Source organism: Lepus europaeus, chromosome 7 (genome assembly GCF_033115175.1).
Source record: "Lepus europaeus isolate LE1 chromosome 7, mLepTim1.pri, whole genome shotgun sequence".
Taxonomy (NCBI): Eukaryota; Metazoa; Chordata; class Mammalia; order Lagomorpha; family Leporidae; genus Lepus; species Lepus europaeus.
Genome location: NC_084833.1, coordinates 28328531 through 28400619, shown reverse-complemented (window position 1 = coordinate 28400619; position 72089 = coordinate 28328531).

Sequence of the window (72089 nt, the reverse complement as noted above, 5' to 3'; positions counted from 1 at the left end):
GTTTTTTTCTCCTCCCTGTTTTTATTGATGGTGGTGGTTGTTGTTGTGTGTGTGTGTGTGTGTGTCTGTGTATGATTTTAGATGAGTCACTGAGTGACCAACAGAGAAAAAAGATGCTAGATATTTGAGTTGAGCACCACCATTACTACTTTTAATACAGATAATAGCATCACATAATTTGTTTTTGAGGAATTTTAAATTTTGTTGATGAATGAGATTAGCACAGACACATTACATAACTTTAACTAGTAGGGTGAGGTGGTAAGAGGACAGGTTTGTTAGGAAACAGTTATGTTTCCAAACACATTAAGCAGACATTAAGTGCTAGGGGTCACTAGAAGGAAATGTCCCTGTAGGGAGAGTGTGGATTTTAACAGGAGTGTGCCCTGCTTCAGGAATCCATGCTCCAGTGAAACAGTGTTGATGAAACAAAGCTAAGCCTCTGGCCAGCATCCAAGTCAGAAACTGAATTCCCAGTCTATCGACAACTTGAAACCCGTTAAGAGAAGGTTGCCTCTGGATTCACAGCACCATTGGTGAATAACAAGATGAGAGAAAGGTTCCTCCTGATCAGAGAAGTATTTTTTGGCAGATGTAGAAGAAGATAAACCATGCTGGCCAGAGCAATCAGGTTCAGGGCTGTTCCCCTTTCAGCTTTTTGGCTTAGTTTGGGTCTCATCAGGTCTTTTCACACAGTTCTGGCCAAAGGGAAGAGCCTGCATTCACGTCCGTTCTGTGATGAAGCAGAACAGAGAATTCCCTGAGTGGAATCGGGGAAGGGAGGAAGCCAGTATCTTTGAGGACATTTTGAGCTCTCTCATGAATTCTTCTTCAGCCACTTTAGCTGAATTGAAGGAACAGTGCCAAGAGTTGCACATGAAAACACAGTAATTAATCTATGGAGACACCTCTGCGACAGATAAAATTCAAGATAAGGTGTTTCATGGCATCCCCAGTACTGTGTAAAATTGGAATAAACTTGGCATCAGAAAATAGCCTCTTGGATGGCGAGGAAGGGCCCCCACGCTAGTGTGGGCTGCTCTTCCCTCGTCATTCTGCCTCAGGCTGTTTTCTCTTTTTGTAAATTTAGCTTAATTTTTTTCATTACTGGGCCTGGACTGAGGCACAGGGATGTTATGAACGATGATAGGTGGTGACCTCAGAAACCTAGCTAATGTTGTTCTTCTAGGTTTTCCGAGTCATACAAAAGCCATGAAAATACAGTGTCCAGGAGAGAGTTAGATGTGGGCTCGTTTGTGCTTGTACAAATCTCTTCCCTTCTCCACATCTCATATAACAATTGGCTCCAGGAGAACAATGGCAGTTAGCATTTACTGAACATTCATAAAATGCTTAACACAGCATTTTAACAACTTCACACGTATTATCTTGGTTCATCCTAGGTCTAGTCATTATCTCAATTTTAGAGACAAGAGTCTAAGATTCAAGCAAGATAAGTAACTTTCTTATGGTGGTGAGTGGCTGAGGCAAGTTCAGAACATAGGTGGCCTTATAATAAATGTCAATGATGAGTAATCCCTTTCAATAATAAATATCAATGATTCTATAATACTTAGTCTATTAAGTATTGATATCAAATGCCTTCAGGACTATGAATTTCTGGGGAAAGTCTGATTTGGTTTTCATATCTTATGCTCATTGCATTTGTTCTAATTTGGTGTAGTGTAGGATGACATATAGTCTAGCAGCTAATATTTGTGCTTTGTTTCCAAATTGAAAACAAACCTCTTACCCAGTGGAATTTCCCATTTAATCCTTAGAGCAAGCTGTTGAGATAGGAAACAGGCTGGGTAAATGTTACCATCATTTTACAGGAACTGACAGTTAAAACATCTAGCTAAGGCTCTTCACCTGGTAAACACTGGAGTCAGGGCTGGAACCTTGTTTTGCCTAGTGTGTTGTGTTAAGCTGCTTTGTGTGTTACTAGGGAAATCCATTTTGCCTCCATTGATCATGGCCTGGAGCACAAGGTCGGAGCATGGAGAAAACCCCTGCCAGGATTTCTTAGTGAATACTAGAAAAATCTCGTTTAGGTTTCTTAAACACATTTTGAAGCTTCTGTGTACACTTCTAGGAAAGAATTCTATTAAGCTTAATTTGTACTTGCCAGGTGGCTGGGCCCCGCTTCAGTGCTATCCTGGTATACTGCACTGAGAAAACGTGATGGAGAAAAATAGGCTTATCACCAATGAGTCCTGCTGCCCAGTTTTCCCTGGACAGATGTCCATTATTCTGGAGTGTCCCTTATCGGGGAAACAAGGGCCATCTAGCTGGGCAACTTAGGCATGGTGGGTCTGAACACAGCCTCCTCACCTTCCTCCAATCACAAGGAGAAACAAGGCCACCAAATACCAGAACAGTTGATCTCTGGACAGCAGTTCTGGCTGATGGATTTGGTGACCCGAAGCTGCCTCGTTGTCGTTTGTGACACGCTCTGTGCTTTCTACCCCATGTGGTGGCTGCAGGCTAACCGTGCTTTTCCACCAGATCCCAGCTCTGCAGTTTTGGAGATGGGCACTTGTTTTCCCTGCACTGTCTCCAACACTCCAGGGCTGGCCGGTGTTCATTCTGGATGCCTCATCCCCTGGCAAGTAGTCATTTCATCCATCAAACAAGGCAGGCACCCGGAGGATTTGCTCTAATGGTGTATGCGTTAGGTATCTGCCAGGGTTCACACTGTAGTTTGGCAGAGCAGATCAGTGAGGATGTTCCAAACTCAAACCTGATACAATCCAAGAGGGTTGTGATGAATCTCATCCTTAGCTTGAGGTCATTTCCAGCCCTGTGCCCACCCCATATGTCCTGGAGGCTTTGGAGTCAGAGGTGCTGATTTGATCCTGGCAGCAAAAGGGAGGGTCCTTGTATAGATGCAGCTGGTAAATCTAATTTGGCCTTGAGCTCTGACAGCTTGTATCTCCCCCATTATTCTTCTCTAGCTGGGACCCGGGAGGTAGCTAGTTGTTGACTAAAGTCAGGCCAGAGGCAGGGATCAGGTGATACTTCCCATTCATAGTAGGAAAACTTTGTCTTGTTTTTGACAAAGTACTTGTGTTTGCCAAAGCCTTAGACATTAAAATTAACACTAATTCACTCTCACCAGTCTCAAAGAACAGCTTCTCTCTTCCACAACGTTTTCATGATGCTGGCATTTCTGCCCACATCTTTCCTTAAATACAACCATTAGCAGCATCTTATAAAATAGTGAGGACTACTTATAAGAGTCCCTTGTTTTGACATAATGCTTTATATTTTCCAAAGCACTATCACACGTATTATCATATTTGATTCTCAATTTTTTTAAAGTATATAGAGTTGCTAAATATTCTGCTCTCACAACCAGAAGCCAAAAACATTTCCACACATAGAGCATATCAACATCTCAAAATTTATATTTTTCATCACTTTCTTTTTGTCTTTGTCAGTTTCCTCTCCAGGGTACTTGACTGTATTGTTGGCTGTGTCCTTATGAATTATGCATTATCTAGTACCCCAAATGATTTAAGTATATTAACAATTTAAATGCATGTAATACAAGGAAAAAAACGCAGAGAAGTCCCAACCCCCTTGAACCAGTTGCAGAGAACTTAGGTAGTTCTATGGTACTTCAGACTTGGAAAGTGTTTCTCTTTGGGCAAGGTGGTTGTCCTGCACTTCATTGAGAAGGAAAGAGAGAAACCTAAGAAATTAGATAAGCTATTAAGTAAAGACAGGTAAGGTAACCTGTTAAAAACACAGCTGAATTTTCTTGAAAGAATAGGGAATAAAAGAGGAGCATAGAACACCAGGTGCATATCCCACTGCTGCAAGAAGACATGGGCTATAAACGGATCTGTGCTGCCATTGAAATGGTCATTCAGGGTGTGGGAATTAAAAAGCTAAGGAAAAACTAGGTTTTTGAAAAGTAGAATGGCGGAGTCCTGGTTCTTATTGGGTTCTTGGGGTGCAGGCTCCTAGAACTGTCACAGTCTTAGTTCAAGAGTCTGTTCGGTGTGATCCTCCTGTAGAAAAGTATTGAGGGGAAGAGGAGATGGGCTTCATTGGCTCACACAAGCCTGAAGCCTCTGGCAGAGGACTAAAGGTACCGGTTCTTCAGGCTGACTCACATGCTCTCAGCTCTGCACTGAGGTGCCAGGACACAGGCTTGAGGAGGAAATGGAATCCAGGAGCACTCAAATATGCCGAGCAGGCCTGAAAAGCAGGTCTAATAACACAGTTTGGGGAGTATGGTTGACACCATTGGCAAAATCTTAAAACTTTTCAAGAAGACATGAACGTCTCCAATGTTATTCTCTAAAGAGAATGTGTGGTGACCATAGGGTTATGACTGACATTCTGTGATTAACAACTTAATGAGAGGTTTCTCACACTTGAGTACAGGGTTCAGCGTAATGAAACCTGACAGACTGGGTTAGATGACCTGGCATCCTAATTAGGTTGAATCCAAGAGGATCCTCTCTGTCTCTCCTCCTTCCTAGGACACCTCTGAGACCTGCTTTGCTCTTTGTCAGCAGTAGGGTGAAGCTAAATTTCTCCAAGTATTGATTTTGGGAATATCTTTTTGAAGTGATGTCAGAGCTTGCATTGATTTGTTTGCTATGCAATATGGAAATGTAATTTGGGCTTATGAAAAGTTGAGATTGAGTAAACATAACTTCAGAAGTTCCTATATAAGTATGAAGTTACTTCAAAAAGGTAAGGAAAAAATAGAGTTAGGAGATGTTTATTTTGATGCAAAATATTTTTAAATCCATCCATAGTCTTTTCATAATATGCATTTCCATGAGCTTTTTGAATACCCCATCATTTACCATTCTGGTGGAAGTTGGTTCAGACTACTTTTGCTGAAGGAATTTCAACTAGGAGGGTTTCTTTAAAAAACTCATGAAAATGCCTGTTCTGAACAAAACTTTGCATACATTTCAAAACTTTTGCATCGAAATCACTTATCTTTTTAAAAAATTAATTTATTTATCACAATGTCTGAAACTGGGCTGAGCCAAGGATGTGAGCCAGGAACTTAATCCAAGTTTCCTACAGGAGTGGCAGGAACTCAGTTACTTGGGCCATCAGCACTGTCTCCCCAGGTCTGCATTAGCAGCAAGTTGGAGTCAGGAGCTGGAGCCAAGTACTGAATCCAGAAACTCCAAAGCAGGGTGTCAGTATACTGACAGGCATCTTAGCTGCTAGGTGAAGCTCCTTCCTCTAACTCATCTTTACAATTATATTTTCTGGTGAATTTTGTGAGGTATCCTTATAGATTGAGATGCTTCTAAGAAGATTATTTGGAGAGAAAAGACATTTAAAGTCTTTGACTTTTGGAATTTCTATGACTTCAGTGATAAGAAGTGAAAATTTTGATTTTGAATTTAAATTTCTTCCTGTAGATTTGATGACAGACAGAAGTCAGATTTATGCTGATATTGCTGGAGGGTTTCTATGTTAGCTTTTTATTTCTGTAGGACATTAGGGAGCTTTATTGATTAAAGTAGGTATACATAGTTTAAGGTGAGAATTAGAATCAATAGAGAATTTTAATTTCGGATACAACATGGACTTGGATTTAATTTTATATTGGTCAGCTATTGCTGCAATGATGTGGCCTAACTATTCCAAAACTCAGTGCATTATACCAGTAAGCATTTATTTTTTCATATTCAAGATCCTACAGGTTTACTAGGACATTTATATTTGAAGCTTCTATTGGCTAGGCTTGGCTTCAAGTTGGGTTTAGGTCTGTTGCATGTGTCTCCATATATTTGTGAATGAAGCAGATGGCATATTCTTCTCATGATCAATGGCAGGCACTCAAGAGAGAGCACAATCACATATTACCTCTTAAGGCCTTGGCTCAGAGCTAGACATTGTCATTCCTCCCATATCGCATTGGCCAAACTCAACAGGGGAAATATACTCTGCCCACTCCTGTGCATTGCAAGATCTTATTATAAGAGGATGTGAAAAATTGAAATCAATGTCTAATCAACCACAAGTACTATGCTTTTTGTTTGTTGCATGCATCCTTTTTCCTTTCTTCTTTCAGGAGTGTTGTCAATAATCAAAATCTTTTGTGGTTCCCACAGCTCTGAAGCACATTGACTGTTTTCATTAAGACCTATCCCAAAATTATTGAATTAGAATTTTTTGGCATGGCTATTGTGCATCCTGGGAGATATCAGGTGATGGCTAAAGTACTTGGATTCCTGCCACCCATGAGGGAGATCTGGATTCAGGCCTAGGTTTCAGCTTTTAGGCTTCTTAGCCCTGGCTGCTGTAAGAATTTGGGGAGCAAACCAGAGGATGTTCTCTCTCTCTCTCCCTTTCAAATAAAATGAAAATAAATAAACATAACATTTTAAAAAAAGAATCTTCCTGGATAGATGTCAGGAATTTATATTTTAATAATCTCTGCAGATGATATCAGTGAACTGTTAAATTTCATTAGTTAGTCCATTTAACTCGGAAACTCAGCTCTCAGGCAATAGTAGGATTGATCTACTTTATTATCTACTTGTTAATTGCTAACTTGTTAAAACTGTGTGTGTGTATGTGTGTGTGTGCTTAGAAATAGCTCAAACTACAGTAGTCAATTCTCTTGACCCATCTTGCAATTTTTTGCTTTGTCGACATTGCTGTATCCCCCCTTGAACACTTTTCCCCCAAGTGCTTCTTTCTAAATTCTGCTCCACCCCAAATCACTGCCAAATCAGATACTTTAAGGTCCTATATGCAAAGGCTATTATTTCAATTCACCTTTTCTTATTTTGTGTATCTGTATTAGTTATCAAGTGAATTAAAATTCGTTAAATTTATTTTCCTTTCATTTGAAAGGCAGGGAAACAGCAACACAGAACCAAAGACACTGGTTCAGTTCCCAGACGCCCGCAACTACTGTGGGAGTGGCCAAAGCCTGGAGCCTAGGACTCAGTCTGGGTCTCCTATGTGGGCCGCAGGACCTCAATGACTTGAGCCCTCATCTTTTGCCTCCCAGAGTGTGTATAAGCAGGAAGCTAGCATCTGAAGTTGATCTGGGACTCAAACACAGGCACTTCTATATGGGATGTGGACATCTGAGCGGCATCTTAACCCCTGTGCCAAACACCTGCCCATATCAGGTAAGTATAATACAATTATTAAAGGTAATTGCTTTTATGTCTCCTCCCCTCAATTAAAAGTATCTTAATGGCAGTAGGATGCCCAGGTCACCTGTGCATCCTCCCCAACTCCCCCTAAGTATACCTTTTCTTCATTTTCAAAGCTTCGCTGTGGTTCTCCTTGGATGTCCTCTCCTCCTGTGCCTTTTTTCCAGTTTCCCGTTCATCCCCCTTCCTTGCGATCTTGCTGATTTTAAGACACCATAGGCAGTGTCCTTGGGTTTTTGAGCCTTCCCTTTCTATCACTCTGTCTATACACACCTCTTGCTTGCTCTTTGATTTTCCCTATTCCGGCTCCAATTTTCCCATTTTTGTCTCTCCTAGTTCTTCACTTCACTAAGTATATTACAGCAGGGGATATAGATTTTTTTCTTTTAAGTCTCTGGCTTTACTCTTCCCTTGAGAACTTTCTCTATATTATTTTGAAAAAATGACCTGCTGGTTCCTACCCCTTGAAAGAGGGGGAGGCCTTCCTGTTACAGTTTTGGTCATAGGTTTTAATCATATTTGAAAAAATTTTCTCAATCTTCCCAGAGTATTTTCTCATTGTGTACATATTTATGCCAAATCTTCCAGCTCTTAGCAATTAATTATTTCTATATTCTTAGTGATGTGACAGAGAGTTCTTTTTCACTTTGCATTTTACTACTACTTTCTTACACATACATATTAATTATTTAAAAGGGGCACATTCTTTTGGTAAGTGCATTCAGGACTGTTAGGGATGTGTGTCTGATTTTGTAGTGCTACCAATGGAGTCTACATATTTGCTTTTCACAGTCACTTTGGGATCACTTCTAGCCTTGTCACTGTGTGCAGTAATAATCTCTTCTCAATACCACAGTTCTTGCTGCCAGGAGGGAAAGCCTCTTTCCCTTAAGTACAGCTCATTCCACATCTCGTTTTGCAGGAAAAAATTGTGAGGAAGGGCACAAGCATTCCCAATTTTTTATGTAACTGACCTTCAGAACAAGACAAATGGTAATGCAACAACAAAAGGATGATTTTGAAATGACTTTTTGTTTTGTTTTGGTCTCCCAAAGGCTTCTTGAAAGCTATTTGGTTGGGGGAATCTTCTACTATCCTCCCTCCAGTCCTATGTCTTTGACTTTTCTGATAATTCTTAGATAATAGGAAGTTTTCAGGTTGTTTAAGTTGAAGACAATGTTTGGACACCAGAGCTGCATTGTCAAGTCTAAGATGTTAAATAATAAAGTTTAAAACTAATTTTTGGAAGGCAGAGTGACAGAGAGAGAGAGAGAGAGAGAGAGAGAGAAAGCGAGAGAGAGAGAGAGAGAGAGAGAGAGAAAGAGAAAGAGAAAGAGAAAGAGAGGACAGAAATATTTTCTACCTGATGGTTCACTGCCTAAAGGCCCATAACAGCTGGGCCTGGGCCTGGGCCTGGCTGAAGCCCGGCACCAGGAACTCCAGTTGGTCTCCCACATGGGACCCAAATACTTGATCCATCATCTGCTGCTTCCCAGTATTCACATTATCTGGAAACTGGGTTAGAAGTAGTGGCAGGACTCAATCCCAAGGATTCTGAAATGGGATGCTGGCCTCCCAAGTAGTGGCTTAACCCATTGCACCACAACACCCATCTGCAGCCATGAAGATTCAGTATCAGCTATTTTTTAAAAAATTATTTAAGTTATACAATTTTCATGCATTTCATACATACAGATTTAGGAACATAGTGACACTCCCACTCCAACCCCTCCACTGCCCATACTCCAACCTTTCTTCCTCCTCCCTCTCCTATTCCCACTCTTAGTTTTCAGTGTCAGCTATCTTCCCATTCTTCCACTGGGGCTTGTCTCAGGCTTATAGCTGGCAGGACGATGGAGCTGTTCTTGGTTTCTTGTCTGTGTTTCTGCCTTTCTTGCTAGCAGGGTGGGGAGAGAAAAGAGAGTGAAGGCCATAGAGAAGGTCAATCTTAAACTAGTACTATCTCAATTTTTAAAAAAGATTTATTTCTTTATTTGAAAGATTTACAGAGAAGGAGAGGCAGAGGCAGAGAAAGAGACAGAGAGAGACAGAGAGATAGAGCGAGCTAGCTTCCATCTGCTGGTTTGCTCTCCCAATGGCTGTGTCTGCTGGAAATGGGCCAATCGGAAGCCAGGAGCCAGTAGCCAAGAGCTTCTCCTGGGTCTCCCACATGGGTACAGGGGCCTAAGGAATTGGGTCATCTGCTGCTGCTTTCCTAGGTTTATTAGCAGGGAGCTGGATCAGAAGTGGAGCAGCCAGGACTCTGTCACTAATATGGGATGCCAGTGCTACACCACAGCGTTGGCCCCACTATCTCCTTGACTCTTTGACTTGTGTCTCTTTACAGCTGATTCTTTCTCTCCAGAGCAACATTGAAGTCTATTTTGGAGATTCTCATTTGGGGGATCTTGGTCCATGGTTCTTTGAGGAAAATGCATTTCCTTCTCTACTTCTGCTGTAGTCTCTAGAAATCTAGCCTATACTTCCAACTTTCTCCAAGGATCCTTCCATTCTTCCATCCCATTGACCTGATGTCCTCTCATGTGTGGGCCCCATCTGGTAACCTTAGCCAATCCAGCCAGCTTCTGCTACCTCTGCTTAGCTTTCTCAGGTGGGCCTCATGTACCATCCCTCTGCTTCCAGCTAGAGTCCATTTCAAGATATTACATACATATTCATTGGTCAGGTCAAGTATGTAATACAATTACTCTTTATTTGTGGGTTATCTGACTATATTGTAGATTAAAAATGTGTTATCTCAAAAGTAAAAAAGAAAGAAAAAAACATGAGGAAGCAGGAGCAGGTGTAAATATACAAAGCCAAGGTTCAGGAAGTTCAAGCCACTACCACTCTACTTATCTGCTGTTACTTATGAGGCTTTCCTGTTCCTCTAGGTGGTGTGGAGGCCTATCCTCACTTCCTTATTGGTGGTCTATATGCACCTGGTGCAGCATCTCCTGCAGTGGACCACTTCCCTTTGCCTCCCCCTAGTGGCTAAGACAGGTTAATCCCAGTGGGCTTCTCATTCATTCACAAGGCTCATTTGCTTTCCTTAAAACTGCCCTGTGAAATGGTAGATACCGGGAAAGTGACACAAACCTGTTCCATGATGCATTTCCTATATGAGAACATGTCTCGACACATGGTTCTGGGTTTTTATTCCAAGCAGACATCTGATACTGACCAGCTCACTTTGCATCTCTGGCTCTCATGTGTGAACAGATTTATGGAAACCTGGGATCCATCCAAACCGTATAGCATTTGGCATTTGATTCCTGGCCTAGAAACATAAGCCAACACCTTTCTGGCTAAGAGATGACTCAGTTTCAAATTTCATTCCATTCCATTCAAAGAATTCATCCTTGTTGCTTTTGGTTCTTTCCTCCAGTTCTTTCAGATTTCGCTATTCTCAACTAAACCCTTGGTTGTGTGGGGCCCTTTTCTTTGTGTGCTCATTGTACTAAAAACACATCCAGTGTACAATGACATGCAGCTGTGCTCATCTTCTGTTTGTGTATAACCCAAGGGTTTCATCTTTATGGAGATACCCCTTCCCTTACCATCTAAATAAATGCTCCCTGTACCATATGACTGTAAGGAGTCCTGATCCTGTCACAGCTTTTTTTGAGGCTCTCTGGGTGGTGCTTGCATATCCTTTTTATTTCCAATCTCCCATCTTTGGGTCCTTTCCTTGAGCTCTTTTCTCATCAGGCTGTTCATATGCCTTCTAAGTTTCTGTCTTCTTCCCAGACTGCTGGTCTGATTGAGCAGTTTGCGTACTGCATAGCTCAAAGAATGCTTTTCATGTAAACTCTTATGTGAACAGCATCTTCCAGAGCTGAACAGAATGGCACTGCCCTGTTCCCTGCTCCCTGCTATCCACCATAATGGAAAGAGCCTGCCTCTTTGGTCCCCAAAGAGCCCTAACACAAAGCTGGTTTGTGCATAGCAAAGAACATGGAAACTTAAAATTGGCCATTAGATGTCATTTCATGCATTGATCCTTTGATTTTTTGTTGTGGTAGTATGTCTCCACCTGGTCGTGTTTTTCCTTAGCCCCATTTCTGCCCTCATGTGGCTAAAGCCAGTTTTTCCATTAGGTTAGCATCCTCCCTTTCAGCAATTTCCTGAAGAAGCAATACATTAGCTAACAACTTAGTATCCTCCCAGAGATGCAAACTATACAAAATGAAGACAAACTCTTCCTTCCCTCCTTCCCTCCCTTCCTTCTTTCCTTCCTTCCTTTCTTCCCAAATATATATCTCTTGACTCCTATGTGTCAGGCACAATTCTAGGTTCAAATGTCTCATTATTGGACAATCAGACAACGTCCTTGCTCCCATAGGGTCTATATTTTGCTAATATAAGAAAAACACATAACTATTTCAGATAGTGGAAATGATTATGAAGAAAAAGCCTGGAAAGGGGGATATAATGGTGATTCCCAACCTTGGCTTCACATTAACATTGGTTAGGAACTTTGGAAAAACCTTGATCCAGTGCTACCTACAAAGTTGCTAATCTATCTAGGGTAAACCATTATTAAATTTCAAAGCTAGCTCTCTCTTGCTCTCGCTTTCTCTCTCTCTCTCTTTCTCTCTTTCTCTTTCTCTCTCTCTCCTTCCCTCCCTCCCTCCCTTCCTTCCTCTTTTTAAAAATGTTTATTTATTTGAAAGAGAGAAGGAATTCCCATCTGCTGGTTCACTCCCCTAATGTCCACAATAGTCACAGCTGAAGCAAGGAGCTGGAAACTCAGTCATGATCTCCCTCAGAGGAGGCAGAAATTCATTCATTTGAGACACGGTTACTGCCTCAGTTCTTCACTAGCAGGAAGCTGGAGTCAGGAATGAGACCTGGAACTCAAAGGCAGGTGCTCTGATGTGGAACATGGGTGCCCTGCATTGACTACTCCCTCCACTGGTTTTGCTAATGTGTCCTGAGACATTAGAAACCCCAAAGGTGGAGAATGGTGTATGTGCTACATTAGGTAGGGTAGTTGGAGAAGGTTTTCTGAGATGACATCTAGAGAAAGCAGGGACAGGACAAAAGGACATTTCTGGGATAACAATGGTATTCTGTCTAATGTTTAATCACTGACTCTTCAAGAACTAGTGCACTGGTTGGTAGGGGTTGCATATTTCCATAATGTAAATACTCTCAAACTACCAATGTGATGATGACTGAACATGGAGTTGGAAATAGTTGCCAACCATTGGTGTTGTGAGACTGAGAGCTGATTCTATTGCTTTACTGGCTAAGTAGTCTTGGTCGAGAGGACAGACTGTGCAAAGGCCCTATCACTTCTGTTCTTTGGTAGAATAGCTCAGCACCTGCTCAACTTAACCTCTCCTTTGGGCGCAGGCTTTGAGTATTTCCTTTATATAATCAAGGCATTGCTTGAAATAGTCCCCGTTCTCCTACAAAAGCCCACAAACAGGTAAGAAAAAAAAATTCCAACTTCAATTGGTTTCTGTGTCCCCTCCAGAGTTTTAGAAATGGTTTTAGATTCCAAAGTGGCATTTCTTGTTTTTCCTTTCTTTTGTTCTGTCACACGTAGCATCCTGCATGTCTTATCTTCCACTTACCCAAACCAGATTTATCCTTGTTCCTGCAATTCGTAAAAACTATTGACACTGTGAGTAATGACTTTGCATTAGTTCTCTCTGAGTTAACTCTGTGATAGCAAAACCCCAAAAACTAACAACAAAAAAACAAGAAGTCCAATAGAAACAAGAGACTTGTAGCTCTCCTCAAAAAGTATCCTCAGGTAAGAAGTAAACAAAGTCCCTTTATTTCCTCTGCTGAACAAAATTCTCTTCTTTTGGGATGTCTTCTTGATACAATATTAATCAAGGAAGCAGACTTGATAATAAATGGAAAGTCATGCACATATAAGACATAATTAGAAGCATAGGGAATTATAGCAAGTGGTTCTTCAATTGTATAATACCGACAATTTTTACTGTCAGGAAAGTATGCTTTTTTCCCTCGGAAAGCAGACAGAATGTCAAATAGAGGTTGTAATTGGATGATGTGATTTACATACAGATTAATCCATTATTAGTCTAAGTGAGATTCAGCAAGATGATGTTTATCATCCAATTGCTTTGCTCACATAATCCAAGTGACTTTGTAATTTTAATTGTATTGCATGTTCTAGAAATATTGCCCATGATTACACCCTGTTTGAAATAATTAGGTGGTAATTAGCATTACAAGTTTCTTTTAAAAATACTATCATTAGAGAGATTGCTAAATGAATTACCTGGCACTGGAGACTTGATTTTCTTGGCATACATACCTTTCTCCACAGAAGGGGCAGGAATGTTCAAAGACATTCTTAGAGAGGGCCTGTAGTAGTTTGAAATCATTGCTGCAACAAATTACCACAAATGTAGTGGCTTCAAACAAGATGAATTTATCATCTCCCAGTTTCCACAGGACAGCAGTCTGGCATACTTTGGCCAAAACTGAACTGTAAGCAGAGCTGTATTCCTCTCTGGAGGAACTAGGAGGGAGTCCATTCCTTTGCTCATTCAGATGGTTGGCAGAATTCAATTCCTTCCTATTGTAGGATTAAACTCTCTGTTTCCTTGCTGGCTATCTGCTCTGGGCCAGTCCTGGCAAAAGTTTATTTATTTGAGAGACAGAGAGAAAGAGAGAGGGAGACAGAGCTTCCATCTGCTAGCTCACTCCTCAAATGCCTATAACAAACAGGAATGGACTAGGTTGTAACCAGGAGCTGGGAACTCAGTTCAGGTCCCTGATATGGGTGGCAGGGACCTAATTACTTAAGCCAGCATCTGCTGCCTCCCAGAGTGTGCATTAACAGGAAGATGACATGAGGGGCAGAGCTGGGACTCAAACCCAGACACTCTGAATGGGATGTGGGCATCTTAATTGGTGCCTCAACCACCAGGCCAAGCACAGCCCTTTCACTCCCAGCAGAGTCTTAGGGGCTGTCTGCATGCTGTGGCTTGTGAGTCTCCCTCCAGATCCAAAGCCGGCACTGGCAGATTCTGTCCCTAATGTGCTTGAAGTCCTTCAGCCAGTTCTTCAGTAGCATTTCTCTGACTTCAGTGGGGAAAAGCTCTTCTAGTTTGCGAGTCATGTGATTATATTTGGCCCACCTAGATCACTCAGGCAACTCTTGCCATTTCATGAACCATAATTATATCTATTGAGTTTTTTTTTTTTTCCAGGTAAAGCAAATTATGCACAAACTCCAGGGATTAGGGTATAGGCATGGATGTGGAGTAAGGGGATTATCAACTATCACAGAGCTGGAGCCACATAGGTGTTTCACTTGGCATGCCATTTCTTCTCAGAAATAGTAGCAGGACAGTAGTAACTTCTCTACTTTTAGAATATTGACCAATTCCTTTATAGAAAGTCAGCAGGACAACTGAATGCTTTGATCTTTAGAGGCCTTTCAAAATATAGGCTTCATTAGGCTGAGAAAGGAGAATTTCTAAGTTAGTGATTGATGGCTTTGGAAAAGTGTGTCTCATAATAAGCTGCTGATTTTGAAATATCAGCTAGTACGTACGATGATTGCACATTTATTTATTGAAAAATTATAATCTCCTTAAGTGGTGTTTATCTCTTGCTAGTCCAATACAAGTCTTTGAAAAGAGAGACCATGCCTGTCTCTTCACTGTGTCCAAGGAGCTAGGAAGCAGTCCTAGAATAGACCTGCACAATAAATATTTTCAATGATATGTAATGATTGAATGAATTGTTTATCGGGCAGCAATTGGACAGACAGCAGTGGCAGAGTCTAGAATTGAAAATGAGATACATGATCCCTGGCTACTTGATCTCCAATAATTAAGGAAGTAGTTAATTATAATGTGGATGACACCTAAACTCTTAAAAGAAGTACATATGTACCTTACCACTTTATTTTAACTTAAAATATACAATTGTAAATCAATATTTTGATGTAGCATCAAGATATTTTCCTTGAATAGGCTTTGTTTGAATGGAATTCTACATCTTTTTCCTTCATATATAAAATCCATCTTCTATAATGGCTTGTTTTTGCTTCTTTTAATTGGAGGGGAGACTCTAGTTCAGGGTTTGGCAAACTATGGTCAATCCAAATCCAGCTAGCTCCCCAAATGCCCACGGTGTCTGAGGTTGGGTTGGGCCAAGCCACACAGGAACTAAATTCCAGTCTCTCACATTGGTGGAAGTAAGCCAATTCCTTGAGCCATCCCCACTACCTCTTAGGGTATGCATGGGCAGGAAGCTGGAGGCAGGAGCAGGAGACTGGGATTGAACCCAAGTATTCCAATGTGAGATGTAGGTGCCTTAATTGCCCAGCTGTACACCTACTAAAAGTGATGTTTGTATTTTTAAATGGTGAAAAAATTAAAGTAAGAATAATATTTTGGTAAGTATAACAATTACGTCAAATTCAAATTTCAGTGCCCATAAACTTTTTTTAAAGATTTATTTATTTATTTGAAAGGCAGATTTACAGAGAGGCAGAGGCAGAGGCAGAGGCAGAGGCAGAGGCAGAGGCAGAGGCAGAGAGAGAGAGAGAGATACCTTCCATCCGCTGGTTCACTCCCCAGATGGCCGCAACCACTGGAGCTGCGCCAATCTGAACCCAGGAGCCAGGAGCTTCCTCCAGGTCTCTCAAGCAGATGCAGGGGCCCAAGGACTTGGGCCAGCTTGTACTGCTTTCCCAGGCCATAGCAGAGAGCTGGTTCAGAAGTGGAGCAGCAGGAACTTGAACTGGTGCCCATATGGAATGCCGGCACTGCAGGCGGCAGCCTTACCCGCTACGCCACAGCGCTGGCGCTAGTGCCCATAAATTTTATTGGAACATAGCCACACTCAACATTTACCTGTTGTCTATGACAATGATCGTGGTACAGCAGCAGAGTTGGGTGGCTGGGCCCATACAGCCTACGAAGACCTAAGGGCTGCAGAGGCCAAAATATTTACAGTCTGACCCTGTAGAGAAAGTTTGCTGACCCCTGCTAAAGATAATTGAAAGGTAAACTGAGTGCAGAAATCCTGTAGTCCTTCTCTCTTTCTATTATTTTCTTGGCTGTGGGTGTATATAGGGACTGGTGTTGAGTAGAGGGCAATAGGCTAATTTCTAGTACCATATGTCTTGCTAATCAATGATTTAGTGGCCCTGCTTTATCAAGTATTCCCAAAACATTCAACTCACTTTTTTTTTTTTTTTTTGACAGGCAGAGTGGACAGTGAGAAAGAGAGAGAGAGAAAGGTCTTCCTTTACCTTTGGTTTACCCTCCAATGGCCGCTGTGGCCGGCGTGCTGATCCAAAGCCTGGAGCCAGGTGCTTATCCTGGTCTCCCATGTGGGTGCAGGGCCCAAGGGCTTGGGCCATCCTCCATTGCACTCCCGGGACACAGCAGAGAGCTGGCCTGAAAGAGGGGCAACTGGTACAGAATCCGGTGCCCCGACCGGGACTAGAACCCGGTGTGCCGGCGCCGCAGGCAGAGGATCAACTCACTTTTCATGGGAATAGTTATCTTACTTCATTCACATTTCATCAACTTACATTGTCCTTAATTGCATTATACAGCCATCCTAACAGGTACTAACTGCCACCCATCAGTTCCGAGGTGAACCCAGCTGATTCCTGGTAAGCAGACATCTCTGTTGGACACAAGTGTGCCTTGTCCTTCAAGGAGCCTGCCAGCCCACAACAAGTGAAGTTATGGGTGAGCAATGGAGAGGTCTGGATGCTGCCAGCAGGTCAAAGGTCTGTTATAAGAGCTTCTGAAACATATAAGACAATTTGGTTCAAATTATTCACACATTTGCATATAATTAGAGCCATGCTTTTGTAAATATCATATAAGCATCCTTCATGCAAGGTAATTTGCATCTAGAAATTTGAATTTTTGTCATTAGTAATGTTGGGAACTTTTATTTATTTATTTTATGGTATAGACCCTTAAATTTCTATTTTAAGAGAATTTCTGCCACAGTCCTTTGAACTCTTGATTTTAATTTCCAACCAAATATCAAAGTGAAATGTTGTATCTTACTCCACTGTATTTAGAATTCAGTCAATAATTGCAGTTATTCCGAGGGCTTTCCATGGAGAGAATATTCCCCTGTAATCTCTCAATTCATAAGAGAGGAGCTACAAAATCTCCTTTAAGTCTGCTTTTTAATACCCTCAAATGTTTCCATGCCTCGTACATCAGCGTTCTTCCTCCTGAATAGTAATTTCAATTTAATAAAACAAGAGCAATCACTGCAAAGTGTAACCCAGAATTAAGAAAAATAGCATCTTAGTTAGACAGAAATGTTCAGAATCGGGTTCATGCAGAGTTGGTATCACTTTCAGTTTAGAAACTATGGCTTTTCATCCTTCAGTGGCTCCTTTAGCTCTGGAATGTCCCCTGCTCAATGAGCAATGGGCCTATTTATGTCATCAGACCCTGGGACTCCAGTGTCAAAAACAACCTCTATCCATCTTTTCTAATTTGCCTCAGTAGATGCAATATGAAAAAAGTGTAGCATTAAGAAAGGATCTTTTCTTTCTTTTGAGTTTCTCTCTCTGGAGCCAAGTTAAAATGGAATACAGTCATTAAAAGGTTATCTAGTGTAACAAGCTCCCTGCCAAAGGCAGAGCACAAGTCTGTATTCCTCTGTGAGTTGTTTTATGAAGTAGCTCATGGCTGACAATCAGTGAACTAAATCCTTCGACAAGGAGAGATTTACAAGGACTTGTCTACAGAGACGGAATGTTTCTACAGACTTGAACAGAGCTGGGACTAGGGATTAGCAGCTCTGCACATAAATACAGTTTGTGGCTCTGGGATTCAACAGCTGGGAGCTTTCAATAGGTGTTCTGTGTAAACAAGACAGTGGAATTGAGTTCTAAGTATCAACCATGCTCTATATGGGAGTCATATGGTTTCTAAGGGCCTACGGATAGGTTAAAAAGGTGTTCTCCAGACACACATCCTGACCATACTGCTTTTTTCCCGATCTCTTGGGAAGATACAGTGCTTAAATTCCCACCCTACCCCTACTCTGTCGCTAAACCTGGGGCTATCCAATTTGAGTTTTTATTTCACTCTCCTCTGTTTTGGCTCACAACTATGTCTTGTCCTTTGTGACTGATGTCTCTTGGCAATTTTTTTTTTTTTTTTTGTATTAGGTGTTGCAATAATGTTGCAGTATGCCCAGGGACATTTAATTCTACAACTTGGTTTTGCTGTGGTATCTAATTAAATTCAAGAGTTAATTTTGTTGGGGCCTAATAAAAGCATTGGTAATTAGAGATAAATTGTACAGGAGCTTAAATACATAGAATAAGAAAGCTTGAGGATACATTCTAAGTTATCCAGGCCGTCGCTCTCTATCATTTTTCGAATAAGAGACTTATCTGTGGCCACAAAGATGGTTGAGTCCAGTGTGGGGACAAGAGGTTTACAGGACTGTAATAGACCCCACTGCTCACTCAGTGGTAGAGTGCAGTAGTTATGAGCATGTCCTTTGGAACTGACTTTTTTTTTTTACTGTATGAAGTTATAAATTTTATTAATATTTAAAAAATATTTTCCAGTTGCATGAGTAACTTATGTTCATTGTAGAAAATTTGGAAAACATTGATATGAAAAATAAAAATGGCTCCTAAAACTGGCATCTGGAAATAATCTCTATTACTGTTTCAAAGTATAAAGTATACACGTTAAGGATTATTTCCCTACATTTGGAATCATAATCCTAGATGCCCACTGACTTAGTTGGAGAAATAAGAATAGTAGGGAAATAATTTAATCTTTACTAACCTATTTCTACAGGCCAATTGAAATAAGAAACAGACTTTATTTTTTTTTTTAAAGATTTATTTATTTATTTGAAAGTCAGAGTTACACAGAGAGAGGAGAGACAGGTCTTCCTGTAAGAGAGGTCTTCAATCCAATTGGCCGTAACGGCTGGAGCTGCGCCGATCCAAAGCCAGGAGCCAGGAGCTTCTTCCAGGTCTCCTATGTGGGTGCAGGGGCCCAAGGACTTGGGCCATCTTGTACTGCTTCCCCAGGCCATAGCAGAGAGCTGGGTTGGAAGTGGAGCAGCCAGGTCTCAAATCGGCGCCCATATGGGATGCTGGTGCTTCAGGCCAGGGCATTAACCCACTGCACCACAACACCGGCCCTGCAACAGACTTTTTAGAAAGTGCTCTATTTATTAGGGCTTAATGACCAAAGAATCAAAAAAAGTATCATTAACCTGATCAAATCCCTACATTTTGTCCTAATCTTTTTTTTTTGTCGTACCCTGATTTGATCAGTATACATTGCATAAATTTATTTATTTAATTTTATTTAAGGTATTCAAGTTTCATGTATTTCATATATACAGATTTAGGAACATAGTGATACTTCACACCCTACCCTCCCTTCTGCTCATGCCCCAAACCTTCTTCCTTTCCGCCCTCCTACTCCCACTCTTAATATTTACAAAGATCTATTTTCAGTATATTTTATACTCATAAGGTTAACCCTACACTAAGAATTCAACAAATAGTATGAAGATAAATCACTATTTCTCAACAGTAGAGACAAAGGCTGTAAACAATAATTGAATCCAAAATGTCCTTTACATCCAGTGCATTACAGTTTAGGTACTCTATTAGTTACCCCAGATCAGGGAAAACATATGATGTCTGTTTTTTTTGGATGAAGCCAGACTTCTTAATTTGAATGTCACCTCTGTAATTTGCTAGCTCTACAGTGAATGTGAATATGTTTAACCTTCTTTGTGCCTCCATCTCATGATTGGAAAATGGAAGTCATACAGGTTCTACTTTATGTGCTGATTTGATAATTAGTAAATACATATGAGCCACTTAGAATAATACCTGAGTATGAAATATGTGAAACGTGTACACCTTAAACAAAATTAAAAGGAAATGATCCTTAAATATCTGAAAACCTACTTAAAATCCCATTCACATTGAAAGTGAATTAAAGCATTTAAAAACATTATTGCTTAGCTATTTCTTTGGCAAAACTTAGAAAGTTTGTTAAGGGGCTGGAGTGCTGGTGTAGTGTTTTAAGCCACTCCGTGATGCTGGCATTCGAATGTGGTGCCGGTTTGATTCCCAGCTATTCCACTTCTAATCCAGCTCCCTGCTAATGTGCCTGGAAAAGCAGTGGAAGATGGCCCAAGTGTTTGGTACCCTACATGCAGGTGGGAGACTTGGAAGAAGCTCCTGGCTTCTGCTTTGGCCTGTCCAAGTGCTAGCTATATGGGGAGTGCACCAGTGGATGGAAGCTCTTTCTCTTTCTGTTACTTCCTTTCCCTCTGTAACTCTGACTTTCAAGTAAATAAATAAATCTTGAAAAAAAAAAAAGAATAATACCTGGGAAGTAGTAAATACTGATGAAAAGTTAGCTGGTGCTATCACTGTTAGCATACAACCGTTATTTTATGATTTTTTAAAAGATTTATTTATTTATTTGGAAGGCAGAGTTAGAGAGGCCAAGGCAGAGAGAGACAGAGAGAGAGAGAGAGAGATGTCTTCCATCTGCTGGTTCACTCCCCAGATGGCTGCAATGGCTGGAGCTGCGCTGATCCAAAGCTAAGAGCCAGGAGCTTCTTCCATGTCTCCCACACAGGTACAGGGGCCCAAGGACTTGGGCCATCTTTCACTGCTTTCCCAGGTCACAGGAGAGTGCTGGATTGAAAGTGGATCAGTAGGAACTCGAACTGGCACCCATATGGGATGCTGGCACTGCAGGTGGAGGCTTTACTCGCTACGCCACAGCACTGGCCCCCTTACAACTGTTATTACTATTATTTGACTGACTTCCCCCAACCCAAGCTTACCTGGAAAGAAATCAAAAATAAAGAGAGTAAATATATTCAGTAAGGATTTTCATTTGACCAATATATGTGAGTGTGTTTGTATATACTATAAGGGTGCACCAAAAAAGTTTGTGGAAAAATGAAGTTAAAAGATAAGTTGAATTTCATGCAAAAATTTTGAAATCCATGCATAATTTTAAAACAATATACATTTTCTGTGAAGTTTTTTGAAGATTTCTCATATACATCATTTGTGTAACCCTTTTTAATAAGATCATGCAGTCTGTCCCTGATCTAAATAGGAATTAAGTCAACATTTCATCACTCTGAAATTGCTGATTTGTGTCTATAATCCATTTTGAAGTTACATGTGATCTTGTGCAGTGTACACCAGAATTTACATTATAGGAACATACCTAGGGATTAGTTGCTACTTTTTCATGTTGTTCTAATTAGTTGATTCATGAAGAAAACAGAATTTTTATTTTGTCTGTGTGCTGAAAATGTAACCCTTGTGTAGTAGGCAGCAAACATGAACTTACATAATCTAGTTACTCATGAATGCTTGGTTGAGCAGGCTATGAAACTGGTTGAATAAGTCTCCTACCAAAATAAAGAGAAATTTGATATCTTATCCCAGATTCAATTTATTCTAACTCACAGTGCTGCCAAAAATACCTGTTAGAGAAATGTTTATAGTAGCTCTGCTAATAATCACAAACACTGCAAACAACCAAATGACCATTGAGAAGAAAATAGAGAAACAAATTGCAGTTTATTTGTACCAGAAGATATTACCTAGCAGTAAAAATGATTTGATATAACAATATGCAAAGACTTAAAGGAAGGTTGGGTACATGATGAGTAAAACTACAAGTTCTAGAAGATAATGTATAATATGACTCACTTCTTAAAATGTTGTAAGCAAAATGAATAAAGAATGTTATTTAAGAATATATGTAAGTGATAGAAGTTTCTCATATGCATTTATATATTAATTTTTAGGTAATACATGAATAAAAGATCATGCATTGTCCAATAACAATATTGTATTATTATTAATCCAAGTACCAGAGGTCGAAAGGAAGAACAAATAATTTCAAGATGAAATTTTGGAGGAAAATGGAGTATTTTGGAGGAAATAAGAATTCAACATTCAGCACGTACAGAGCCAAAACCACAGTCTCAGGCTCAGGAATGGGAAACTGTTATTTTAAAGTTCTTAAATATTTTTTTTTTGAGGGCGGGAGGTCTTATTTGATAGCATCTGTCCTCTGTAGCCTTTTCATTCCGTGATTGCTGGCCAAGATGTTGATATTTGTATTTGAATCCATGGAGTAAGGTTATGAGATAGCCTTTATAGGACTTTGTTTAAAAGAAATGAAATCTGGGCGAATTTCCATTCCCTCCAGTTCTGCTAAAACCCAGGGTAGAAAAAAGGCAAGAGATTCTGAGGGCAGATCCTTCAAATACATGGAAAAAAGCCAAGCTAATCCTTTCTTCTACCACTGGCTTCTCTTTCATCTCTGCTGTTTGTTTCCTTACTCTGGTGTGTAAAGAGGGGGGTGAGTCCCAAAGCAAGGAAGGGACAGGCCAAGAGATGCTGCACAGCTCTGCCCTGAGCCACCTGAGATCCACATGGCATGTTTGAAGCAGGTGTCTAAGTTTCTTTTCTCCCTAAATGCCTGACCTTTGTGGACTTTCAAGTAGAAAGCCTGCTGCTGAATAATAACAAAGAGCAAACTTGCATATCAAGTGCCCAAGTGGGCTTACTGGAAAGGGCTAGAATTCACAGGCTGCTTTCACTCTTTCCCTTTATCTCCTGTGATGACAATAAAGATGCACTTGTGAGCTAAGCTCAGAGTTTTGAGCCTTTTCTGATGCATGGACTTGGAATTTTCCAGCTTACAACAACGTTCTTCTTCAGGAGTGATGTGGATGAATTTGAATGAAGTTCCTCTGTTTCCTGGCAATGCTGAAAGAAAACTGCTCTCCAAAGTTCACAGGGAACAATTAAACAGGGCAGGCCACACAGTGAACTTGTACCCCTAAGGGGTCTGACAGCATAGCCCATAGTGGCCTGTACAAGTCCTATAGTTTTTAGAAGCATTGCATTTTAACTCATGCAAAAAAATTATTTTCCATTTAGTAAGGTGCCTTTGGTTATTTCAATAGAAAATAAACTTTACTGCCAAATCATCAAAGAAAAATAAAACTTCTAAAACATGGTTATCCTATGACTTCTGGAGCATATCACTAAAAATATTTCCGGGGCATTCATACCCCACATAGAGAAATACAGTGTTAGGCATTATCCAAAAGTAGCAGTGTTACCGGAGAAATTGCAGGGTTCTTGTCTTCGCGCAAGAAAGAATTCAGGCGTGAGACAGAGAGTAGTGGGAGGTAAAATAGCAAGGTTTATTAAGAAGGAACATCTGTAAGGACGGATGGGCACCTCTCCAGACAGGACCTGAGAGAGAATGCCCAGTCCCTCAGACTGGGGAGGGGGGGGGCTGCATGGGTGAGTGGAGAGTACACCTGGCCAGGCCAGGCCAGGCCAGGCGGGCAACTCAGCAAAGATGCAGAGAGCTGAGCGCGCAGTCCAGTTGAGGCTGGGGGTTTTAAGGAGATGGGTCTTGCTTCCCCACCTCTGCTCCTCTTGGAACAAAGGGCTTTTTGGATGTAAATAGAAAAACTTCTCTTGAAGGTCTGAAACAAAGGACTTTATGGATGCAAATGTTATCAGACCTGAGGAAGGGAGCAGGGTGTTTGAGATGCAGATACTGGGCTGCACCTGGGAGATTGTGGAAGATTTATCAGGCAGGAAGCAGGAGGGGTGAGGGCCGCCACCTGGCAGGTTATCAGGTAAAAGGGGGCAGGGCAGGCAGGATGCAAAATCTGGGCTTCCCCTGAAACATTGTTAGGATGACTTTGAGATGCAGATGCATATAGATGTCTTCTATTTAGGCCTGTCACACACACATAAGCTCATAACTGACTTCCTACCTAACAGCAGTATTTTATTTTTTCTTATGTCAGCTTGTTTCAATCACACACAAATTAAATTATTTGATTCATTAATTCATTCAAATTAATTTTGAGTAACTGGTTGACTAAACTTAAACAATCAAACCACAGATGAATAACCAACAGTAAGGAGTTGATTCTTTTTTGATTGAGATATAAAGTAGACCAAATGCTATTAAAATATGTAGATGATTCTTAGCATGTGATGTATATTTGTCAAAGAAGCTTTAATTTTTTAGACTCCTTTCAAGAGAAGTATGAATAGATAAAAACACATAAAAACAAGTGATCAAGAAATTTCAATAATGATATATAACTGGGCTGTTTGACTTATCTCAGAGCTGCAGTAGTCTGCCTTTTCCTCCACATTTCTTCTTCTTTCTCTGTCATTAAAATGACTTAAGAGTGTAGTTATACTACTTTCTATACGTATAGAATGCCTAAATTTGTGTGATCCTCTGTCATCTTTCTTCTGACCCCTGGAACAGCATACTCCACCTACATATTTTTAAGACGTTTGAGAACCATCTTGAAAATAACATGGCCAAAGTAGAACTCTGCTCCTCATTTCAGTAAATGGCACCACAAATTACTCTGACTCCAAAGCCTCAAATCAGTTATTCTTATTTTCTCCCTTTTTCTCTCACCCCACACCATATCCAAACCATCAGCAATTCTCTGTGCTTCCCTTACAAAACCTTGTCCATGTCCCTCTCCATCTCCACTGCAACAACCCAGGTCTAAGATCCCTTATTCCTCTCCTGGACTATAACCCATTTTACAATTTGCCTGTTTATCTAGTCTTATTTCTCTAGCAGCCAGAATGAATTATTAAGAATGTAAATCAGATGGTATTGCATATTGTCTCAAAGTTCTCCAGTGATATCCATTTCCATTGGTTATAATGCACAAGTTTCTTTCAATGTCCATAAGCTTATCTACAATTTCCTCCCTCTAGTTCCCTCCTTCCTACCCAGTACCTTTGTTCATTGTGCTCTATCCTCATGGGCTTTATTTCTGTTTCTGGGAGCCTGGTTTCTTCCCTAGGGACTTTGCATTTGCTGCTTGCTTTGCCTAGACAAAATGCTCCTGAATCCTTCCTTGGCCAGGCCCTTTGGATATCTCAGGCCTCTGCTCAAGTTTTACTTCCTCGGTTAAAGCCTTTCCTCACCAACCTATCAAAAATAGCCATATCCCCTTAGTCACTTTAAAAAATTTTTTTCTTTAAATTTTTTTATTTAGTAAAAATAAATTTCCAACGTACAGTTTATGGATTACAATGGCTTCCCCCCCCATAATTTCCCTCCCACTCACACCCCTTCCACCTCCCGCTCCCTCTCCCTCTCCTATTCCATTCACATCAAGATCCATTTTCAATTATCTTTATATACAGAAGATTGATTTAGTATATATTAAGTAAAGATTTCATCAGTTTGCACCCACATAGAAACACAAAGTGTAAAATACTGTTTCAGTACTAGTTATAGCATTACTTCACATTGGACCATAATTTAAGGACAGATCCCACATGAGAAGTAAGTACACAGTGACTCCTGTTGTTGACTTAACAATTTGACACTCTTGTTTATGGCGTCAGTAATCTCCCTAGGCTCTAGTCATGAGTTGCCAAGGCTATGGAGGCCTTTTGAGTTTGCCGACTTCGATCTTATTCCGACAGGGTCGTAGTCAAAGTGGAAATTCTCTCCTCCCTTCAGAGAAAGGTACCTCCTTCTTTGATGGCCCCATTCTTTCCACTGGGATCTCACTCACAGAGATCTTTCATTTAGGTCTTCTTCTTTTTTTTCTTTTCCAGGGTGTCTTGGCTTTCCATACCTAAAATACACTCATGGGCTCTTCAGCCAGATCTGAATGCCTTAAGGGCTGATTCTGAGGCCAGAGTGTTGTTTAGGACATCTGCCATTCTATGAGTCTGCTATGTATCCCACTTCCCATGTTGGATCGTTCTCTCCCTTTTTGATTCTATCAGTTAATATTAGCAGAAACTAGTCTTGTTTGTGTGATCCCTTTGACTCTTAGACCTATCAGTGTGATCAATTGTGGACTAAAATTGATCACTTGGACTAGTGAGATGGCATTGGTCCATGCCACCTTGATGGGATTGTATTGGAATACCCTGGCACATTTCTAACTCCACCATTTGGGTCAAGTCCAATTGAGCATGTCCCAAATTGTACATCTCCTCCCTCTCTTATTCCCACTCTTATATTTAACAGGGATCACTTTTCAATTAAAATTTAAACACCTAAGAATAATTGTGTGTTAATTACAGAGTTCAACCAATAGTACTAGAACAAAACAGAAAAAAATACTAAAATGGATGAAGTATTACTTAGTCACTTTTAAGGACTTTAGTTTTATTCTCTTCTTGTAGTTAACACCTTCTAAAATGATTCCATATTCAATGATTTGAATATTATAATTTAAGCTTCATCAGTGGAGGGACCTTCTCTTTGTGGTGCACTATTATATATCCAGCATCTGACTCTATGAATATCGAGCATTAATGAGTGCCTGAGTTACTACTTCATTTGTGTCTCATAGACAGTGTTATTGCTATTTTCATAGAATGGTATCTTAATTATTATGTGCCTTTAGGGTTTTTTGACAAGAGCATAATACATGTTGGTTGAAAGAATGCATGATTCCTATTCACAGATAAGGAAACCTCAATAGAGTTTATGGAAGGCAAGTAACTTTCCCTGATGTTTTGAAGTATTCAAATAGCACAATTGAGTCTCAAGTGTCTGAATTTTATAAATTAATTAATTTTCCCAACATTATCAATTATAATTATATGCACAAACATCAATGTATAACTGACAGATAAAACTATTGTATGTTTAAGGTATAAAATATTTATACCTTGTAGAGAATGAGTTTTCTGCCTCCCCTCATTATTTGCTATTTTCATTTTAGCTTGTTAATTCCCTAATTGGGGTTTCCCAGACATTAGAAGAAAACTCAAAAATAAAAATATATTGGATGATGCAACTTCTATGTTGTTTACTCCACCCAACGTTTAATCCATGTATTCTCCATTGAGCTTCTTCATTTTGTTATTGTATAGACAGTTCTAGTAGAGACTGAATTTGTATCCTAGTGGAAAATGTTGGCTTAATTAGGTTTGAAATGTCACTTTGAAATACTACCATTTTTGCCTATGATTCTTTTTCCAAATCTTGTTTAGACTTTACTCAGTAAGTGGCAAACTTTTTAGAGTGCAAGAAATTTTCTTTGAGTTTATTTTGAATACTGATTATCCAGGAAATTTTTGGTTAAGATTATTCCAGCTCAAATTTGAATGCTTTTGTGTGTGAATTTTGTGACAGCGGACAGCCAGTAAGTCTTAGTTTTCTCATTTTTTCCCCCCAAACAATATAATTAAGTAAATGACAAGCAGTAGAAGTGCAATTACATGAAAAGCCCTATATTTTACATGTTTAAGCTGCATTTCATTTCCTAGTAATTTGTTGAAGGTGGGACCAACTCCTCCCACTCCTGGGTCTTGCAGAGGCAGAATACTGTGCCTTTCTTTCTGGATTGCACTTGATGGCTTTATGTCCACATGCATTTATGAGTAGCAGGTGGTTTTGTTGTTGGAGGGTTACATAGTGAATCTAACAATTCCATCAGGAGGCACCATGCTTCTACCCACATCCCAGAATATGCTTTTGCCATTCATTTGACTAGTATATGTAACCTACCAAGAAGAATAAAAAATTTTCTTGTTGTCTTCATAGCATTTGATTCCATATTTGTCTTCCCCCACTAATGAATCAACCCCAACATCATTTACCCTAAAGAAAATCCGCAGGTAGCTGCAGCTGCCACTGTGGCTGCTTCCCTACAGAAGCCTGCACATCAGGACCTACAGCTACTCCATCTTCCTTCATATGTTAAATGGTGAGAGAAATATTACGTACATTTTAGGACTTCTGGAAGAATTAGCTAATGTAGTACATAGTAAGTCTTTAGTCCAGGGTGTAGTATATAGTGAGTATTCAAAAACAGTCAACTACTAATATTTTCTATCTTTGTGCTTCTAGTACCTAAGCACAGAGTCTAACATTTAGTAGACATCGAAGATATTGAGTAAATGAATCCAGAGTCAATGTTGTCCTTACATCTTTTAATAGATTTATCTTCTCATTATTTTCCTTAAATAAGAATCGAGAATTATAGGTATTGCTTCCCCTAACATTTGTCATATATTGTGTAGCCAAATCCAATTTTTAACACCTGTGGTATCTGATAGAATTTCAAAATACATAGTTTCTTTCAACTTAAATCATTATTAACTTAAAAAAGCGAATTATTGGGAAAGAAAGACTTTGACTTTTACCAAAATTTTAAATTGTCAAATTCTTGTGTGGGGAATTGCAAGACCACTCCTCTTAAAAGTTGGTCTATTAATTTTTTTTAAAAATTTTTTTAAAAAATTTTTTGACAGGCAGAGTGGACAGTGAGAGAGAGACAGACAGAGAGAAAGGTCTTCCTTTTGCCATTGGTTCACCCTCCAATGGCCGCTGCGGTTGGCGCGCTGCGGCCGGCGCACCACGCTGATCCGAAGCCAGGAGCCAGGTGCTTCTCCTGGTCTCCCATGGGGTGCAGGGCCCAAGCACTTGGGCCATCCTCCACTGCACTCCCTGGCCACAGCAGAGAGCTGGCCTGGAAGAGGAGCAACCGGGACAGGACCGGTGCCCCGACTGGGACTAGAACCCGGTGTGCCGGCGCCGCAAGGCGGAGGATTAGCCTAGTGAGCCGCGGCGCTGGCCAAAAGTTGGTCTATTATTGTCTTAGGTCAAATTACCCGCCATTAGTCTACCACTACATCCTAGCATGCAGTGTTATCCTGTTTTCCTTGTTGATGGACACATGTCATTTTTAATATTGCCTTTAAGCCGAGACTTTCAAAGGTGCATATGGATTTTGGGAGTCAGGGAGATAAATACCATCTGCTGCCTTCTTTTGGGTTTGTTGTTGCTGAAGGGGGCCCAACAGGTTATTCATTTGCCAATTATAAGAGATGTGATTGGGAGCCTTTAGGAAGCAATGAAGATGTCATTTTGTGGGTAGACATTGTTCACGTACACAGATTTTGCATTCTTCAGGCTATCAGTTTTAGTTTTGTATTCAGAAAAGGCAGAGATACTGAAAGGGCTTGAATCTTGCAGAAGAAAGTGACTTTACTATCAAAGATGCTCATCTGAAAAAGAAAAGGCAAATGGGATAGGAAGTATAAATGGATCAACAGTAAGTACTCTGCAGTACAAATTCCTATTTTTAAAAATGTGTTGTGATTGTCAGTATCTGTTTGTATTATGTGTAAAATTCTTTTCCTTCATACTTACATTTCATGTGGGAAGATAGGTCTTTTTTTCAGTTATGATGGGAGTTGTGTTAGCACCAGGAGGATATTTTTAACTGTGAGTTTTTAAAATGTGAGCTGAGACATTAGGTAAACAAGAAAGCAGCCCCTCCACCCCCCAGTCTTCCCAGGACCATAGCCCAGAATAATGGAGTCATTGACATATGAGGCAAAGAGAATATAAATTTATCAGAAGCTTTGTTAAGTGACCACTGCTTCTCATAAGCACTACATTCTTTCTCTGAAACAGACATGTATTACTGTGTGCTGCTCACTGTTAAAGGTCTAGGCCACTATCTGGTCCTTTTTCCCAACTTTGCTCTAAGAAATTGAGTTATGTAATTACTAATGCTCAGTTGTGCTTGGTTCCAAAACTCTTTATGCCATCGTGTTGGTTTTGTATATAATAATTTAAGATTATGTAAACCAACAAACTATGATTTCTAAGGAAGCAGTTATTGTTTCCCTGAAAAAATAAGTTGGATGATTTGAAAATTGTTGATAAAAGTGAGTTGCTAAAAGAAATCAGCTTTGAATTAGATGTAAGGCCACTTCAGAGGATTAAAGAAAAAATGATGCCATGCTTTGATTCTTTTGCAAGTGTCTTCTTACTTTGCTTGGAAGAAGTCAGAACTGTGCATCTCAGATGATGCATTGTGGTTGTATTTCGTTGGTGAGCTGCCTAGCTATGGAGAAAGCCTCATGGCAAGGAAGCGAGGGACACTTTGGGCCCACAGTCTCTGAGGAGATGAAGCTCTCTGTCAAACAGCTCATGGGAACTGAAGCCTGCCAACAACAACGTGAGAGAGCTTGAAAGTGAAATTGTCCCAACTAAGTTCTGGGATGACTGCAGAACTTTGAGAGATATAGAACAAGAGGAGTCACCTAGGCTGTGCTCCTATTCCTGACCTGGAGAAAGTAGGAGACAATAATAACTGTTGCAGCTTTAAGCTACTAGGTTTTGGGGAAATTTTTACACAGCAGCAGAAAGCTAATATGATGTCCAATACAAAAGTTCCATTTTAAATGACAGCCTTCTTTTGACCTGGAAGAAATGGAAAATAACCAAGAGTACATACTTTGGTTAAGAAAACTAAGACTTGAAATTTGCCTTTTTTAAACTGCAGATCCAGGTTTGCTTCATTATTCCATTATGACTTGCAGAAGTCGTGTAATGCCATTGAAACCTTTATCAAGTATCTGAGTGAATTCAAAACAGCTGCTTGGGAAAAAAAAATAAAGCAAGGAAACTTTTTCCCTTTTTCCTCCTGCAGTATACTGCTTATATCCAACTCAAATACCAATTTAAGGGTTTTAATTTCCTCAATAAAATACTAGTGAGGCTGTCTGCGTTTGACAACGTAAGCATCAGCAGCAGAGCACATTGCCTAGGAGGCCTTCAACCTGAATCTGATTGATACAATGCTCATCAAAAGTCCTGCTGGGAAAATTGGTATTCCAGTATTAGAGACAGTTGAGCCATTTATTTTATTGGGTTCTTAGGCTTCAGCATGGTATCAAAGCACACCATGAGCTAGAGACATAGTGGAATCTATTACTCTGATTCTCTATGGAAATACTTTGACAAAACTTCAATGTATGTTGAAATAAGGGATGGTCATAAATAAAATTACATCTATAAGCTTTTGCAAAATCATTATCAATGATACCATATGTTTGTTGTTGTTCAATGTCTTTGCATTGTGATAAATTCTCTGTTTAAGGCTAGGCAATAGCTATATTTCTCTAATAGACTCAGTGTGTGTTCTTTGATAAACTGTGAGAAGCATGTGACATAATAACTTCTCCATTTTGCTTCGGTTGCAGGGAAATACAGCTATTTTATGATCAATGATAGTAGCTACCATTCACTGAAGTTTATATTTCTTTCTGGTTCTACATTTTATTAGTTGGTACTTGTTTAATTAAATTAATTAATTTTAAATATTAATCACCTACTTTAGCTAATTTTTAAAATCTTTGTAGTTTTATATTATTTTGGTACTTTATATAATAAGCTATCTAAAATATAATTTAAAGTAGTTTATAAACTATTTTATCATGTACGTGATGATATGAGGCCTCTTCAGCATTTGATAAAAGGCTTTATTATATCAAATAAGTATTTCATTTTCTTATCTGCATAGTGAAAACAATCACAGAGGATTAAACATTTTTCCTTTATAATGAATAGGTGGGTCTGCCATATCTGGTGGCATCTATTGTTGATTACAGTCTTGCAGCTGGGATGAAGTGAGGTATGTGATGCAATGACACCAGGAAGGAGCACAGAGCAGTAGTGGGAGTGGTCATTTCTGGGGAACTATGTGGTGGAGCCTGCTGGGTCCAGTTCTATGTATCCTTGCAGCTAACTGGGATATGAGTTGTGTTTTCAGTACAGAAGTCTACTCTAGGCTTGGCATTGTTCTTACTTGCATAGCTCCTTAAGCTTTTTCCCTGGTCCTGTCTGATTCTAGGAGCTTCCAGTATCCTTTTACAAATGTGTTTCTTTTTTCCTGCTTAAATCTATCACTGCAGATTTTATTATGTGCAGCCAAGAAAGTTGACAGCACAGGCTTACAAACACACGTCTTCAGTTTCAGTAATAACAAAATAGACTGTGGGGGTCAGCATACACATCAGGCAACAGTGAGGGGGGAGGAGGGAGGTGCATGCCCCTTCAAGTTCAACTTCCCTAAAACATCTTCACCAAAGCCAACATGGCTGCAGCTGCTCTCCAAATTCCAAATGCGGTTTATGAGGCTACCAGTTTATAATTTTTGACATTCAAATTTATTTCACAGATTTGAAGTTTTTTATTTTAAATATTTGTTTAGTTGAAAGGCAAAAATACAGAGAAAGAGGGAAAGAGGGAGAGGAAGAGGGGAAAAGGGAGAGAAAGAGAGAGAATCTTCCATCCACTAGTTTACTTCTCAAATGGCTGCAATGGCCAGGGCTGGGCAAAGCTGAAGCCAGGGGCTTCTTCTGAGTCTCCCACATGGGTACAGGGGCCCAAGCACTTGAGCTATTTTCTGCTGCATCCCCAGGGACATTATAAGGAGTGGAACAGGAAGTAGAGCAGCTGGGACTTGAATTGGCACCCACATAGAATACTGGCACTGCAGGCAGAGGCTCAACCTTCTATGCCACAGTGCCAGCCCCTTGAGTTTTTTTTTTAAAACATTGATTGAGGTTAGAAAATTCCTTGTTTGTGATATTTAGAAGTTTGCACTTTCCACTTAGACATTTTGCTGTTGTAGTAACATGGACTGTGATATGTGGATGTCCTGGAGTTTCTAAGATTTGCTTGTAACATTTTAACTAATGGTGAAGCCAATCATGATCTCAAGTAAAAACAAAGTAGTAATCCTGAATTCTCTAAGCTGATAGCAGCAAAACTCTTCTCCAGCAACTCTTGATCCATATAGCAGAGAATGGGCTCCCAGGAAAACTTTGTATTTTCAGTGTATGTTAATGTCTCAACAGTTCCTGACTTGTAACTTAAAAAAAAAAAAAAAAAAAACAAAACTGCTACAGAATTGAACCCTTGCTAACAATTTGAATCCCAGGATACAACACAAATGGGGGGTTCTGTTGTAAACAGATTTGCCTGAAAATCGCATCTGAAAGAATAATCATTAGGAGGTTTTTTGGCCACTTTTCAGAGTAGCAGGTGTCTGGGATGATGTTCAGGGGAAACTCATCAATTTCATCTTTCCCCCCAAAAGCAGGTTAGCTTTAGTGCTTTAAAGAATAAGATTTAGCACCTAGTTCTCTGAGTTTCATCCAGAGCGATGCAGTGCTTTAAGCCAAATTTTTATTTGTAGCTTAAAAACTGTATTTGGACTGCATTTTATTTTGTGATTCACGTATACCTTGCCTCATTCCTTGGCATTGGAATGCTACATCTCCTAGTGTCATTAGTGCTAATAGAACTTTTAGCTCTCTAGAGGTTATGTTGTTTTAAAGTATTACAAACTCATTCATGACACTCTTTTGCAAACATCCTCTTGTTATTACATCATCTGTTTTATAAACTACCTCTTTGTTTCCTTTTCTATTTATTAGGTATTTGAGAAGTGGAAGAGAATGCTTTAACTGTGGAGCTAAAAAGTCTTGGTAATTTAATTGCATCTGACAATTGTTGAAACCTCGATCCCCAAATACTTGCAGCACATTCTTTCCTGACAGCAGCAATAATAGAAATGTCGTGGTGCTAATGAAGAATTTTTACTGTGGGTCCTTGAACATAGTCCAAATAGCCATCATCAGACATAAACCATTCAGATTTCTTGGTGTTGCTTCATGCTTCAAGTGAAGTCAAGGCTCCATTTTTCCAAATGACAATGATATATTTGTTCTCGACATAGGTCCTAGAATATTTGAGAAAAGGAAAAAAGAAGACACAGTAATGGTTTTATGCATATGAAAGTCATCTTAACTTTATGTGCATGGTACTTAAACTCACATAGATACTGAAGGAGAGATGTCCATCTGGGACATCATATTTGAACAACAAAAGTGTTGCTTTGGAGTTATTTTATAGATGAGCAGAGCTGGGGGAAAGCTTAGAGATGACCTTGTCTAGTTCCCTTGATTTACAGGAAAGACTACATTAGGAAATGGTAGTGAATTACCTGGGTAGGGTGTGGGGCTAAGGAAGGAAAAAGTTGAGTGATTCCCCATTGGGACATAGATTCTGCCTTCTTCTAAGGGAGTAACAGATAAGTAACAATAAGATAACAAAAAGTTAAGCCTTCAGTGTGTGATGTAGTCACTAGTAGTTAGAAATGTAGCAATTACTTTTTGAAGTTTTTTTTTTATTGATTTCCCTTCATCGTTTCTTCTTTTTTTTTTGACAGGCAGAGTTAGACAGTGAGAGAGTGAGAGACAGAGAGAAAGGTCTTCCTTCCGTTGGTTCACCACTCAAATGGCCACTACAACCAGTGCACTGTGCCGATCTGAAGCCAGGAGCCAGGTGCTTCCTCCTGGTCTCCCATGCGGGTGCAGGGCCCAAGGACTTGGGCCATCCTCCACTGCCCTCCTGGGCTACAGCAGAGAGCTGGACTGGAAGAGGAACAACTGGGACAGAACAGGTGCCCCAACCAGGACTAGAACTCGGGGTGCCAGCGCCGCAGGTGGAAGATTAACTTAGTGAGCCGTGGCGCTAGCCTCATCCTTTTTCTTCTTTGGTTACTATTGTGTTTACCCTATACAACTCCTTTGCTATTAGCTTTAGGCCAAGATTTTCAATTAGAGTTATTTTCATTTTTTACTCCAGACAACATTTGGAAATATCTTTTTTCTTTCTTTCTTTCTTTCTTTTTTTTGGTTGTTTTAACTGAGACTGTTACTGGTATGAGTGGGTAGACAAGGGAAGCTGTCAAACATCCTACAATTCTAAAGGCTTCCTTGGCTCTGCTCACAACAAAGGGTTTTCCAGTCCAAAATGTCAATATCACTGAGCTCTACCTAGGCAGATGCTTATCATCACAGAGAAGAGGCCAGAGAATACTTGAAAGGGAAGAGCAAGTATGGTAATGAAATCGGAGATGACCCCCCTAAAATTTACACAGAGATGTGGCCCCTTAAAGTTTCCCAGAAGTGCTATCTGGGGTGCCAAATATGCTACTGGAATTTGGGGTGCCATACGATTTCACCATATGCTTACTAATAAATCCCAATATTAATAAGCCTGAGAGGGTTCTTGCCTAATATTTATAGAAGAATTCTAAATACTGATACAGATAAACGAGGCAGCATGGTACATTTTAAGCCTTTATTTAGTGAGATGCATAGGAGAGTGAGAGCTTTATTTAAAAGAGAGAGGTAAATCTGGGTTCATACTGAGCACCAGGAACCAGCCACGTGGTGGAGCATCTAGGCCAGGGAGCCTAGGGCACGTGGCCCGAAGGCCACATACCCTGGAGGTGCAGGGCTATAGCAAGCCCCCTCCTGGCAAGAGGCCAGGGAAGAAGAGAAGGGCCAGACACACTGTGTCCCAGGCTTTTAACCCACTTCCAAAGGGGAGTGGTTAATTAACCTGATTGGCTGGTGGGCACACAGGTGTGGCCAGGTAGGGGGATGAGGTCACACAGGGGTGTGGAGAAGGCGTGGTCTTTCAGCTCACAAACCTGATCAATTTTAGTCTGTTTGCCTGCCTCCTTCAGTAAGTGTTAGGAAAAGAGTTGCAGATGGTGCCTCCTCATACATGGCACCAAGTTGTTAGGAAAAAAGACGCAGAATAGAGAGGAGGCAGTGTACAAATTTACAGCCAGACCGAGTTTATTCAGAGAAAATAAATTCATAGAGGTGGGTGACCAACTGCCTATGTGCACACTGATGGAACACATGGCAGAAGGCCCTGACCCCAGGTCCAGGCCTTTTTATATTTTAGGAGGACTAGGGATGGGGTCGGGGTAGAGGCAGCAGGCAGAGGGGAATTCCTGGAACTGGTCTTTCAAGTGTTCTGAACAACTGGTCTTTCAGTTGGCCATGGAGGATGGGGGAATGAAGGCAATAGGGTATGAGACCCAATTGAGAGTCAAGGACAAGGAATACATTCCAATGTTTATCTATCTTTTGGGCAATGAGCAAGAGTGGCTGAGACTTATGTCCTTGTTCCATCAGTAAGAGGATAAGGGGGACTTCCAGATTATAGGGAGAGATCATGGGAAGCTAACAGAGAGGTGGGATCTTGGGAGAGAATCTGAGAAGGGTAAAAAATGAGATTTGATGTTGCTGTTTCCATTCACTCTCAGTAGACCATACTTTGGAAGAGACAAAAATGCAACAGATAATAAGCTACATATATAAGTTTGGAGGGTAGCAAAAATCTCTGAGGAGGAGTCAAATTTCTTGACCCTGCGGTCTTTGGCCTAGTTGAGAAGACTTCACATTTCTCAGAGAAGTTCCAAATTCAGCTGGTGTCTTAGCCAGTAAGAACCTAAACCTAAATTGTGAGTAAAAGTGGTAGAGGGAAATGCTCAGGCAAATGGGGCTAAGATGGTGCCCTTGGTTCCATATAGCCCATATTGGCATGAAGGAGGCCAAGATACTACTAGGTTCCCTGGAGACTGCTGTATGTTCTGATTGAAGAGCTCCTCGTGCGTGTCTCTGAAGCAAGGAGTGCAGAGTGTGCGATGTAAAGAGCTGCCAAGAATCCACATCCCAGACATCAGCAACTCCTGTAGGCAGCCAGGAGGCCTTGGCTGCCTGTGTCCCAGGCAGGAGTAACACTGGTCCACAAGTTTCTGCGGCAGCTATCATGAGCCCCTGAGGATGGTTACAAGAAGTCCCCTCCTCCACCCCAACTCACCCCATGATGCTACATGATTATCACCTCCTAACGGATGTCTGGAGAATGGAAGGATAAGTAGTGGGGGAAAGAATCCAGAAAGGCCAATTAGCCAGCTGCCTGCAATTTACAACCAAATACCTGATACTAGCTACTTGAGAAGGAAAGATGTTTATTTTTGGCTCATGGTTCTGGATGTTCAGGTCCAGGATTGAGTGGCTCTACTGGTTAGGCGTGGAAGAAGGCACAGTGAATGCAGAAGAAGGATCACATGGTAAATTAGGAAGCAAGGAAAACAGCTGGGATTAACTCAGGCTTTTTTTTTATCATTTGTTTTTGAGAACTACCTTGTGAGGGAACAATCCCAGTGACCTAAGGACCACCCACTAAGCCCACCATGTAAACATCGTAAATGGATTTCAATTCTGTCTTCTTTCAAAAGTTTTATTTAATAACTTTCATTTTATTTGAAATCCAGGAAGAGGGAGAAGCAGAGGTAGAGAGAGAGACAGAGATAGGTGTGGGAGAGAGAGGGAGAGAGAGAGAGAGAGAGAGAGAGAGAGAGAGAAAGGGAGAGAGATTTTCCATATACTTGTTTACTCTCCAAATGCCTGCAAGAACCAGGTCTGGCTGAATCCAGGAGCCTGGAATTAAGTTTGGATCTCTTACTTGGATGGTAGGGGCCCAAGCATTTGAGCCATCATCCGTTGTCTCCAGGATGTGCTTTAGCAGGAATCGAGCAGAAATAGAGTAGCCAGGATTTACATCAGGTACTCCGATATGGGATGTGGGTGTGCTAAGCAGTTATGTAATCTTTGTGCTAAATGGTCACATGCATTTCCACATTTTTAATCAATTCACAATTTTTAAGAACTGAAATTTTATCACAAGGGCCTTTGTGGGACATTCAACAATGAAATTAATTAATATCCAGGCCATAGCTGTCAATTACCTTAAAGAAATGAAGCTTTAAACAACGTAATACCGAGAAGTTTATATTTAGCAAACAGTTTTTTCTTTAACAGGAATGAATGCTCAAGAGAAAGCTGAGTGAGTGAAAGAAATAAAATTACCGTACCCCCATTTTTATTCAGCTGCACCACAGTCTTATTCAGCAGCTACATGACCTCTAGGTTCTAGATTATTTTCAATCCTTTTTCTTGTCCACATCCTCCATCCTTCCAGCAAGTCCTCTCTAGGACTTTATATCTTAGAGAGAACCACCCTTCTGCCTTTGGTCTGCTTCTCCTCTTCTCATCTCCGTGGATATTCTTAATGATAAATACATACACTAAGAGAATCCCATCTGAACTGAGTAGAGGAACTTATCAGTGTATGTAGATGATAAGGCACTACCCATGAGAGACCAATGTCTCCAGTTTTCTCTGATGAGGAGAATGTCATGAATGCCACTGCAGAAAACATATGGTCCTCTCAAATGGGGAAACTGAGATAAGTTTAATAAGTCAGCTATTTATATAGCTGAAGGCAGAGTTAAGGGCCATGAACAGGGGACAGAGAAGTGTCTTAGAGCCAGCACTGGTGGTGATCAGGACAAGAGGAAGGGGTGGTTGATGAAACACAGTGACTTCTCTGACTGAAGGAAAATCCTTTGGAAGAGGAAAGGAGTCACTGTCAACCTGTGGCCCAGCAGGGAGTAAATCAGCTTTAACTACCCCAATCTCTGTGTCTTCCTAATCTCTGTTTTTGTTGCTGATAAAATTCATAGAAGTCAGACACAAAGCCAGCAGAGAAGGATGAAGAAGGGGCTTGTGTGGACAAATGGAGAAGATCCAAAAGAACTGAATTTATAGATATTCATTGGTTCTGATAACTTGGAATTTGGGCTCTATCATAAATAATCTGTGTGACTCTGAGCAGCTATCTTAAATTTTATGTAAGTTTCCTCTTCTGCATTATGGTAGTAATAATAGCTTCTTACCTCGTTTAGTTGTTTTGAGGCTATGGGATGATAATACATGCAGTACCAGACATATAATGGGTACTTAGTAGTTGTTAGTTGTTAATTTTCCTGGTCATTTTGTGTCCAGCAGGACATGTAGCAGAGGCTTTGACTTCAGAAAAACATTTGCATTTCATCTTCAAGGGGACATCTTGCCAAGGAAAATCCTTACTGTACGGAAGAGCACCAAGTAAACTGCCCAATATCATCACTGATTTCACACTTTATTTATTTCACCTAGGTCAGAGGTGCTCGTACTGTTTCTTTAGAGGATGCTTTTGAGATATTTTCCATCAGCAAGAAATTCGTTGACAATTGCCAATTTGGGAGACAAAAATAACTGTATCCTTCAAATAATTCAGAAACAAAAGCTGGTTTGAACTCTTGTTAGAGGTGGTGGAAGGTTCCACTCAAGAACCGTCCCTCGCCCTCTTTAAGGGTGGGGGCACCTATTTCTGCAGCTGTTGGAAGTGTTGGCAGTTGACAGCTTTCAATAACCTCATTTTTTTGGGAATACTCAATGGTGGTTTGATATGCTTTAAATAGATCTGCTGCCTTTTCTCAATTTGAGACCATTCAAAGGGGTCATTCCAGCTGCTCAGTCCTCTGTAGGATCATCTGAAGCCTTTGCTGTGACTGCATTGCAGATTACCTTCTCCTGTGTGGTTCTGCTTTTCTCACTGTTCTCCAGGAATTGATTCTGATAATAAACTTCAACAAATTTCCTGCATGCAAATTTCCATATTGTGATCTTCTCCCAGAGATATCCTGCTTGCAGTACTTGGGGTCATGAGTTGTTCTTCACAAATGTTTCTACTAACTTTTGTTCCTCTTGGAATGTTCAATAATTGTTTTTTAAGACAAGCAATGGTGAACCTGGGTTTAGAGTGATATAATTGTTTACAATGATCACCATTTCAATCTCCAGGATTGATTTGGATACCCAGATAAGTCATAAGTAGTCCCCTTTCCTCCCTCACTGTTCCATGTCCATTGCATGAAAGCCACCTTCCCCATCATAGAAGCACACTTTTCAGATAGAGGAGAGATGTGCTTTAGTTTCCTACTAGTTGGACTCCCACGTAAGAATCACCATTCTAAAGACCAATTTGACTTGGCATTTTTATTAGGGAGTTATATATTCAAATTATCCAGCCCATAGGCAGTAAAGCTCCACTTTCTACCCTTCACAGTAAATCTTTGAGTTTATGCCAGATTTTATGGTGTTAATGCATGCCTACAGCTCCTTAGGCAGAAACGTCCACCAGAATGATGCACAAGACAGTAGTGCTGTTGCCTTGTGGCCTGATGTGACTCATTAAAGCTTTTACTCTATTTGAACATTGCTTTAGGAGAATTGTCTTTGGCTTGAACTGTTATAATTATGAGAAAATGTACATCAATTAGCAAATTTTACCTTAAGAAATAGCAATGCCTTGGTAACTTGTAGCTATCTGCAGCATTGGGTAGATTTTGCCAAATTAAGGGGCACACTTCAGATTTGCCAGCTGGTTGCAGCAGGTGCACCAGCCATGGCATTGCCCCCAGTGAATGCTTTGGAGTATGAGCTTAGGCTCTACTTATAATGGTGCTATCTTGGCCACAATCATGGCTTTTGTGAAGATCTGCCAGGCATTCAGGGCAGGTTCTGTTATGTACAAGTAACCCAATAATGATTGCTAGAAGTTAGTTGCAATTGATATTTCCAACATGGCACCTGTTCCCAAATTTAAGTTCCTGCATCCTAATCAAGTTATATTGTCCAGTTTCCAAATTTAAGAACAACAGCTGCAACTAAGTTTGGAAATCGTGGAGGTTAACTCTGGCATTTGCTTGGGGGAACAGATGTCCAAAGGGAATTATTCTATGGATTTCTCCCAGTATGGACTCCCACTGCTTATCCTAAGAATGAAGTAAATGAAGGTACTGAAAACACTATACTTTGTAAAACATTAAGGATAATGATAAAAGTCAGACATAAATAGTCTTACCCAGTAAGTGATGAGTGAACCTTCATGGCAGGCTGATGTACAACACATGATGGAGAAATAAAGTGCATGACCACAATTTTAGTCCTTAATTAAAAAAGAGTGATACATGGAATACTTCCAAACACCTAGAGATTTTTCCCTTTCACTTATGCTTTAAATTGTCATGTAACCTCTTTTAAATTCTTGGTAAAACAGATACACAGAAACACAAATGTTGGCATTTTGGAAAGGATATACAAAATAGTTGTGGTGAATGGGGGCAACTTTAGATCTAACTGAGATCAAGTTCAAGATAAATCTTTACAATAGAGGTTTGTGAAAAGAAAAGAACACAGCCAACTTCCAAATGTACAGGATGCAAGTAAACCTGAATTGTTTTCCTGGCTCTCAAAGGGAGAGATGCTTTGGTATCCTTGGAGGGTTTGATGCATCAGTTCAAGTGTATGCACTGTGACTAATCTGGCCTAATAGACCAGGGCTCAGGTGGATATTTAAGTCAGTAGGAAAGGCACACTCTCATTTAGAGTAAAAAGACTCACAGGAGAATTATATAGTGGTTAAAAAGTTGAATGTTCACCTAGAAGTTGAACATAGTACAATTTGCATAAAAAGGATGAAGAGATACATAATAGGCATTCCTAAAACAGATGCAAATATTCAACTATAAAACCTCTAAGTATCATAATTAAGGCATAGTGGTCATGGCTGACCAGAGGAGACAAGGAAAGAAATATTTTATTGCCAGAGTTGATTCTTAAGCAGAATCAGGGCTTGAATACCTGGTTCAGTTGCAGGTCTAACAGCAGAGGTTCCAACTAGAGGCAAGGCATCATGTCCCAGGAAACACAATAATAGCAGTTTATAGTCAAGGCAAATAGAAAACATTGGCATGAAGAGATAGTGGGGCTGGGGTGGGGTGTCCAACAAGAATTAGTGAGGAATGAACAGAAGAGTGGACATGAGAGATGATGGATTTAAGGTTAGGTGTTACCTGAAAGTGTTGAAAGGCAGTTGGATCATAGAAGGCAGTTTGGAGCCCATTTTACAGGGCTAGGATTCATATATTGACTTCAATGTATTAGAGGGGTCAGGCAAGGGCAATTCAAAGCCCTGTTTTTAGAAGTCTTGGAAAATCATGCATGCTTTGAATATAGCTACCCTACACTAGAATGCAAGGCTGGAATCCACATATGAAACTGTGGTTGGACAGAGAGGGTATAATCACTTCCAAGATTATGCAAAGGCTATTTCCTACATACCCAGGCACACTTTCTGTAGCTATACTAGCTGTTGATAGCAGGCAGGATATCTTAATACTCAGATCATTACACCAGAATGGTTCCTGTAATGGTTCTCAAGTCACCAACTCAGTAATATAAGCAGATATAATCTGATTCTCACTATACCATTCACCCTTTAATCTCTTCCATGGGTTCTTGGAATGCCTGGAGACTCATTTACTTTGCATCTGTTTTCATTAGTCTTTCATATAGTGAATCACTGGGCTCCATCAGCAGCAGATTCTCTTAAAATCTGATCAATATATCAGTAGTTTTCAGAATGGAAACTTGGGATCAATGGGCATTATTAATCACAGAATTTCCTGTGCGTATATTTTTTCTTGAAGTACTTTTTAAATGGCAACACTTTTGGTATGCATATGGATAATATGCTTAAAATTAGAAAATTAATAATAAAATATTAAAATTAGGCTTAAAAAGAAACTCCCCTTTTTTCTCAATGCTTAACTGAATTTTATTCTTTTTAAGATTTTTTTTTATTTGAAAGAGTTACAGAGAGGTAGAAACAGAGAGAGAGGTCTTCCATCCACTGGTTCACTCCCCAAATGGCCGCAATGGCCAGAGCTCCGCTGATCCGAAGCCAGGAGCCAGGAGCCAGGAGCTTCTTCCGGGTCTCCTATGTGGGTGCAGGGGCCCAAGGACTTGGGCCATCTTCTACTGCTTTCCCAGGCCATATCAGAGAGCGGAATCAGAAGAGGAGCAGTTGGGATTAGAACTGGCGCCCATATGGGATGCCAATGCTTCAGGCCAGGGCTTTAACCTACTGTGCAACAGGGCCGGCCCCAAATTTTATTGTTTTAAAATGATGATTATTTCAAATAGATCAGTGTTAAGAGATGTGAAGACAAGTGCATTTACTTTCATGGTGTATATATTTTTAAAGGTTTTATTTATTTGAGAGGTAGAGCTATAAGGAGAGAGAGAGAGAGAGAGAGAGAGAGAGAGAGATCGAGAGAGATCTTCCATCTGCAATGGCCGAAGCCAGGCAGATCTGACATCAGGAACCAGGAGCTTCTTCCAGGTCTCCCATGTGGGTGCAGGGGTCCAAGCACTTGGGCCATCTTTCACTGCTTTCCCAGGCCATAGGCAGACAGGTAGATTAGAAGAGGAGCAGCCAGGACACAAACCGATACCCATATGGGATGCCGGCGCCACAGTCAGAGGCTTAGCCTGCTACGCCTCAGCACTGGCCCCTCATGGTATTATTTAATGATATACCATAATTGTGGGCAGAAACACACACAGAGGAGATACAGAGATAAAAGGATACGCTAGAAACCATGTTAGAAAAGGCAGGGTTAGTGGCATTGTGCACTAAACTTGTTCATGAACTTCTTGGATGTCAAGTGAAAAAAAAAATAAGGGAAAACCTATCTCTCCATGATAAAATTATGCAAGCAGAATTTTCCTAACACTTGCTTTAAGATTGTATAGTGTAGAGGTTACTACTGTGGGCTTTGGACTCAGTAGAACTTGTTTTGAGTTCTAGTTCTTTCACTTATTAGCATGGACTCTTAGGTTAAAAATTTCAACTCTCTAGGTCAGAGAAATAGATATAGCAATACTGATTCCTTAAGGTGGCAGAGAACTTTAAATTAGAAAATGTATGTAAGACTGCCACAGAGTATCTGCTTAATAACTGTTAGGCAAAAATTCACAGTATACAAGATGATTCAAGCCAGAAAAATTTCCTGTAGGCAGGGTTTTGATTGAGAGGAATATATGAGCAGCCAATGTATTTGTTGGAAATGATAGTGAAAACTTAATAGACACACAGAGTATAATTCTTATCCTCACCTTGAAATTTTGTAAAGGTAAAATGAATTCCTCATTGGGTCCTCAAGGCTCGTGATAAGTAATGATGGTTGCTAGCTTTGTATTGCTTCAATATGCAAAATTGTAAACATTTCCTGTATCTGAACTATTGGCGAACTGTCACATTCTGAGAATAGCACTTGGGCTTATTCACTACTTAAGAGCTTTAAACTAAGAGATGATACAGTAGAATAGTTTTAAATTTTTAATTTTATTTTTTAAAGATTTATTTATTTATTTGAAAGTCAGAGCTACACAGAGGGAGAGACAGAGATTTTCCATCTGCTGGTTCACTCCCCAGATGGCTGCAACATCTGGCTGGACCAAGCTGAAGCCAGGAGCCAGAAGCTTCTTCCAGGTCTCCCATGAGGGTAGCAAGGGGCCAAGCCCTTGGGTATCTTCCACTGCTTTTGTCAGGCCATTAGCAGGGAGCTGTATCTGAAGTGGAGCAGCCAACACATGAACTGGCACCCAAACAGGATGATGGCATTGCAGGTGGTGACTTTATGCACTATGCCACAATATCGATCTCTATAAAAATTTTGAGTGTATATCTGCTCCAAGTTGGGAGACTGAGTCATGCTTAATGTTGGTGAAGCACTAAGACTACTTCTTCCTGCTCTCAGCTACAGTTTTTAATGGTGTGCTATTTGTCCATGAGGCTATAAATACAGTGCTTGGTTGCCTGAGGCCAACTTAGCATCACCACGACCTCCTTCTACAACCTTTAATACATTGTGGAGCATCCAAAAATGACATTTCCACATTGCTTTTCCCACATGACTCAGCCAGTAGAATCATTCTGCTAGTGAGTGGCCCCTCACATGATATTTGGAAGGCAGAGGAAGCAGGCTAATAGTCTTCTGATGCAGAGACAGTCATGATAGATGGTTGTAGGTGAGGTATGAAGCAGCTGTCACCACTTTAGTGCCCAAGCTGAGTTCATCAGTAGTGCTGATGAACTGGGTAAGCTTCTAAACCACGTCTTAAATCCTCTCATAGAGATAGGGGCTTTGGTATTTCTGACCAAATCTTGATTGATTCACACAGTCATGTTCCTTTATTGAGACCCTACTATATGACTTGTTCTGATACTGTATTTACCTTATTTCATTTAAGTCTCCCAATGATCCTACTCATGCTGCCATTTTACAAATGAGGAAACTGAAACTCACAAGTCACAATTCCATTTGGCCTCTACTAGTGCCTTTCCATTTACTTTGACTTAACATTGGTTCTGTGGATCAAATATCCATGTTGCTTTCTAATTCTTTTATTTGTGTTCTAGACCTTATTCCCTTCAGTTCACTTGAGGATGTTGTTAATTCATCTCTCTCTCCTATATCATAAGCATCTCTTCTTCACTGGGTCATGACCATGGATATAAAAATACCTTATTTCTTCTATATCTTAACCCCATTTCTCAGTCTCTTTAAATAGCAAGCCAAAATGTCTCATGGTTTTCACTTTCTAACCTCCTGACCTCTCCTAAACCCAATTCTACTTCTTGGCAAAGTTACCAATGACTACAGTGTTATTATTCCCAAAGATCAACTTGCAGCTCTCATTTCACCGACCACCAGAAGCATTATATTTGATAGAAACCATCTTCACTTCCTTCACTTGGCTCCTAGGAGGCCAGCTAGAAGCTAGATTTTCTCCTCCTTAACAGATTGCTCAACTCAGTTTCCTTTGCTGGGCCTGCCTCTTCTCTCAGACCTGGTGAGATGAGACTGTCTCAGAGTTGTTTCTCTTTTTGTTTTCTTTCTTTCTGGGATCTCTTTTCCTTGGTGGCCTATTCAGCCTCATGATTCATAATATTCTACTGAAATTTCTATCTCTAGTTTCTTGAACTGTATCCTACCAGAAATCCCCATTTGGATGTTGAGTAGACATGTCAAACTTAACCCATCTGAAACTGACCTGCTCTCTAGCTTTCACACCTGACCAACTCACTCTTTCCCTTTCCAATAGATAGATGAACCATTCTTCCTGTTGTTCTGTCAAAGCTCCTCCTTTTCTTTCACTCGTTATTCATTCTTTCTGTCAGTAAACCTGGTTCTCAGACCCTCAAAGGAGACCCAAGATTAAACTTTGTCCATCTCCACGGCTTCCTCCATCATCTTAGCCACTGTCCTTTCTCATTGGATTACTCCAACAGAGTTCAAAAGGTTTCCTTATTTCCACGCTCACCTGTCTATAGCTGACTCTTGATTCAGTATGGTGATCAATCTATTCAACATAATTCAGGCTATATCATTCCTCCACAGGCCTTGCAAAGGATTTCCATGATCCTTATAAGGGCCTGCAAGGCTCTATATGATATTACCTTTATTCTTACTTATTCTCTCTTCCCCTTTATTTTTGCTCCACTCAACTCCTTGCTGTCTGAAATGCATCTTCAGATTTTTCGCTAGCTGTTCCTTCTGCATATAATGCTATTTCACTAGTTACCTGCATGGTTCACTCCCTTACTTCAAGTCTTTACTTAAATATTCATCCTTCCCAGTAAATCCCACTTTGACTACAACATTTTAAATCAGAACTCTGATCACTCTTAACCCAACATTTGCTGTTTTGTGAAGAGCCCTTTGACATATATGATATATTGCTTATTCTTTCTTCTCTCTTCTTTTCCCTCTTTCCAAGTGTTAGTTACAAGAATGTAGAAATTTCTTTTTGCTTGTTTCATTTACACATATCCCAAGTTCTCCTATATTGGCCCATTGGGGCTGGCATTGTGGCAAAGCAAAATAAGCTGCTTCCTGCAATACCATCATCCCATATGGAGCTGGTTCACGTTCCAGCTGCTCTGCTAATGGTCTGGGAAAGCAGCAGAAGATGGCCCACGTGGGCCCCTGCCACCCACATTGGAGACCAAGATGGAGCTTCTGGCTCCTGGCTTTGACCTGTCCCAGTCTTGACTGTTGTGGTAATTTGAGGAATTAACCAGTAGGTGGAACATCTCGGTCTCTGTCTCTGTCTCTGTCTCTCTCTCTCTTTCATTAATAACTTTTGTTGAATGAATGATGAGGCCGGCGCAGTGGCTTAACAGGCTAATCCTCCACCTTGCGGCGCCGGCACACCAGGTTCTAGTCCCGGTTGGGGCGCCGGATTCTATCCCGGTTGCCCCTCTTCCAGGCCAGCTCTCTGCTATGGCCCGGGAAGGCAGTGGAGGATGGCCCACGTCCTTGGGCCCTGCACCCGCATGGGAGACCAGGAGAAGCACCTGGCTTCTGGCTTCGGATCAGCACGTTGCGCCAGCCGCAGCAGCCATTGGAGGGTGAACCAACGGCAAAAAGGAAGACCTTTCTCTCTGTCTCTCTGTCTCTCTCTCTCACTATCCACTCTGCCTGTCAAAAAAAAAAAAATGAATGAATGATGAAGGTTGAGCTATTTGTCTAAGAACATATTATCAAAATATAGGGCACTGATAGAGTGTAATATCAGTAGAGTTAACTCCAAAGACTGGACTCTCTTCTCTTTGTCAAATTACCTCCCCAAGACCTCTTTCGTTGCAAGTGTGGCCTTGCAAGTGCTGACTCCTTGATTTTTAGACTTCTGGACTACAGAAGTCTGAGAGAATACATTTATATTGTTTTAAGCCATTACATTTGTAGTAATTTGTTATGTCAGCCCTGGACACTAACTCACCTTCCTCTACTATCCTGGGATAAATTCTAACACCTTAGCTCAGCATACAAAACACTGTGTAGTTGCTCTTACCCTTGCTTGTACCTTTGACCTTTACTGCTGTCACATTCACTGCCACAATCAGTCTGAATGTCTGTCTCTCCACACACTGACCCTTCTGCTTGGAATGCCATTTCAACCTCATTGCATTGATAAATCCGTCATTCATCAAAATTCAAATCAGGTATCATTTCCTCTAGATCCCCCTGTCCTATATTGTAGTCACAAGTCACCTGCAGCTGTTGAGCACTTGAAATTTGTGGCTTGTGTGATGGAGAAGCTGACTAAATGGCTTTTAATTTTAAAGTAGAAGTCAATGTATACATTAAAAAAAGAACTGAGTCATGTTGAATGATAATGTCTTAGACATTGAGTTAGGCAATAATATTATTGAAATGAACTCTTTTTAAATATAGCTACTAGCATATGTAAAATTCTATGTAGTAGCTATTTTGTATTAAACTGAACTGGGCTTAGTGAGACCTAATCTTGTTGCTATAGCACCTAACATGCACCACATTATATGGAAATTGTAGTTTATCTGTTAATTAATCCTCTTTCACTAGGAAGTTTAAGAATCAGGGTTTGTAACTCATTTTTCTTTATATTCCTGTGTCTGCCAGTGCTTTGGAACAGATGAAGTGTTCAATAAAGTAATGGTAGAAAAAATCCAGGTGATAGGTCTTTTATTGGCACTCCTGTAGCATGTCTCTAATAAATGAGCCACCCCCCTGAATAGCAGTTGTTGGCTTGGTTGTTTGCCTACTATGATCTAGGCACATGGACGGTAGAGGTCGTACTTTCTATGACCCTTCATCCTTGTTGTCTGGGAACAGAAGTGCTCAATACCAGTTGAGATCATAGGAATTTATGAAAGGTGAGTATGTGGCTGGAATATCATTCCCTTCATGTGACTTCAATCTATCTTTCTTCAATTTAAACAGATTCTATCTGGCTCTGGTCTTTAGAAATGGAAGGGTAGCCCTTGGATTATATCTCCCCATTGATTCTTGTGAATTCACTTTTGCCCTTTTCATCCTGTTGGTTGCTTTCTTGTGGATGTTGTAGCAGCACAGTGTTCTGGGATGAGTCCTTCAAGTGCTAATCATTCCTACTCTATGCTCTTTGTATAAAATCTTCATTTCCTTACTCATTTTCAGTCTTGTGCTGAGTAGGTAGTGAGGGTAGAGGCTAAAGGATATTGAAGGAGGTTACTCAACTGTGTTGACCAAAGCCAGGCTTTATCTCTGCCAGGATGCTATACTTCAAACCTAAAGAGATATTTTTGAATATTCCTCAACTCAACACTTGAGACTTTTCATTCATATAAAGAATGTTTATCATCATGATTGTGGATATGGCCTATGAATTCTGTTCTGCTAGACAATGGGTGTGGGATGAAAGTCATAGAATGGATTAGTCGGTCATCATCCCTGTTTTTAGGTTGTCTGAAGCCTGATGGAGGAGATAAGTCAGCAAACCAGTATGGTGGGCACTATAAGAGACAAGCTCATAGGACTTGCTGGCCCCAGGTGGGAAGCCAGTCCTGGCTCAGTTAAGAATCAGAATCACAGAGACATGATTTGAAATCCAATTTCATCTCTTAATAATGGTGTACTTTTTAAAAACACTTTTCACCTTATTTTTAAAAATCATAGTAATTGGAGATGTAATTCCTAGCTATAAGATTGTATTGAAAATTACATGGGATAATCTACACAATATGTTTGCTGTAGTGACTATATCCAGTGTTCAATAAGTGGTTGGTTGTTATTATAATCATTATTTCCTTAGACTGGCCACATCTGTGATTTCTACCTTCTGAGATTGTGCCTCTCCCTTTTCTCCTTACTGTGTACTAATAACCACGGGTTTGTCATTCAAAATAGTGGAAGGCTCAGTGACATTCAGGACACTAACTCCTTTGTGTAGCTGCGTTGGTTGACTTGCTTTTCTTGAGTTCTATAAAGTTATGCCAAGCATAATTGGTCACATGGATGGCTTCCTTTATTTGAAGTTCTCTTCTGAGTCTTTCTACATCTACTTAAATCCTATGTGGATAAAATGCTGTCTCAGGAAACCTCTCCCTCCCACCACATTCTGTAGTGGTTCTCTCTCCTAGACACTTCAGTAGCAGCTCTGGTGAGCACATTTAGCTTGGCAACCCTATATCATAATTTCCTACTTTCTCCTAATCTTATGAAGTGACTTTGCTTTTTATATGTTCCGCTTTGCAAAGAATGGTCACTAATAAACATGAGGGTTCTTCAAAAAGTTTGTGGAAATCAGACTTAACAGGCGAGTTTATTTTGGTGCAATGCATCTTGAAATCTATACTTTTTCCATGAACTTTCTGAAGAAGTCTATTAGTTGTTGCTTGAGGGAGAATCTTACACATATTCTGCCAATGTTTTGCCCTGTGTCAGTTGGGAATGATTTTAGTTGAAAGTAGAATAAAACTCACTGTGCAGTGACTTAACCTGAAGGACATTTATTTCCAAAGAGGAAAATCCGGAGGCAGGCAGTGCTAGTGTTCATTTCCTAGCTCCACGATGTCAAGGTATTGAGTTGGAATCCCTGCAATTCTCTTAACTTTTCATATGTTTCATGCTTATTGGATTTCTTAATGCAACCCAGGAAACCTCCTCCGTAAGCGATTGTGTTCAGAAGACAAGACAGAAGGGTCAAACACAAATACACACTAAAACAGAAAATGAAAACACAGAGATATGTCCTATAATTCAGAGGGTCATTTATTTTTCTTTCTTAAATCAGGGAAGGAAAAATATATATGAGAAATCTCCTTTTATCTGTTGTCAAGAACTGGGCTCCATGGAACCCTTTGCTGTATGGGAGGCTATAAATGTTAGTAAGTACCATGTTTTTCAGTTTCTATGTTAGAAGGAGATCAAGGGGTTAGTGTGCTGAAAGTGGCTGTAAGTATCTAAATGACAGTGTTTTCCATGTGTTTTTAATATGGAGTACCACTGGCATAATTATGTATTGAGGAAGAGCTCATGGAAAAAAGCAACAATCAGAGGAAACTAGTACACTTGTGGGAGTAGAACTTGCAGGCAAACCATAGCTATTCCATCCACAAGGAAAACTTAGAAGTCCTAGGACTAAGTAAAAACAGATGTCCCTGAGGTAAGCCAAGTTGGAGAATTCAGGATTTGGGGAGAGAGAAGGGTTCTGGGAGGACCATAAAGGCATCGGGTTGGTATGAACTTGGGAGCTTGGACCATGATCAGAATTAGCCAATGAAAAATGTTAGAGAAGGAACACCTGCTGTTGGGGTCAAGCTAGTATAAGCAGGTTGGGGATGATGGATAAAAAGCTCCTTTGTGAATGAGCTTATTTTCTTTCCACGAAAGTTAACCCTGAGAGAAGGATTTGAATGCAGATTATTTCCTTGAGATATGATATAACAAAGCTTGGGGGAAGAATTGATAATATATGGAAGGGAAAAATTTAGTAAAGGATATACTCCTCAGTGTATTACCACTGTGCATAACCAGGACTTAATTACACTATGGACCCTCTGATGGATTGTATAGAACATCCCAAAGAATTATCCTACCAATAAGGGAAGGACATTGAAATATTTATCTATTAATTTCCATCTCTCATCTGTGGGCAACTAATCCTGTAGGCATTAGTTCCCTAGTACTTTTATTTTTTAGTTTTTATTTTTTTTTGACAGGCAGAGTAGATAGTGAGAGAGAGAGAGGCAGAGAGAAAGGTCTTCCTTTTGCCGTTGGTTCACCCTCCAATGGCCGCTGCGGCCGGCGCATCTTGCTGATCCGAAGCCAGGAGCCAGGTGCTTCTCCTGGTCTCCCTTGCGGGTGCAGGGCCCAAGCACTTGGGCCATCCTCTACTGCTTTCCCGGGCCATAGCAGAGAGCTGGCCTGGAAGAGGGGCAACTGGGATAGAATCTGGCGCCCCAACCGGGCCCTAGTACTTTTAGTCTATCTTTCCACATAGGACTGAGCATGATTCCACATCAAGGGATGCCATTTAGCAGTGAGTCCCAAGACATCATTGGCACATAAGAGAACTGTGTGTTGGTGGCATCTGAGATGATATGGATGGGGTACCAACATTTTCTGACATAGATGTCATCTTTTTAAGAGAGGAGGTCAATGGCCTATCAATGACAAGCACAGAGTTAAGGATTCAACCTCCACTCTGAGAATGGAGAGTAGTATAACCAGTTGCTATCTTTTGAATGACACTCAGAATGGATGGCGCTATTTGCTTACACTTATGGGTACATATGAACTAGCTGGTTGGACTTAGGATGAATGAGAATTGAAAAAATCTCCTTGAAGTTTAGGCATGCATAACTTTCTGTTAGAAATGCTAGTCTGTACACAGTCCCCTCTTAGTGAAACTAGCCAGTCCAGAGTTCTGCTCAAGATGTGATTTGCAAGACCAGGATTGTTGAAAACTCGCAATTGGGCTAGTCACTCACAGCGCGACCTGGTCTGAAAAACAGGAGTGGAGGTCAAACACTCTTCTAAGGATGGAAATTTAAGCTTAGAAAACCTGCTAGTCTAAGTCAGTTTCTGGCAGTATTAAAAACTAAAGTGGAACTAGAGTGCTAATAATTTATATATTATCTTCAACCAATGAACAGCCTTCATTAAATTAACCTGAGTTGGTCTTTGGTGCTTGTAACTAAAATAGTCTAACAGAAAACATAGCTGTGGATTCATTTTCCGTTTAAACAGTTGGTCACAGGGACATCTTGGTTCCATTGTTTGGAATATATTGAATATCTCTATTCTATGCATGACTACTAGCACCACACAATTCAGAGAGATAAAAGGAACCAACTGAGTTGGGTTAGTGATATAATAAAGTTAAAAGGTTCTGTTTATGTTTTTGTGTTTCATTCTGTACCTAAGGACATTTAAGATTCATTTGCCATCTCCTTGAACTCTTAGGAACTGCTCTACCCGCCCACTGTCGCTCTGTTTTTAGTCTCTACAGGTCTCAAGGCTCTGTCTTTTATGCAAATTCTTTTAAGTTGATATTTCTTGAGTTTTCCAGGGCAGTCTTGATTTCAACTATTCTCTCCTATTGTTTCCATATACTATCAATGTCCCAGAAATGCCAATATTTTGGCATTTAAACTATGTCTCTCAGACAGCCTGATTCCCAGAAGTGGAATAAAGTCCTTGTTAGACTTTGTGTCCTAATTTTTGGTTTGGAAAACAAGGTCACCATAGCCTTATTCATCTATTTTTTTCAGGTCTTACAATTTTTGAGCTGTCATCACTTCATCTTGAGAAACTTGATTCCATGTAGCCTACATCATTTAAGAACTATATTATATAGAATAAGACATGAGTCAGAATTTGTTATTTTCATGCTTCTTGGGATTCTTTTATGGGTAGGCACATCCTACGGAGTCTCCATTGAAGGTGAAGATGGGATGTGGACATCAGTCCCAAGGAGCCTAATTGCTATCTCTGTTCCAAAGCAGTGAGGATCAGATGGGAGGAAAATGCTGGATTATGAGGGTGATGCAATTCTAAGGATGTGCAAACATAATTTAACTTCTCTAAGGAGCATTTTGTGTTTGTTTTGTATAGTTCTGGAAGACAAAACTATTATAATCTGGATGGTCAGAAAAATATGTATTTCCATAGGACTTCTACAGCCCTGTGGTGCTGACTGCACCTGTTAAAATATCTTGGTGTATATATATATATATATATATATATTTTTTTTTTTTTTTTGGACAGGCAGAGTTAGACAGTGAGAGAGTGAGAGACAGAGAGAAAGGTCTTCCTTTTTCCGTTGGTTCACTCCCTAAGTGGCTGCAATGCGCCAGCCGTGCTGCGCTGATCCCAAGCCAGGAGCCAGGTGCTTCCTCCTGGTCTCCCATGCGGGTGCAGGGCCCAAGCACTTGGGCCATCCTCCACTGCCTTCCCGGGCCACAGCAGGGAGCTGGACTGGAAGAGGAACAACTGGGACTAGAACCCAGTGCCCCGACTGGGACTAGAACCCCGGGGTGCCGGCGCCACAGGCGGAGGATTAGCTTATTGAGCCGCGGCGCCGGCCCTATCTTTTTTAAAAAAAATTATTTATTTATTTGAAAGGCAGTGTGTGTGTGTGTGTGTGTGTGAGAGAGAGAGAGAGAGAGAGAGAGATCTTTTATCTGCTGGTTCATTCCCCAAATGGCTGAAATGGCTGGAGCTTGACCAATTCCAAGCCAGAAGTTAGGGAACTTCTTCCAGGTGTCCTACGAGGGTACAGAGGCCCAAACAATTCGGCTATCTTCTGCTACTTTCCCAGGCACATTAGCAGGGAGCTGGATTGGAAGTGGAGCAGCTGGGACTTGAACTGGCACCCATATGGGATGCTGGCTCTGCAGGCAGCAGCTTTACTCACTGTACCACAGCACCAGAACCATGGTTTTATCTTTTGTTCTAATTGACTTTCTCCCTGTCTAGACTCTGAGCTTCATGAGCTAAATGTGGTGTCTGTGTGGTCATGGTATTCTTGCATGCTTATTGGGTTCTGGTTCATAGGGAGTGATTGATACAAAGTACATGCATGAGTGTATCCATGGAGGATTAGCACCCCAGGAGGATTCTGGGCAGGTATAACTGCTATTATATGACACATAGTAGACCCTTAGATTTTAATGGGCTCCACTATTTTTGAAGAGTTCTGATAGATAATGGCTGAGTTTGAACAGAATTTATGGTGACAGCCATCTTACAGCCATAATGATTCTATTTTTTAATGTTGACAGCAATAATTAGGATAAATGTTTGCTTATTTGTATGAAGAATTTGGCAATTTAAAAGAATGGTCAATAAATAAATTAATTAGGGTCCTATGTTTTTATAGTCATTTCAAATAATTTCCTCAATTGGCCCTTTTCTTATTAATTAGTGCCATAATAGTCTGCTTACAAGTAATAATACATATGTGAGTTCTACATTTCTTTCATTTTTTTTCTTTGTTTCTGGGATGTTGTCTTTAAAATGGGCATGATAATAACTACTTCTGAGATTAGTGATAGAAAATTGAATGACAAATTGGAAACTAATTATTCAATGGGATTTTGCCTAATGATAATGATAGCTATAAAAGTAGTAGGTATTTTATTGAGAGATAAATATGTCAGATATCGCTATAAAAGTTTTATATGTAATAACTCATACAGTCCTTGTACAATCTATGTTTCAGATAAAGTGGAGGCATAAAGTGGTCAATTAACTTGTTCAAGGTCACATACAGGGCTTGGAGGAGAAGGAAAAATTGAGACGCTACAAAACTATGACTCATAAGGAGAATCACTAGGTTTCCAGTTTCAGGTATGGGAATTAGAGGTTTGGAGTAAAAGAGTGTTTTTAAAAAAATCATCAGTTATATGATGCAAGATCTTATAAGTCATCTGAATTTCAAGTTGATAGTCCATTTGGTTACATAATTTTAAAATGTGTTTTTGGAGTTAAATTGAAAATTAAAGGCTTAGAGAACAGTGGGAGGGAGAAAAATGTCCAGCCATCCACGCAAGCATGTTTGGCCCTCTATAAATGTTGTGACAACCAGAGGGCAGTGGAAGTTCTGCTTTCTTTTGATGCCTTCTCTCTGCAGAGTGACATTTTTCCCTGGTTCTTCCACTTTCTAAAGATGTTCAGATTGGAGACTAGCATGCCCAAAGGACAGGCATGTTTGTTCACAAGGTCTAAGCTCCTCATTAGTGCAGCCTCTATTTATGTGAGAGTCACACCTCTCCTAGAAACTGCAGTTTTTATGAGCTTCTGTCTTATCTTTTCCCCAACTATGCCTTGGAACATTAGTTATAAGAGATGTGAATGGATGTTAGGTTCAAAAAAGGGCTTCCTTGGTCAAATAAATTTTGAAAAATTGCATCTAACAAAATGAAATTAGTTTCACAATGCAGAGCTCGTGGTTCTAAAGTTTATTGTAAATGTCTGCAAGGACATAAAGTAGGTAGCATTTCTCAGGCTTTTTTTCTCTTAGAGAAGTTTATGAGACTGTGGCCCATGGAACATACTTTTGGGAATATTCTTATTTCTACACTGTGGAAATAATATATGCACATACTTATGTATAAAAATACTATCTGAACATATATGTATGTGTAAGGGGAAAGAGAACTCAAAGAAATCATAAGGTAGTGTGTGGTCTGGTACAATGAGATGGAAGCCCAGAAACTGCAGTGTTCTATGCTAGTTCTTTCTCTAGTAAGTGATACAATAATTCATAGAAACAGGAGCACTCTGTTCCTTAGCTTATCTACTTAGTATATGAGGATGGCTCAGGGGCATGGCAGAGAAATAGTGGAGAAGTGGAGTGAGAAGAAAGAGAAAAGATACTTGATAATTAGAAAAGGAAACATAGCACCAAGTAGCTAATAATCACTGTGTCCAACTTGTTCATTCACTTGACACTCATTTATCTATTCAACAGCTGTGTTTTATATTTACTGTGTGCTAGAGATAGAGGGATAAATAAATCAGTTTCCTTTCCTTTTGTACCTTTTAATCTGGAGATGAGGAGAGAAAATAGTCAATAAGAAAACAAATAAATAAATGACAACCAGCTGTCCAAGGTGAAAGGAAATAAACTAGGTGAAGTGATCCAGTATAAGATAATTAATTCCAGATTCACAAGATGTAAAGATGTGATATCCAAAGACCTGGAGAGGAGCAGGCCTCTTACTGGCCTCTTTGATTAGGGGCAGGGTGTGATTAATTTCTCTCATCCTTACATAGGCAGCGTTCCTATTATGGGACTTCCCGTTATGGTTTCATGGGATTCCCTGTATTGACTTTAAAATAACTTGGGGATGGGCGGTATGGCACAGTGGATTAAGTCACTACTCGAGATGCTTGTATTCTATATCAGAGCACCTGGTTCAAGTCCTGACTCCTCCATTTCCAAATCAGGTTCCTGCTAATACATCCTAGGAGGCAGTTGATGATGACCAAAGTGCTTGGGCCTCTGCAACCCATGTAGGAGACCCAAAGGTAGTTCTGGGCTCCTGACTTTGGCCTGGCCTTGCCCTGGCTATTGTGGACATTTGGAGATTAAACTAGTGGATGAGAGTTCTGGCTCTGCATTTCAATTAGATGAAAGCTTTTCAAGTAGATACATATAAGTAAGTAAATAAATAAATAAATAAAATTTTTAAAATCTGGCATTTCACTGGTAAGTCATGAAATGAAAAAGCTATAATTATAATGTATTTCTGATAACTTTGCACCCAGCTATGCTTTGAAATACTCTAACTACAGCATATGTCCTGATATTTTGTTATTACTCTTGTATAGATATGGAAAAGGAAAGGACCATGTGCTGGGCACAAATAAATGTGTGTTTCCCTCAGACTTTCTCAGCTTTTTTTTCCCTTTTGAAAAATGGAGGAATAGGATATCTTGTCCGAAATGCCTTCTAACTCTTAAATGTCCATTCTGGGTTTCTTAGGCTGTTAGTCTTGTTTCACTGTGTCTGTGGCACTTCAGATCTTATGTTGATGCTGCATCCTACTCTGCTGGCCTGTCACTTGTGATTGAGCTCATTCCAGCAAGTTTGCAAGCTTAAAGAAACCAAGCAACTCTCAGGCTTCTATGTCACACAAATAGAAACATTAGGAAGTCATCTCCCTTGCCAGCCATTTGACGTCTGTGAAAGGCTAATTTAATGCTGGAAAGTTTAGGTAACTTCAGACGGAGGTGCCCATTTACTCACTGCCATGGGTCCGGCAGCTCAACTTAATAACTGCACTAATTGAATACATGAATCAGAGAAAATGATGTTTTGTTGCAAGTATGTGTGTGTTTAAAAAAAGTGGGAATAATGAAAAGCCAACACAAGACAAATTGAGCTGTAAGAATTTTGTAAATGGAAATTTCTGCCCAGAAAAATCAGTGTGAAATATATCGAGGAGTCCTGAAGATTCCTTGCTGAGCTTCTCATTTTTCCCTAGCTTGGCTCTTTTTCTTTGCAGGTATCGTTAGGTATCATAAATAAAATTGCCTCTGCTGGAAAGGCTCAAAAGGCCTGGGGAGAACAAGGAAGCTGCTGGATGGACCCAGCTGGAATAAAAGGATGGAGCTGTCTCTTAGGAATTCTTTATTTTTAGACACTGGTATGTGTGTGTGTGTGTCTGTGCGTGTGCATGGCGTTGAATTCGTATGCAGGTTGCTTTATTTCTAGACACTGGTGTGTGTGTGTGTCTGTGTGTCCATGTGCACGTGTTGAATTTGTATGCAGGTTGCTTTACCTGGCTGTGCATTCCTGGCATGGTTCATGGTGGGTAATGGTCACTCTTTTTCTTTAAAAAGAAAGATGTGATAGACATGGACATGCTCTAACTAGATCCCTTTTTAATGAAAGACTTATTGCCCCAGTTGTTGAGATTGCCTCAGTCACAGTGGTCACCTCACCCAAGGCAAGGCCCTTACCCAGGGTGGTGAGTTTCACTCACCTCTCAGCTCCATCTCCCACTTCTGCAAACTTGTACTCTTGGCTCCAGTTTGCTGTCCCTTTAAGTTTTCAAGTATTCTCATGCTCTGAGACCCTATAATGTGTGTGTGTGTGTGTGTATACATATATATGTATATATACATATGCATACATATAAATATATATTTATATATAAACACACACATATATACAAATATATATCTATATATAATCTATATCTATATATATCACTATCTATATCACTATCTATATCTATCTATAATATATATTATATATTATATGCCTATATATAATATATATAATATTATATACCTAAAAAGTATATATATATATATATATATATATATATATATATAGCAACCATTTTCTGAAAGTATTAAGTGGAAAATTTCAAAAAGAAACAATTCATGCATTATAAATTTAATACCATTAAGAGTAGCACAATACAACCTTGCAGCTTTTGCTCTGTCCTGTCAAGGGTGTGAACTGTCTTTTTGTCCAGTGTACTCACACTGTATGAGTACAAGTATACAGTATCCCCATTAGTCACTTGTAACCATCTCAGCTCCACTATCCTAAAAACTACAGCATCACAGTGCCTGTGTTCTAGTAACCCTTATCCTACTTAATATGCAGCCCCAAAACACAACAGCAGTGATGCTGGCAACTCAGATATGAAAAAGATAAACCATACAGAGCTCCCTTTAACTAAAAAAGTGGAAGTACACTATGATATTTTGAGAGTGAGAGATCACATTTATAAAATTTTATATTGTATTGTAATCATTGTTGAATTTTATTGTTAATCTGTTACTGTGCCTAATTTATAAATTAAACTTTATTTTAGGTATGTATACATAGAAAAATAGACCTCCATGTTTATATCCATGGCTTCAGGCATCCACAGGTGTCTAGGAACATATTCCCCACAGATAAGGTGGGACTTAATGGGCTAGTAACTGTAGTTACCATGCTGTATGTTAGATCTCCAGAACTTACTTGTCTCACGTAACTGAAACTGTATGGTTTGTTGGGGGGGGTGGAGACTGGCTGACTGAGGAGTGTGCACTGCATTGTATACCCTTCTAATTATTCTCTAGTTGGCTCAGTAGGAGACCAAGACACAGGGCTGAACATCTATGTCCTCAGGTTCCATCCATTCCCCTCTTCACTTGTGCCTAGGACATGATATCCATGTTTTCTCAGATCAATTCCCAGTTGGATCATAGTCTATTTCTTGGATCACCCTCCTTGTCCATTGTCATTATTAGAGCCAGTAAGTGAAGAAAAGGAGGTTTGGTTTTCAGATGATTTTGCAATTCCTTTTCAATCTTGAGATTCTAAAATTCTTCTTATTCATCCATTATTCATTCAACAAATATTTATTGAGAATTGACCACATCTTAAGTGTTAGGCACTGGGAATTCATGGTGAACAAGACAGATATGCACGTCTGTCTATGGAGATTCCCTTCTGGTAGAGGACACACACATACAGTTGCACATAAATCATAGTGTGTGTACCATGGAAATCAATGAAGGATGGCAGGGGCTGGGAGCTTTGAGGGAGTAGGGTATTGTAATTTTACAGCCTTATGTGTCTTCAGGTCTTAGATGGAAAAAAAAAATCAAGTCAGGTATTCAGATTCTGCCTTAAGCACATCCCAGACCAGGGAAGGGTGAAAACTCCTATTTTCCACACTCCTTGCACCCCCTCCCTCAGAAGATGTTCAGTTTCACTTGGGCTGATCTGGACTTGCTGGTGCAGAGGCTCCTGAGCTGGAGATAACTGAGGAGGAGGCACGATTTTCTAGCAAGAACATCTCTGTGGACTTATTTGGTGTCAAAGTGATTAATACTTTTCACTAACAGATAAAAGTTCAGGAGTCCCAGGGAATTCAGTCACCATAATGCCATTAAAGCTATAAATACCCTCTAAAGACGTGGACTATTGGTACTGAAATATCAGCCAAATGATCTGCAGAGGCTGTGGAAATTTACCACTTTCTTTGAGAAGTGGAGCCTTCGGAACCTGCTTCTCCCATTCACACTGTGTTATCTCCAGAGTTCTTAGCAGGATCCTTGATTATCTTGCAGAGAGGACAGACTCTGCTGAAACTATCAATTAGGGGAACTTTACCTTGAGTACCTTCATTAATTTCCTTTATTTGCTCCTGAATTAAAATTTTCACATGAAAAAGCCATTAGTGTTGTGTCAAGATCCATTTGTTGCAATCATTTTCCTTATTGTATTAATTTTGCATACTATTAGGATCAATTTCTTGTGGGATCCATGAGCTCTTATTCCTGGGAAAACTCACAAAGGCACCACAGTGGGTGGAGTAGCACAGCACCCTGACTCCTAGGCTTTGTATTCTTGTGCTGCATTTTGGAGAGGGGTGGTCCATGAATCTCAGATGATGGAAAACAATGCTGGAAAATTGATTGCTTTAAGACCAGTGCTGCATCTTGGAGAATAGTACTGTATTGTTTTTATTTTTGAATCTTCCTTTGTAACATTAAGGTTTTTGAAATGAATTGTTTAAAATAATACACACACATAGAAAGGCAGTAGAACCTGTGCTAGACTCATCTTTGAATTTGCATAAGCCTGGGGATCCCTGGTGTGTGAGGGGGTCTGGGTGAGAAAGTAGAATATGAGGGCAGTTTGGGGAAGGCTGTTTGTGGAAAAGTCATCTAGGGTGAGAACACAAGGGGAGAAATACCTGTGCATGAAGATTTAACCCATTTATACAGTCTTGATTAGTGGTTGATACTGAGGGTGTGATCCTGAGTAGAATGTGGTGCTAAGTCCCTCTATCCCCAGCTCATTTTTTGCACTGATCGTTGAACTGCAGGGAAAAAATTGGAAAACCTGCCAGCTATTTTGTTACAGCTTTCTCCATTTTGTATTATACTCAATTGGAGGTCCCATCAGTGCTGTGCTCATTTTTCCAACCTACAGCACCATCAATGACTTCTCCGTTTTGGCTACCCTGGAGTGTGGGTGATGACATCAGCTGGGAAGCTACGGTGTCATCGAAGAGACAGTAGAAACAGTGTGATAGCAGTGTTGCTCGGGATGGACTCTCCTATGTGCATACCCATAAATCCTGATTGGGGTTGGGGGTCTTTGTTAGGAGCTGAAGTTTTGCATGATCAGATGGGAAAAAGAACAGAGGAATTTTTATTATTGTTATTTTTGTTATTGTTAGTATAATGCCACATCAACCCAAGGTTGTGTAAGTGTGTGTGAGCATGCATGCACACATTCCTCAAATTTAATAATATGCAACTAGAATTCTAGAGATCCTTAGAGACTGGGAGATCTTTCTCAGCTTCTCTAAAATATAACTTTCCTGTGGGTTTCCCAGGAGAAAGCAAACAGCTCAGAACACTTGTTAGTCTAAAGGTTTGAATGCATTAGAGGCAAGATAATTAAAGGTCTTCAAGAGAGCACAGAGAAGAGTAATCGAGGGAAGCCAAGTGAAAAATAATAGGGAAAGAAAAGGAGATGAAGGGCCATAACTTAAAAGAAGTTGGCTTTTCCTTGTTTCAATGATACAAGGGCCGAGCTGATAACTAGAAAGGATAGGATGGGTTGTAGGCAACGGAAATTTCATTTGAACATTTGTTAGGATACCCAAGCCTAGTGATTTGTTCAATGAAGGGCACAGAAAGGGAGTCATCTGACTTGGTAAGAAAGAGCATTTCCCCATTTGAGCAAAGATCAGCAGGTGGAAGTGTTGGTTAAGAAAACACCTGCCTCTAGTCTCTGCTGCTTCTAATCCTGAAAGAGTTAGAACAAGCCTGAACTTTTGATGGCAGAATCGACTCCATGATGATGAGTCACACAGTACCCTGCTGTGGCAATGCCATCCAGAGGTATAAGCTGTTAAAGGACTGAAATGAAATCAAGCCAGAACATCGATGTTCTTTGGCCTGGTTAGGCATTTGGGGGCCAGTGATCTTCACGGGCAGCTGGGGGTGGAACTCCATGCTAAGTGTTTGGCTCTTTTTTCTGTTTGTCAAGACAGGCTTGTAGTTCATGAGAGTCCAAAAGATCAATCTTGCCTATTTCTTCCATTTGAAGATCTAGGCAGGCAGAAAGGAAATGCAATTTGCTGCAAACTCCAAAAATTGCTTCTGGATGAATGACACTTCCATATGAAGTCAGTGCCTTTCTGAAGTTGCACAACCAGTGGCTTTGAGACATCCACATTCAGTTCAACCTGTACCAAGCAGACCTGTGTCAGGTAATGAAAATGAATCTAGAGCAAACCCTTCCAGTGAGTCTGTGTTGTTAAAGGGGCTGTTGTGTACAACGGGACACTGCTTACCCTGTTGTAAACATGATGGCTCACTGTTCTTCCTGTGGGGCCTTGCCATCTCCATTTTCCTGGAACTGAGAGGTTTCATAGGATGTGAGATTCATTAAAATCAAGAACGCTCTTGGCACACGTAATGACTGCTTATGCTAGCATGCGAGTCCTATCAGTTATGCTCTACGCTGTTTTTTACTTGATTTACAGCATGCATCCCTATACCACTTCTGAGGAAGACTATACTGACATTTGTTTCCATTTTATAGATAAACGTAGTCAGACAAAAATACCTAACTTGCCAAACAAAATGTCAATGACATTTATCTTTGGGCAGTGAGATTCCTGTTTTTCATTGTTCTCTATGTTGCTTGAATTCCTTAAACGACCATGAGTTATGCAATAATATTAAAAAAACCAATTAACCTAATTTCCTTGTGGGAAAGTAATTAATTTACTACATTCATGTTTAATGATCTGAGCCTGGAATCCTGTTCTGATTACCTCCCAGGCCCATGCTCTTCACTGCCACAGTGGCTGGACTGGCTCAGAGGAAGAACTCCTCCTTCCATGGCCCTTTGATTCTTTGAGAATCTCCATCCGTGCTCGCAGCTGCCTTTGCACCATTCTATGCTGAATTCTCTATTAAAAACGTTAGAAACAGTTTGCTTTATTTTATAGCTCCACAACTGAACAAGTTTCTGCTACAAGATGCCACATATGAAAATCATACTCTTAGCATATTTAATGAACACCCTGGGGCAGATGCTGAAGATTGCATGTGAATATGGAAGAGTGCAAGAAAACACAGTGGAGAGCCCCTAAATTTCTTTATTTTGTCACTAAAGTTGTCCATCCCCTGCTGTCTTCAGCGTCTGTCCAGGTGCAGTTGCTGCCTCAGAGAGAAAGTGCAGTAAGGAGGGTCAGGTGACCCATTAATGGGGAGGCATGGGAAGCACTGAATTCATCTGGGCTGGAGTTCTCCACTTAGGAAACAACTCTCTTCTATACCACCAAGATCTGCCTTGAATGTTCCATATTAATGGGATTTATGTTCAATTGAAGCAAATCTCTGTGTTGCTTCCCCTTGGTAAACCTGAAGCATTTAAGAGGATTAGAATCTTACAATGATGCTCTCACTCTAACTAGTACCCAATCATGATGCTAGTTTGGTGGAAGGTACTTTGGTATAATAATTGAGGCTTTGGAAAGAAACTGGCTGGGTTTGAATGATAACTCTGCCCTCTTTTAGCCATGAGATCTTGAGTAGTCAGTTGATGCATTTAGGTGCAATTCCTCTTATCTAGCAAATGGGACAATAGTCATGCCAACCACATACGACTGCTTGTTAGGATTAAATAAAGTGTGTTTAATGCATACTGCAGAGTAAATGCTCAACAAGTATAGGCAGAGATCCTGGTGAGGCTTGAATGTACAGGGATGACCTGAAGCTATCATGCATTGGATTGTCAGCAACAGGCATGGTTTGAAGCCATTGACTTAAGCATAATTTCTCCTCTCTTTTTTTTGGAAAGTCTTATTTTTTGAAATTTTTTTTTATTTTGGGGAGGTAATATTTTTAATTTACATTATAGTCAAAGATTAATGGCTCTATTAAGTAAAGAGTTCAACAAAGAGACTAGCAAGATTATAGACAGCAGGAAAATAAGCAATGGTTATAAATAATAATCAAATGAAAAGATGTTCAACTTCATTCATATAAAGCAAATTTTAAAATAGTCACATTCAAACCAACTGGTAGAGTTAGACCCACTGAGGATAACCTCCCTTGCTTAAAATTAGCTGACTATGTGCCTATGTCTGCCAAATTCTGTCACTGCTGCACCCAGTTCAGTGTTTGGCACTGAATTGGCACCTTGCCTGGGCCACAGGCAAGGTGATTCCTCAACAAGCTGTCACTATCTGTTAGCTGTGATCAGCCTTCTTAGTTTCCTAAGGATGTTTCATCAAAGTAACTTGGTCACTTAAAAAACAGAAATTTGTTCTTTCACAGTTCTGGAGGCCAGCAGCCTGGAACAGAACCACTGGGCTAAAAGTGACCCATTAGGAGAGTTGCTGTGCCTCTGGAAGCGCTGGAGGAGAATCTTCCATGGCACTTTTCAGATTTAGGTAACTATGGTGTCCCTTGGCTTGTGGCTATGTCATTCTGATCTCTGCCTCTGTGGTTCCATTGTTTTCTCCTCCTCCATGTGTGTCAAATCTCCCTCTGCTTCTTTCTTTTATTTTTTATTTTTTGTTCTATTTTTAAGACAACTTTTATTTAATAAATATAAAATCTGAAAGGACAACTTTTGGATTATAGTGGTTTTTCCTCCCATAACCACCCTCCTACCCACAAGCCATCCCATCTCTTACTCCCTCTCCCATCCCATTCTTCATTAAGATTCATTTTTAATTATCTTCATGGAGGAGTTTGCTTTTAAATGGGATCTTAAATGGTAGGATTGTGTTGAGCAGCCAGTCACAAACTTCAGCATGTATCAGAGTTACCTGGAAGACTTCCTAAAGCAGATAGTGGCACCCAACCCCAGAGTTTCTGATTCAGTAAATCTGAAGTAAGGCCTGAGACATACATATCTAATAATTTGCCAAGTGATACTGGTGCTGCTGGTCTGGCAATCACACTTTGAGAACCACTGTTCTAAACATAGAAAGATGACGGCTCTCTCCTGCCCTTGATTAATTTAGGTCACCATTTGTTGTCACATTCTCAGAGTCTCCTCTGTTAAGAGAAACTATGTCACCTTTATCTTGCATTTTTCCTCCTAGTATTTGTCATCCTTATAAAGGGAGCGGTCACCTGTCTTACCTGCTAGAATTTGAGTTCTGTTTGCATAAAAACTCTGTTTCTTATTCACAGCAGTTTGAAAAGTCCTTAGCACACAGTAGGCACTCTGTAAGCATTGTTTTCAATAAAAGAATAAATAGCTGTCATGTAGTTGAAAGTTTTTTAAGTTCTCTGTGTTCATTCAACACTGGACTAGTTACTTCATCCTGAGAACATTATTTAAATAGAATTAACTTAATGAAATTGGCTATTTGAGAGGAATTTTTCATTTTTTTTCAATAAGATATTATCGTCGACATAGCCTGTGTGGAGCTGAAGATAATTTGGAGTTTCTGTAAGTGGTGGAGAAATGCCCATAAAGTCATTAGGATGGTTTAAACTCATTTAATTCTTCATATTTCCATTTTTGAATAAATATTTCATGCCTTGCTCTTCTGTGAGGCAAAGAGCCAGGAAATTTCAGCAATAATCTGTGTGTAAAATTTCTTTTTTCCCCACAGTAGCACATTTTGAAAGATATCTCAACAGGTTATGACAAGTAGAACAGGAAAATATTATTTTAATTTCCTGGGGTCAATTATTAGAATTACTGAAAAATATACTTAAATCACACTTTATCAGTGTGATCCACTCTGAGGAGGAAGGTAGGTGAGAAAGAATCGGACTGGTTTATTATAATTAAGTTTGTGCCCAAGATGCCAAAACAAATCAAATGCATTGGACACATCTGTCTTGCAGCTACTGGTTACAACCGTGGAGAGGGGAATTGAGCCTGTCAAAATGTGGCTTGCTGCTATAAAGCAGGTGGTAAAATCTGACGAAAATTTCAAGTAAAGTGCATCTTATGAGTGATGTTCTTCAATTTTCCCTTCAGTGACAGATGTTATATAATAAACAATAATGCATACTTTGAACATGTAGAAAGATATTTTGAATCACTGGAAATTTGTTTAAGTCATCAGATCTGATTGTACTATAGTGCTCTGCCCTAATTCATCTCCCTCTAAGCAGAACTGGAAAGATGGGACGAGGGTCAGCGTACGGGCATCCCTGTGTGGAATGGGAGGGTGATCAACTCATTTCATCTTGCATTGGAGTTTTGCAGTTTTACCACTATCTTATATCCTAGAAAACCCTCTGAATTGGTCACCATAGAAACAAGCTAGATCTCTTATTAGGAATGATGCTCAATACTAAGGACAATGCACAGAAGTTGAATGGTTAGCTTCCTGCATTGGTGAAAAAGCAATTCCTGCAGGGGTTAGTTCAATGTCCGATGGACTTTAGAAGTCACCTCCTCCACTCTACCCATTCTATAAATAAGTAAACCTTGACCCAAAGAAGGTAGATCACTCATTATATTAATATAAAACAGCATTTCCTTGTGTGGTTTCCTATTAGAACTATGAAACAAAACTGGATGAATTTATGAGCTTTTTTCCTAACAGAAGATCTTTGTTTTCTAAAATCAATTTAATAAGAAGTCACTCCTCTGCCAAAGGTGTGTAGTTGATTGGTGTTTAAATCTGCTAACCTCATGGCAGGAATTTTTGTTGATAAAAGGACTATTTAAGGTGTGTGTGTGTGTGTGTGAGAGAGAGAGAGAGAGAGAGAGAGAGAGAGAGAGATGGAGGGACGGAGGGAGGGAGAGAGAGAATAAGAAGAAGGAAGGATGGGCTTGAGAAAAAGTGTGTGCTGGACTTTTCTTTAAAATTTTATCATATATTATCTTGGTTATTGCTTTTCATAAAAAAACAAAGGCACACCTTTTGTTCCTGAACAAATTCTTAGGCTGTCATTTGTCTATTCTTCCTTGTGGTTATGGGAGATGTGTGGGAAAATGTAGCCTTGAACCAATTGCCTCAGAGTGATGGATGTGGGGAGGATTTCAGTGGGGCTGAGTAGCAAGCAGCACAATTTGGCTGGAGGAGTGAGGTTTGCTTCCTCTTCTTCCTACTGTCTTGGCTAATGGCAAAGAAGAAATCAGCCTTTTAGATTAAGCCTGTGTCTGCTCTAGAAAGGATGAAGCTGTTCCTTGGATGGTCATTATGTGTGAAAGGATATCAAATGCCTATCCCAGTCATGACACTGTGAAACTTATTTTAAGTTACTTCCTTTAATCGAGTTGTTTCTTCCTTTTGTCTTTCTGCACAAAGTAGTATAGTGGTCCTCACTTCTCCCTCAAGATTAAGATCCCAGTGGATGTCTGAAGTCTTGACTAGTACTGAACCTCATAGTCTATTTTTTCTCCCTATACACAGATGCTAGTTTAATTTGTAAATTAGGCATAGTAAGAGATTAAAACCAGTATCTTGCCATAGATCTTAGTAACCAAAGTCTATGATTGTTTTCTTTATTAAGTGGGCTACTTTCACCTTTTCATTTAAGAGGGGCTTTTTAGAGCTTTTCTTTGGAACAGTCACATTGCTAGAATCACTACTCGTATGCCTCAGGGCCTTTATGAAATAAAATGGAGGCAATTTGACAACATGAACATGAACAGGTAGTGAAGACTGCCAGCTGCTAAGTGACTAGGATGTGGTAGCATGTGCAACGTGGTCACACTGAACAGAGGGACAATTCAAAAACCAGACAGTGTGGTGTGGGATGACAGGGGGAGGGGCATTATATTATGCTGCTCAGAATCGGATTGTGGTTGACAGTAACTAAAACCATGGAAAACTAAACCTTGCTGGGTAGGGGCTCTGTACCTCTTTATACTGTTCATTTGTAAAACAGTATAAAAAGTACCTTCCTATCATAAAACAGAAGAATGAGCCAGATGATTTTTTTTTAAGATTTATTTTTACTTATTTGAAGATAGAGTTACAGAGAGAGGGAGGCAGAGAGACAGAATTTTCCATCCACTGGTTACGCCCCAAATGTCTGCAATGGCTGGGCTGGGCCAGACTAAAGCCAGGAGCCCAGAACTCTATTTATTCTCCCTTGTGGATGCAGGGGCCCAAGGATGTGGGCCATCTTCTGCGGCTCTCCCAGGGAGCTGGATCAGACATAGAGCAGCTGGGACTCCAACTGGGGCTCATATTTGATACTGGCATGGCAGTCAGTGGCTTAATCCACTTTGCCACAATGCCAGCCCCCAGATGATCGTTTAAAGCCCCTTTTTAGATCTAAAATGTTTAGCTCCACGTCTTTTCTGAACTAGAACTTGCTGTTCTGAAGAAAATTTATAAGTGTGTGTGTGTGTGTGTGTATACATATGCTTGGACATGTAAGAATGTCCATGACAGGTAATAGTGTTATGACCAGAGCTTGTTTTCCTGCTGCTCTTTACTGTGTTTCTCTGGCAAAGATATTGTCTTCTCTGGGCTGCATTTTCTTCAGCCATGGCAATCCTATTATGTATTCTGTTTTCCTCCTCAAGGCTTGTGTTGAAATTCATTAATGTTGATAAATGACCTTGAGCTTCTTGGAGATCTGAGATTATTACAACCTACGGAAGGAAAGACCACACTTGTGTGGCCAAGTCAGAAAAGTGTATAATAAAATCTGTTCAATTTTTGTTGTCCTTAAGCTGTACCTGTGAATGGACCCTTGGCCCCTGATCCTCTTGCCCTGTTGTGCTATGAAACTGAAAGCAATGAGTTGAAATCGCTGTACTCTGGGCCCATCTGATGTCATCGCTGTTGCCTGGACACAGAGGCAGGCAGGGCTTTGTGAATTTTTAGAGGTCATGAAATCTACCCACGTCAGGGATGACCTTGATGTGTTCCAAGGCAGGCTTCTACTCAGTATAATTAACTCTAGTCAGTGGGAAATCTCAAAAGGGACAGCTTCTTCCTCAGTATTGATGGACTGTTGAAGAAAGCAAGCTGCCTTAAAGATAATTATCAACCAGCTGCCAATAACTGAGTGAACCTTTGAAAGATAATTGCCAGTGCAGTTCTACAAAAGAAGAGGGAAAAAGTGCTGATTTTCATCGTTCCTCAAATGGAGAGACAAAATGACTGAGTATTTCAGTCTCCTACTACTTCCAGCCTTCTATTTTTAACACTGCCTCACCCTCCAACCCTCATGCCCAATTAATACTAGTATACTTTTTCTTGGGGCAGCTGGCTCCCTTCCTTTCATCCTCCTTTTTGTAAACAGGCCACAAGATTTGTCCCTTGGTTGTATTTGATATCCTCTTTAGAGTTCCAGGTGAACATTTTTTTTTTTTTTTTTTGCAGCCAAATATATGGAGGTGAGGAAATGGAGGTAGTTAAGATAGTTGCTTTAGAGACATCTTTACCTTCTTGGTAAGTCCAGAGAGAAGTAAATGGTCCACGTGGGTGGTCCAAGCTCTTGGGCCATCTTCTATAGCTTTCCCAGGTACAATAGCAGGGAGCTGAATTGAATGTAGAGCTGCTGGGATTTGAATTGGGGCTCATATGAGCAGCTGGCATCTTGGGCAGTGGCTCAACCTACTGTGCCAGAAGGCATTATGACAATAAGATAAAAGTAAAGGCTAAAAACCTTACATATGCATGGCTTCAATATCTGGTTCTGCTTCTTCCTAGTTGTCTGTTTTTGGGGAAGATACACAACCCATGTGGGTCACAATTTTCTTCATTTTATGGTGAGGAAAATAGTTCTTATATTCTAGGGTGGTTGTTAAGGGTCAAAATGAGATAATGTAGGGATAGCCGCTAATGCTAGCCTAGTCATAGAACAAGAACTTAGTAAGTATTGGATGCCTGTTTGTATACGTGTGTGGGTGTGGACGGGCTTTCCTAAACTGTAGAATGTGGAAATAAATTACAGTCTGGATTAAATGTCCATATTTCCACATAGACTTACTAGCATTTTTGTAATTATATTCATATTCGGTAATCAATATATACATATACATCCATACCCATATTTATATTTTTGTCAAGCATTATTTCTATATGGTATCTATTTGCCATGTGACATAATTTTTCAACTTTTCTTTAAATTGTCCTAGAACTTTGTTTTCACAATAAACTAGCTTAATTTTTTCCAAAGCATAAACTGCCATATGCTGAAAAGCTTCCTTAATTCCCTAGTCCCAGCACAGTAAGCTCTAACTTCCTCATATGGCATGCTTTCAGTTTGGCCCCCCACTCAAATTTACTCAAATCTTGTTTTCTATCTAGCCTTCCCTTTCTTGTTTCATATGATGATTTCGTTTCACTTGTTCCTCAAAAACAACTTACCCTTTATTATTCCCATGGCTCATGAACTATTTCCTACATCTGGAACACTCACCATCTTTTACCTACTTTTTATTGAAAACCCTAATCCTACTTGGGGCTGGTGCTGTAGTGTAGTTGTTTAATCTGCTGACTGTAATGCTGGCATCCCATATGGGTGCCAATTTGAGTCCTGGCTGCTCCACTTCTGATCCAGCTCCTTGCTAATGCAACTGGGAAAGCAGCAGAAGATGGCCCAATCCTTGGTCTTCTTTATCCACGTGGGAGACCCGGAAGAAGCTTCCGGCTCCTGGCTTCAATCTGGCTCAGCCTGGCTGTTGCGGCCATTTGGGGAGTGAATCAGTGGATGGAAGAGCTCTCTATTTCTCCCTCTTTCTCTGTGTAACTCTGCATTTCAAATAAATAAAATAAATATTTAAAAGATCTCATTCCTTATGAATTCCCCTTTCTCTAGGGGTTCTTTTTTCTTTCCCTTTTTTATAGATCCCATTTCATTGGATTATAAATATTTGTTACTGGCATTTCTGCTATACCAGACTGAACTCATGTGTATCTGCAATGCCTAACACAAAGGCAGGAACCTGGCAGCTTTTTAGGACGTATTTTTATGAAATACTGGAATGAATGTGTACAAGCATAGAACACTGTCCATGAAGTTTACATTAAAACAAAAATAATTTCTTTTGCCTTTAACAGATAATAAAAATATAAAATTCACTTTTACCTTGTTGTTAAACAAGCATTTTAGCACTTATTTTAAAGAAGGGCTATAGATTCAACAGTATTAGCAATAGAAATTGAGAGAATGTTGGAATGTCAATACTGTCCAATATGGCAGGCATTAGTAGCTGCTGTGCATTTGAAATGGGAAGGAGCAGCTGGATTGCTTATCTTACTTGATTCTAATTAGTTTACACTTAAATTTAAATAAGCATATTGTCTGGTGACTTCCATGTTGCACGGTTTGAAGGTTTATGGTACTCAGGAAAATTCACAGAATTCGTGGATAGATTTAAGAGTTGTGTTAAAGAATCCTGGATTCAGCAAGCATATTGACTTCATTAGCCTAAGGCACCTGAAATAGAGGACAAAGTCCATCCAAGTTTACCAATTAGTCATTTTTACTTAGATGAAATGTCAACGCACCTTCAGAAATTAATCTATTATGCTTAGCTTCATTAAATATTACACAAGACCAAATTAGGGAAGCAGTATTTGTGTTCATTCCAATAGAATTAACCTTTTTTATTTTCCTTCAGGATTGGTTAATAATGTTTGGCTTCTAAGCTCATGATAATTGCTTTGAGTTCTATGGAGAGCCACAACAAACAGGTAAATTCCAATACCTGAAGGATGCTATCCAGCAGTACAGGACTCCAAGGGACAGTTTAATAAAGCTTAGACTTACTGTAATCTTTTGTTCACTGGGGTATTATTTGAACCTATAAAGTAATAATTTTCTAAATTGCACCCTAGTGGCCTAAATGTTAATTCAGCTTCCAGCAATTTCTACTTTAAAATCAAGGAATAGGTTCAACACTATTAAATCTGGATTTACAAATTTAATTTCCTTTAAACTTCTAGATTAAGAAATCACATCTTTCAAAATGAAACTGTAAATTAACAGATGAAGGAGGAGTCATTTATGAATTTGCTGATTGAATTGCATAGTTGTGAAGTTTTTTTAAGATGCTAAGAATTCTTTTTGACTCAGGTTCTCAGAAACCAAAAGGTTTTGTGGTCAATTTTGTTAGTTAACTATCTAAGGAGTATAGTCATATGTGTTTCTTTATTCATTTTTATTTCATTTATATATTTTAATTTTTGTTGCTGTGTTTTGGAATATGTCTGA